Source organism: Mauremys mutica, chromosome 2 (genome assembly GCF_020497125.1).
Source record: "Mauremys mutica isolate MM-2020 ecotype Southern chromosome 2, ASM2049712v1, whole genome shotgun sequence".
In the NCBI taxonomy this organism is placed as follows: domain Eukaryota; kingdom Metazoa; phylum Chordata; order Testudines; family Geoemydidae; genus Mauremys; species Mauremys mutica.
In genome coordinates, this window is record NC_059073.1 from 196,894,832 (window position 1) to 196,966,920 (window position 72,089).

Sequence of the window (72,089 nt, forward strand, 5' to 3'; positions counted from 1 at the left end):
AAATTACCACCTCAGAGGTGGATGTCAAACTCAAACATCTTAATGGTACTAAATCAGGGGGAGGAGAGAGGCGGCTGAATAATCTCCATCCAAGAATATTAAAAGAACTGGCACAGGAAATTGCAAGCCCAATAGCAAGGATTTTTAATTAATCTGTAAACTAAGGGAGTCATACCCTATGACTGGAGGGTTGCTAATATAGTTATTTTTAAGAAAAAGAGAAAAAAGTAATCTGCGAAACTACAGGCCTGTTAGTTTGACCTCCATTGTATTCAAGGTCTTGGAACAAATTTTGAAAGAGAAAGTAGTTAAGGACATAGAGGTAAATGGGAGTTGGGATAAAATACAACATGATTTTACAAAAAGTAGATCATGCCAGACCAACCTGATCTCTTTCTTTGAGAGGGCAACTAATTTTGAAGACCAAGGAAATGCAGTAGATCTAATGCACCTGGATTTCAATAATGCATTTGATATATTTCCACATGGGAAACTATTAGTTAAATTGGAGAAGATGGGGATTAATGCAAGAACTGAAAGGTGGATAAGGAACCAGTTAAAGCAGTGGTCCCCAAACTGGTCACACCCCTCCCTTACCTGGTCCATAAGCCCACCCCCACCCCCCTGCCCGCCTGCCTCTCCCAGGAGTCATGATATTTGGGAGTCGGGGCCCACGGCTGGGACTGGGCCTGTGGCTGGGAACAGGCCTAAGGCCAGGGCTGGAGTGGGCCCGCAGTCAGGGCTGGGAGCTGAGCCAGAAGTAGGTCCACGGTTGGGGCCAGGAGCCAGGGGCCAGAGGCAGGAGTGCAGCTCTGGCCAGAACTGCATCTGCAGCCACAGCCATGACTGGCGCCAGGAGCCCGTGGCTCGGAGTGGGGCCGGACCTGCGACCCTGGCTCATCATTGGCTCAGCAAACTGCTTTACCACATCACTCCAGGCAGAAGTCACAGCAGAAGTTTCTAGTCCATTCTGTCTCAACCCCACTGACTCTAAGCATGCTGGGAAATGGTACCAAAGGGCTTTTTCTGTTGTCATTTCTGTGGTAGTCCATAGTATAGAACCTCCAAGAGACTCAGTTCAGGGTTCCAGAAACTGGCAAAGTGCAACTGGGGGGTCCATTTTGCAGAGAAGGAAATTGAGTATAGAAAAAAAGTGATTTCTAGTTTGTTCAGAGCCAAACTATCTTTAGACAAAATCTGATGAAAAACAGGAAATTGTAACCAAAGTCCTTCATAGACAAGCAGAGCTAATAATGAACGTGTAGTCCAAGCTTCAGGACACAGAACAATTCCCTTATCACTGCATTTCACAGACATCTTTTGAAGCCAAACGCATGAAAGGATCCCACTAGAAGTGAAGAATAAAGAATGAAAAATTCACATAAAAGTAAAGGATTATTTTAACTTCCAGAGGGTCTATGGTAAAGTTCACAATATTGCTTGATCAAACAATCCGTCATACTATAAAGTAGATGTGTTGTAATCAGCTAAGTTAAATAGTCCCATATCATTTAGAAGCTCTTTTTGTTTCATTGATTGATAGCCTTACAATAAGCCTATATTCATACAAAAAAAATCTATTTTACCCATGAAACCTATTTTTTTTCTACTGAAAAATTCTTTGGAAAGTATTGTCTGTGCCAATGTGCTTGAATTAATTTTTTAATACAGAATCATTGTTAACATAGATAACAGACTATTGTATAAAAAACAGTACTGCAATGGCCAGTCAGACCTAGTGATTGGAGCAGGAGTCATGCCGAATGGTCAGAGTAGAGGGTCAAAACCAAAGCTGGAGACAGTCAGGTGCTAGGCCAGGGTTCGGAGTCAGAAACAGTGTCGGGGTAAAGGAAGGGAGCAGGGGCCTGGAGTAGAGCAGGACAGGAGGAACTGGGAGAAGATGGGAATCTGGGATAGGAGAAAAGGAACCAGAAGCAGGCATGAATGCAGGGGTCAGGAGGCGTCCATAGCCACAGCCAGCCAGGGATTCCTCTAGTTTCTTAGACAACTTCCTGGCACTTCTCAGCCAATGGGGGCAGAGTGGGAAGGAGAGGGATGGAGCTCGATGTTTCCCCCAATCGGAAGCTTTGGAGGCTGGGCCCTCTGTAAGGCAGCCCTTCCATGACCCTTCCTTAGTTATGAAGATGAGCTGCTAGGTGGCAGTTGTGGCCTGAGCACTACCCAGGGACCTATGTGGCTGGGTTGGATGCCTGTGATCCCTCACAAGTAACAGCAGAGCAGCAAATCATTGTGTGTTCATGCTCACAAATAAAAAGGAGCTATTCTTTCAGTCTTCACTCATGTGAAAAGCCTTATACAGCAACTCCTCACTTAAAGTCATCCCGGTTAACGTCATTTCGTTGTTACATTGCTGATCAATTAGAGAACATGCTCTTTTAAAGTTACACAATGCTCCCTTATAATGTTGTTTGGCAGCCGCGTGCTTTGTCCACTGGTTGCAGAAAGAGCAGACCGTTGGAGCTAGCTGGTGGGGGCTTGGAACCAGGGTGGACCCGCAGCCCCCCTATCAGCTCCCCGAAGTTCCCTGTGCGGCATCCGCCCAGCAGGCTATCAATTGCTGGGCAGTTCAGATGTCCCTCCCCCTACTGCTGTGTGCTTCTCCTACCCTCTGAACATAAGAACATAAGAATGGCCATACTGGGTCAGACAAAAGGTCCATCCAGCCCAGTATCCTGTCTGCCGACAGTGGCCAATGCCAGGTGCCCCAGAGGGAGTGAACCTAACAGATAATGATCCAGTGATCTCTCTCCTGCCATCTATCTCCACCCTCTGACAAACAGAGGCTAGGGACACCATTCCTTACCCATCCTAGCCAATAGCCATTAATGGACTTAACCTCCATGAATTTATCTAGTTCTCTTTTAAACCCTGTTATAGTCCTAGCCTTCACAACCTCCTCAGACAAGGAGTTCCACAGGTTGACTGTGTGCTGCATAAAGAAGAATTTCCTTTTATTTGATTTAAACCTGATGCCCATTAATTTAATTTGGTGGCCCCTAGTTCTTATATTATGGGAACAAGTAAATAACTTTTCCTTATTCACTTTCTCCATACCACTCATGATTTTATATACCTCTATCATATCCCCCCTTAGTCTCCTCTTTTCCAAGATGAAAAGTCCTAGCCTCTTTAATCTCTCCTCATGTAGGACCCATTCCAAACCCCTAATCATTTTAGTTGCCCTTCTCTGAAACTTTTCTAATGCCAATATATCTTTTTTGAGATGAGGAGACCACATCTGTACACAGTGTTCAAGATGTGGGCATACCATGGATTTATATTAGGGCAATAAGATATTCTCCATCTTATTCTCAATCCCCTTTTTTAATGATCCCTAACATCCTGTTTGCTTTTTTGACTGCCGCTGTGCACTGCGTGGATGTCCTCAGAGAACTTTCCACGATAACTCCAAGGTCTCTTTCCTGATTAGTTGTAGCTAAATTAGCCCCCAACATATTGAATGTATAGTTGGGGTTATTTTTTCCAATGTGCATTACTTTACATTTTTCCACATTAAATTTCATTTGCCATTTTGTTGCCCAATCACTTAGCTTTGTGAGATCTTTTTGAAGTTCTTCACAGTCTGCTTTGGTCTTAACTATCTTGAGCAGTTTAGTATCATCTGCAAACTTTGCCACCTCACTGTTTACCACTTTCTCCAGATCATTTATGAATAAATTGAATAGGATTGGTTCTAGGACTGACCCTTTGGGAACACCACTAGTTACCCCTCTCCATTCTGAAAATTTACCATTTATTCCTACCCTTTGTTCCCTGTCTTTTAACCAGTTCTCAATCCATGAAAGGATCTTCCTTCTTATCCCATGACAACTTAATTTACGTAAGAGCCTTTGTTAAGGGACCTTGTCAAATGCTTTCTGGAAATCTAAGTACACTATGTCCACTGGATCCCCCTTGTCCACGTTTGTTGACCCCTTCAGAGAACTCTAATAGATTAGTAAGACATGATTTCCCTTTACAGAAACTATGTTGACTTTTGCCCAACAATGTATGTTCTTCTATGAGTCTGTCAATTTTATTCTTTACTATTGTTTCAACTAATTTGCCCGGTACTGATATCAGACTTACCGGTCTGTAATTGCCGGGATCACCTCTAGAGCCCTTTTTAAATATTGGCATTACATTAGCTAACTTCCAGTCATTGGGTACAGAAGCTGATTTAAAGGACAGGTTACAAACCATAGTTAATAGTTCTGCAATTTCACATTTGAGTTCTTTCAGAACTTTTGGGTGAACGGCATCTAGTCCCAGTGACTTGTTACTCTTAAATTTATCAATTAATTCCAAAACCTCTTCTAGTGACACTTCAATCTGTGACAATTCCTCAGATTTTTCACCTACAAAGGATGGCTCAGGTTTGGGAATCTCCCTAATATCCTCAGCCATGAAGACTGAAGCAAAGAATTAATTTAGTTTCTCTGCAATGACTTTATCGTCTTTAAGTGCTCCTTTTTTATCTCAATCGTCCAGGGCCCCACTAGTTGTTTAGCAGGCTTCCTGCTTCTGATGTACTTAAAAAACATTTTGTTATTACCTTCTGAGTTTTTGGCTAGCTGTTCTTCAAACTCCTTTTTGGCTTTTCTTATTACAATTCTGCCTTGGAACTGCTCCTGGGAGCCTCACGCTTGCTGTGCGGGGCGGGGTGAAGAGGGGTGCTAATGTCAGGGTGTCCCCCCTTCCCCTGCTCCTGCCCCCCATCTCCATAGAGCAGGGGAGGAGGAGGGACAGATAGGACAGGGCTTAGGAGGGAGGGAGCTTGCTGGCAGCAGCTGCTGTCTCAACTTGCTGATCTACTTAAAAGGGTAGTGCACCTAGAGTGGTGTCAGCATACTTAAAGGGGCAATGCACATCTCTCTCACAAACGGTGTATGTCTCTCTCAGCCATGCTGTCTCCCCTCCCTCCATTCATGCCGCCTGGTAGAGTGTGAGGCTATATTAACAACCATGTATTAACCTTGAGGGCTCAGCCGAGTGCTAGTTTATCATTTAGCAGTAAGGCACTCCCTGGGAAATATCTCACCCTCTTCCACCCTCTTACTTCACCACCTCAACCAAGCTTCACAATCAGCATTGTTGTGTAAAGTATTAAATTGTTTGTTTAAAACTTATACTGTGTATATGTGTGCATATATGTATATATATATGTACAAATCTAGTCTTGTCTGGCGAAAAAAAAATTCCCTGGAACCTAACCCTCCCCCCCCTCATGCCCCCATTTACATTAATCCTTATGGAGCAATTGGATTACCTTAACATCGTTTTGCTTAAAGTAGCATTTTTCAGGAACTAGAATGTTAAGCGAGGAGTTACTGTACAAATAGTGCCACTGATTTCAATAGGATTACTCATGTGATTAATACTTGCAGGATCAGATCGTAAGAGATAAGATGATTCACTATCTCTCGCTCACTTGCTTTCATTCTTACTGACACTTAGTGGTCAGTCTTTCCCTTCCACATGTAACCCAAGGAAGTGGTTGCAAAAAATAGTGTTGCAGAGCATGAGGGATGAGATACTATTTATATGACTATTCATAAAAAAATTGAGGATAAATGCTATTTTAATACAGCCAAATGTAAAGGCACACATCTAGGATTAAAGAATGTAGGGACAAGGGACTGTATCCTTGAAAACAGTGACTCTGAAAAGGACATAGGGATCATGGTGGATAACCAATTGAACATGAGGTCCTGTGATGCTGTAGCTAAGAGGGCTAACAATTCTTGGATTTAAACATGGAAATGTTGAATAAGAGTAAGTGGGTGGTACTGCCTCTGCTTACAGATTAGTGAGGCCATTATTGGTATACTGTGTCCAGTTCTGGTGCTTACATTTAAAAAAGGATTAAAACATTGGAAAGAGTCTGGAAAGGAGCTGCAAGAATGCTTAGAGGACTGGAAACTTGGCTTACAGTAATAGACTTAAGAAGTTGTATCTATTTAGTTTATCTGAGAGAAGGTTAAGAGGTGATTTCCTCATAGCCTACAAGTACGTTCCTGGGGAGAAGATTTCTGATAGTAGAGGACTCTTTAATCTAGCAGAAAATGGTAATACAAGATCCAATTGCTGGAAGTTGAAGCTCAACAAATTCATACTCAAAATAAAAGGTTTTTGTTTGGTTGGTTGGTTTAAAAAAAAAACAGTGAGGGTAATTAACCATTGAAATTATTTACCACGGGACACGATAGATTTTTCATCCCATGAAATCTTTATATCAAGACTGATGTGTTTCTAAAAACTAGCTCAATCAAAAGTTGTAGCCTTGATGTAGTAATTACTGACTGTCCCATGCTGTGGAAGAGGTGAGATTATATGAATATAGTGGTCTCTTTTGACCTCAGAATTTATGAATCTATTAATCTATTTGAATGAATATTTGTGATTGTTCCCTTACAGTGCTTTTCACACTGCAGGAAGAAAACAAATCTGAACTCTCAATTAAATGTGTTATGAACACCAGTAGTCTCCCCAGAAACTTCATTAAATAAGTAGGAAAATGTAAATAAATTTGGAGATATCAGAAATTTCTATGTTTAGGATATGTGGCTAGGCAGAATTTTAGGTGCGCAAGTCCAACCATTTTCACTGTGGGTATAACAACCTCCTCTCCCAGTGTGTCTAATTATTTTTATAAAGACAGAAAGCACACATTAAATCTGTGGTTAAATATGGATTATAATTGTTTATTTTTTTGATTCACAGCCACTTTCCACCCCACCATTGACAGATTCTTGCCCTAAACCCATTACAGCTAGCCATAGCAGAATCAATGCAGTATGGAAACTCAGTCATAAACAGCAAATGTAGTAACTCTGTTCCTGGAATAGGGAGGGTAGCTAAGAAAAGGGGGACTGACCTGATCTTATTTACACCCCACAGCTGCCATATCTGCCCCTAAGCTGCACTCTCTGCTCATTGGCAGTAGCTAAAGATACACGTTTGTATACAAAATCATACAGATTCCATGAATTTATCATTTAGCTCATGCTGGGGTGTGTGGAGGAAAAACAATTGTCATTTTTCCCCCCAAGGAAAAATTCTAAAACCTAAACCCATTGATAGATTCTTAAAAGGCATTAAAACCCGTAGGAACATCCAGTCTTTCCAGTGAACATTTAATTAGAAAACTAGCAAGGATGATAGATAACTGTTTAAACAAAACAACAACGTATGGTCTGATCCCTATAGATGCTGATCACCTCAACTCTGCTCTAAGTCAATAGCAGGAGTGTACAGCTTCATTCTACAAGCACTCAGCACCTCAGAAGTTCGGGCTCTTGGTCCATTCCTGAACAGCATTGTGCTATAGGAATTCATTGTGCTATGAGTAGGTGCCATGTGAGAGTTTCCCTCCCCATGCTTTTGCTGCTCTCCTGAATTATTAGTTTTGCTTTCTTCTTTTCCAGACAGATGGTATAGTGATTGCCCCGCAGTAAGTATTCCATACCAAGTTCCTCAGAAAGGTCTTGACTATTGGGCTGATTTATCACACTCAGTTAAAGTGCTGCCCAAAAGCTAGCAGTGAAAATGAAAGCAATTACAACTGTGTGCTGGCACCGCTTACAAAAGAGGATGCAGTTTTCTTAAGATGCTACCAAAAAAAGTTTGAATTGCCTCCATGTTTCTTTCCACTCGCATACAAGGTGACTTAACAAAAGTGACCAGCACTATTAGAGCTATGGGCCGTATTATGGCTTTTACTCCAGCAGTGGGAATCCAGAAGGAATTTTCACCTATTCAGAAGTCTTCTGGGTGAACACACTTCACAATGGGAGCTTTGCTTGGCCTTTTTTTTTTTTTTTTTTTTAAACCAGATGTGATGTGCTCTTCCAATCTCCACTCTGGCTCACCTCATTTGAAGAGTCCAGAACCATTTGCAATGAGAGGCCTGGACCTGACATGACTCACAGCCACCTTGTATATGGACTTAGCATAACCCACAGTCATCCTGTATGCTCAGTCACCGTACGTTCAAAACAAAAACTAGGGAGTCAGGAGAATTCAGCCTTGGCGTAGGCAGACAGATAGGAAAGTACAGGCTGCAGCTGCAGCATTACTATCAGAGACAGATATATGTTCACAAAGTTATGAGAATGGGGAGAGAATGGACAAGCTAACCTTGAGTTCCTGCAGCTTCTTCCTGATAGTAAAAAGTAAAAAGTTTTGCTGTTGCAAATGCATTCCACTAATGAAGTATAAAGATAAATGGACCTTAAGAAATTTTTACTAACTTTGAAAGACACAAAAGTTAATGAGTAGGCAGTCTTAGGCATGTGACCCTCTGGATGGAGAAAATGATTGGCTAGTGTTTTTTGCATAGAAATGCTTTGAGTAAAATTATTAGTTAAGGTATTGATAAGAAGAACTCTCATTTTAACTATATAATGAGGGTCAGGAAACAAGCTCATTGGAACTTAACTCTGGGATACAGCTCAAGACCAAAGCTGCTAGGATTTTAAACCACGGCACAACTAGACTACATGGAAGATGGAGCCCTGAGTGAGATCAGATCCTGACTGGCCATTGGGAGACATCCGTCTGCTTTATTGGGAGTGGTGAGCATTAGATGTTGGTGTGCATATTCTGATTAATTGTTGATTGCTAATAAATACATGTACAAGTTTAAGAATATTTAATGTGTGATAAAGTCTCCTTTACTGGGACAAGGTCCCATTAACCCGTAGGGAGCCACTCTGTGGGTAACACACTGGCAATACTAGCCCAAAGCAATCCTTGAGGAAAGCTACCCTGGGAATTACTCATGGTTTCCAAATCACCATCATGCTGGAGAAAAGAGGCTTGCTGGCTTGCAGAAGAAGTAGAGGGGATAGATGCCCTGTTATGATGCACACTCACCACCAGAGTATCCTCCCCTCCTCCCTGCACATCAGGGTACATCATTGCTGGGACTCTCATCTCCATCATCCCCTGCAAGACATCTGCCTCTTGTACAATACAGCCCTCGGGCTGAGAATCATCAAGTGCAGAGCCCTTTCAGAATAACAAAAAGCTCAAACTAGTATCTAGTATCTCAACAAATCAGCCCCTTGCTGGGGAATTTTACCATACTGGGTGGCTATTCCTAACCCACCACTGCTCTCCATAAGTCAGTGTTTGCAAGGAAAGATTTCAGTTATTCTGGTTTTGGGGAAGGAAATGATGCTTTGTCCACTCATTCCCCCTTTCCCCTCCTCCACCCTGAACTGATCTACCTTCTCCTAGCTGGCAGATTACAACTTCTTCCTTTATTAAAAAAAATCTGTCTAAAGGAAGGCTGACTAGAAAGGAAACTCTGGCTGTGGCTGGGAGAAGCAGGAAAGAGCAAGGGTGGGGTAGGTGACAGAGTAAAGGGTGGGCAGTATGAAATTATTAGCCTGGTGGGAGTGAGTGGCATTTAGGCACTCATCAAAGCTCCAGTTTGGGGAAGAGAGGAGAGATACTGAAGGTAAGTTTTTGTCTTTGGTGCTGTAAGAGTTAAAGTAACTCCACAGAAAGCATTACTTGTGTTTCAGATCAAGCTTATGCATTTTATCTATTTATTGATTTGGAAAATACAGTTCCGAAGAACTATATGTTCTCAGTTCAGATTTCTTCTCTCGCTCTCAATTTAGTTAGAAGCCAATTAAAATTAAAAAAGAATCTACAAAGACAGATGTGAGTCTTGGACTTCAACCAGCCAAGATACTACATAACTGGGACAGATCCAGCTTTACACTAACCTCCAGGATCCATGACAGACTTGAAAGTAACAGTTTCCAGAAATGGAGAGTGGTGAACATTCTACTCTGCACTTGAAACATCTTCTAATCCCTTTATTATAAATAATACCTTACATCACTATTAAGCTTTTCATCTGGGGATCTACAAGCATGTAATGAATGTTAAGTCACTCACAATACCTATATGTATTATATCCATTTTATGGATGGCTAAACTGAAATGAGGTGAAATTAAAATCACTTTCCCTCCAAGATCACATTCACTTCACCATGTTTAGATGAAGACCATATTATAGATTTTGACTACATATGTGACATCATGCAATTCTATTTCTATAGAAGTCGAATTTTCTATACTACAAATATATATTCTCTCAAATTCCTTATGAAGTTTCTACCTTAAAGTTATAAATATTTGTACAAATGCCTAGAATACACAGAAGTAATCTAATTTACAAAGATCAGTTCATCCAAACCAACCCACAAAATATACATCCTGCAAATAACAATGTTTTTCATCCTGCAATCCCTTATCACGTCACCGGAAAACAGAGGAACATTGCAGTATTCTCTGAAATTCAACAAATTTGTATTCTGCCATACCAAATCTCAGAATACAACACCAATATAATGACTGTTTATATCTAGAAGATATATACAAAATATTACCAAAAGAAATATCCCAATTCTAGAAATTATCAAATGTGAATCTATATAACATAGAAATTCCATCTGGGGGTTCTAGCGATAAGTCACTGAATCAGCTAATGGCTGGAAGACGGTGACTTGTCATGGGTAAAGCACTGGGCTGGAAAGAGGGTAAGCTGGGTTATACTTTTACTTTGTTATGGAGTAGCTATGTGATATTGGCTTTGTGCCTCAGTTTCCTCATCTATAAAAGGGATAACACAACTTCATAAAAAACTTTGAGACACTCAGATTAAGGGTAAATAGGTGCACAATTTTATCACTAAAATGCTATATGATTGTGCACATGTATTGTAGAATTGCTCTAATATTTTATTATATTACACCTACATGTGAAGCACTTGACTGCACAGAACTGTGATTAGATAAAGTGTAGGACTAGCTCATGAGAAGGCTGAAGGTTTGTATTTCGTGTGTTTATGTACTCAAGTCTTTACTGCAGATAAATGTATAGATATAACAATCACTAGCTTTATCCATTTAACAGTTTATTAATTTTAAGTATAATAACCATAACATTTTACCATTAAGTATATTGGGTGTTTTATTAACACAGCAGATGTGCAGCAATTCACTATCAGGTGTTCACCTACAATAAAAAGGGAATAGCTACAGTTTGGTGCAGGGCTTAGTCCAATATTGGCTACTTGCTCATGTGGGCAATCACTATGGTTTGCCTTTCAGTGGGACCAAACTCTACTCTAATCAAACAAATCTTAGGCACAGTAGATAAATCTCCATCAGGATGCACTGGTCATTTATAGTAGCCAGTAGAGGGCTAGGATTCTAGGCATCTTATCTTCATCATAGTACACTAAAGGAAGCCTGGGAGCAAGGCAGTATTCAGCCCTGTAACTAGAAGGGTCTGCTTGTCTTAGGACAGAGAGGGAACAACGGTATGACTAAAGTCTCCACCAGTAAGGAGAAAAGGCATAGAAGGAAGATAGTTATGAAACTATTCTAAGTCACTGCACTAATAATGGTTAGCAACCATGTTAGCGTCTCATAGGAAAAAAATAAACACAGCATCTGATTCACACTGACCTGCAAGTGTCTTGTACCTGGCTAAGGCAAGAAGTTGAGGCAGTTAGTTACAAATGACCTTGATATAACGTTCAAAATAGCCCATTATGTGCTCGGAAAAGAACTAATTCAGGCATATTACATATTAAACTATCACACTAAAGATGGGAATAAACTAGCTTCTTTTTCAAATGGACACATTATGACAACCTTGAAAGAAGGCATTCACACTAATGGGCTTTTTTATTATATAATTTAATGCCATTTATTTTTTATCTAGTGTCTTTCATACGCTGTATTAAAAAAAAATCCTTGCAGAGAGTCAACAATAATCTAAAGCAAAGAGTCAGTGAATAAGCATAAGGATGGAAAGTTTTTAGCCTTTCTGATGAGCAGGCCAGCAAGATTATCAATTATGAAGGTGGTTTTTAATGACCATTTACTAGATTGCTGACTGCTCCCATTGTGCTCAGTGTTGTTCATGTGTCCTTGGAACTGGACTTATATTTAACCTTACAAAGGATTCCTTTTTGTTTAAGGGCAGATTTATTCTAACATCTCATATGACAGCAAAACAAGAGAGAGAGAAGCTGTTTTCTTATGTGCTGGTTGTGAAGAAATATGGAGCAAAACATAGTTAGACATATTTCTATGAAGTCTTTCATGTACTGAACACAGTATAGTTAGAGCTGACATCGGTTAAGGAAAGCACTTTGAAATCCGTAGCACTTATTTTAAAACAAGTTCAATTCACTTTTTTGGCCGATAATGTTTGTTTTTGGTCCTATAGGCGTGTCCCCCTAGTGTCTGTTTTCATAGCATACAACTATGTTGAGCTTTAAAACAAGCTAAAGAGAGACTAATGATCAGAGTCTAATAAATCAAAGAGTTAACTTCTGTGCTAAAGATTGTGGGTACGCTTTGTGCTATGGGGACTGTGTTTTCATGAAAAATATGGGGGCAGATTTTGCCCTGATATCCTGCATTTACTAGTGCAACACCATTTAAATCAGAATTATGCTACTGAAAAGCAGGCGTAAACGAAAGCATAATCTGGTCCATTTATGGAGTTTGGGCTTTTTGATATTTTATTAGTGAATCTACTTGCTTAATTAGTTTCCAAACTGACAAGAAATAAAAAAGGTGACATCTGGTCAAAATGCCTATTGGCAAATTCTGTTCTCAGCTAGAACTGTGTCTAAGCAAAAACACTGAAGTCAGTGGAGTTGCTCCAACCTTCCAGTTTGAAAAATAAAATGGTGCAGATGGGGGACAATTAATCAGGTGTTTATAGGCAGCACATTTTTATATTAAGGGCCTGCTTCTCCTTTCTTTTACACAAGCATACCTCTAGGAATTACTTCTGATTTACATTGATGTAAGTGAGAGGAAAATCAGGCCCCAGAGTAATAATAGCAAATTAGATTTAAGTAGTTAGTTCTGAACAGTGACTATACTTCATACAGAATTTCTGCTCAAGCCGGTGAGTTACACGCAAGCAGTGACAGAATTGGATCCTATGTCATAATTAGAGCAACTTAAATGTAGGGCCTGATTGCCTTGTAGCTTGTGTAATTATTTACACCAGTGCCAATGCTACCATCAGTATAAGTGAGTGGCGAAATCAGATGTGGTAGGGATTTAAACCAGTACAGCAGGGATATACATCACTGCACAAGATGGAAGGCAGGAGAATTAGGCCCCTCAAGTGTATAAATCCCCCCTAGTCACCTCCGCTGCAACCACACTTGCACTAGAACTCAAGTGACACTGAAATCCTAAGATTTTCTTATTTATAATCACATAGCTTGATTCATGTCCATGGTCATTGTAACAAATTATGCATGCCTTGGTTATACAATGCTGTTTAAAATGAAAGTTTCTGTACTAAGCCTGTAATAGCTTGTGCCAATTTTTCCCTTGATTTATAGTTATTTCCCTAACAAGTTATCTTTTTCACATCCTTTCTGACTCTAGAATGAGATGTAACAGTAATCTTTGTGCAATGCCACTTGTAAGCTCAATTTATGTAGCAGATTTGCATGTTAAGTGCTTTACTGGTAAGAGCAGCTCTCGAAGACAGCATGTTTATGCCTCCATTTGTTTAAATTTGAATGCTAAAGCGGATCCAAGTGAAAAAAAACCAGATGATTTTAGATCTTTGTTTTAAATAAAATATGGAGTACTTATTTTAATTGTTGACTTGTGCCACCCTCTTCTGTGAGAAAAGGCAGCTATTAGCACCAGCAGGATGCCAGTATACTTGCCACTTGTGTTGCCTGCCCTGGGGCTGATAATCCAGTTTACATATGCTTTTGAAGATCATAATTTCTAATGTAGTGATTGCTTTCCCTAAAAATTACCCCAGGTCATCCCTGAAGGGAGACTAACAAATGGCACATATTAGTCTTATATTACAATATATTCTGTTTAGAATACATGAGTTCCTGCTTGTAAGCACAAGGCAACATTTTTTTTGTTTAAAAAAAAAAAGACAGTCACCTATGAAAAAACATCACATATAAAATGATTGGAGTTTTGTTTAATGTATATATACACACACATACATACACACAAACATATATATAGATACACACACACACACACGCATATATATAGCTGTTCGTTTATTTAAGCATAATGACAAATGTATTGTGTGTTTAGTCACAAAGCATATATAAAATGCACTAGATTTTGCTCTTATGATAATGTCCATTATTATGGTAGAACCCAGTGTTGCCAACTTTTCCTTGATCACTCATCTCACAGTATTTAGTGTTTTCTTTAAAGCCCCATCTCCTTGAGTCCTGTGATTACTTGAGAAATTCAGCTTTCTTTCTAGTATATTTCTAGCGTCAATGGTTGAAGAGAAAAGCTTGAAAACAAGAATTCAAAAACCAAAAGGCAAGTCAAATATATCATATTTTTTAAAAAAATAATTAAATCAATGTTATGATTTAAGAATGATTTAAGTATGGCAAAATGGAGCAATTAGAAGCTTCGGTTAGGAATGAGGGCTCCATTGTATTGAACACTATGTAAACACTTATGTAAACGCCGGTCCTCGTAGCAAAAAAATTCCAGTGTAGTTCAGTTTTGGTCCCTGTAATCCCTCTGATATATAGTGGGGTAAATCAAAGCAAAAGTCTGCCTTGCGCAGTGGCAGTTCTGGGCAGGAAACTATAGGCAGGTGTAATCACTTTCCTATTCCATCTAATCCAGTCCCATAATATCAGAACTCTGTGTCCCAACTTTTACAAAAAAAGCTTTATGAATTATCTTATGCCCTATACTCCCCCTCACCCTGGCCATTTAATGTTTGTAAAGCATCTTGAAATGTTTGAGTGGAAAGTATTTATATTGGTACATGGTATTAAAATATGAGAGTAGGGACAGTTGTAATAGAAACTAAAACAGAAAAATATGCAGAAATTCAGAGAGTCAGACAATCTCCTCTCCTTAAAGCTTTGAGTTGAGGTTTTCTTCAGAAAATCTTCAGTAGCATTGCCCAGATATCTATTATCCGTGTATGTACACTGTAGTCCTACTGAGCAAGAGAAGGCCGTTGTGGGAGCGGTAGATAACACTCACCCTTGGGATGTGGAAGGGAGTTGTGGTTACCTTATGATTAAAGTAAAAGGTTGGCATAGGTAGGGAAACTGTACAGCAAATGACAATCAGAATGGCACAGAGGCACCTAGATCTTACGATAGGTTACAGAAACTACATCTGAAGTGTCTCAGAAAGGAAAAATGATGGAAGGGCCAGCCTCACAGAAGTTTACAATATTCCATTGGAGTAAAAAAATACTACAATGTTTGGCAAAGCGAAGAGGAAGGAACAAGAAGTCTGGCAAAAGAAAAGTTATTGTAATATGGAACCGTAGACTGAAAGCAAGGAATGTATTCTAATTGCTGTTTGTAGGATCCCTACCTATTTGCAAAAGGCTCTATTTCTTCTAAAGGCTACCCATGCACCAGCCTGCCTCTTCAATTGAAACAATATTTACTTTTGGCAAGAGCGCATTTCTAGAAAATAGTCTGTGCAGCTTGCCTCACTTATTTGGGCTCTGATAGTTTGACTATGGTTACATAGACAGAGAGATTCAGATCTTATTAGCTTGTACCCAGAAAAAAATCATGAGGTTGGTGGAACTGACAGCAGAAGCAGCATTACCTTCTCTTCACTTTCAACAGAGGCTGTTAACTGTCATGGTGGACACTCCTTGCCTCCTTGTGTCAAGGCTGATGAGTCTATGGGCATGTTCCTGCCTCAGTTTCCCCTACTGAGCTTTCATTGAATTCTGTGGGACTTTTATGTAGTGAGCAGAGCCCCTTCAGGGATCTAATTTATTCAGTGAAAGGTTCAATGTGACACCCAAGCAAGTCTACATCTCAGCATCCTGGCTGTGTGGGGAGTGGGGTAGGAGGGCAGTTAACCTTAGTCGTTAACCTTAGTCTGTCTGCTCCATCTGAGTCCACCCATCTTCTCTCTACAAGCTCCTTACTAGTGAGGCCTTCTTGACCTGCAGCCCACCTGTGGAATCAGGTCTCTTGCCATCACCAGGGGAATGTGGCTTGCAATCCCCTGCGAGGTCAAAACATTGCACCTCTTCTCCAGAGCAGTGTATAAGTCCTCTGCAATGTGGAGCTCCTGCTGCTGACTGGTAAGATCTTTCCACTGGGACCAGGTCTCCCTAGGGCTTGGCTCTCTTAGCTATTCCCCTTCAGAACCTCTTCTTTCTAGGAGCACCCTTCCAATGTTCCTTTTCCTAGTAAGCTCTCTAACGAGCTCCTCCTGAGAAGTTACTCTCCTCCATAGCTTCATGTCTTCTGGAACCTCCTGACCAAGCCTTCATAACCCTCTATTTGACCCTTTATTTATATTCCATAGGTAATTACCTGCTCCTGCTACCCAGCCACTCAGACAATTTACTCAATGGGCCATCTGCGTTGGCTCATCCTCCTTAGCAGAACCTGTTACAGACAGGTTGGATGCAGGGCCAGCTATCTCGTGACCCTGGACAGTGAAAAATAAATGCAGGCATACGTGAGCTGTGAAACTGAGACCTAAAGCCCAATAATAAGGGATAGTGTCATATTTTAAGATATCAGAGGGGTAGCCGTGTTAGTCTGGATCTGTAAAAGCAGCAAAGAGTCCTGTGGCACCTTACAGACTAACAGACATATTGGGGCATGAGCTTTCGTGGGTGAATACCCACTACGTCGGATGTCATGCAGTATTTTAAGATATTGACTCTAAAACTTGAAGGCCAGTTTGAACCTGCTTGATCAGAGGAGTCACCACTGCTTTTGCAATCATCTTCGTTTTTTCTCCTTTTCTTTTTCTCCTTTCTTTCCCTGCTCCCCTCCCATGTTGTTCTCGTGTGACGTTTAGCTCACCCTTGAATTACGGGTAACACAATTAACAGAAGGGGCAAACCGGCAGCTGTATATGACTATTATATATTGCAATGTGTGACTCCTAGTAGATCACCTGATTATTACCAAAGTTGAAATGGCTATAATGTGGCTTTATGCCAGCATTTCTTCAACTTTGGAAAGGTCAAACCCCTTTCAGGAAAATGAGACCAACGGTATGACCCTGCAACTCCACCATCTGCTGTTAGAAGCCATATTCTGGAATTTTAATCAAATGAAGCTGAATCATGTCCTTTTAAATATTTTATCAAATGCTGGACATTCAACATTGATGTTAAATATCTTCCAAATATGATGCTTATTTTTCTTTCATACGTCCTTTGAGCAGTGAAATTGTTAAAAATGTTGTTATCTATGAGTATTTGAGTTAGCAACACCCAGTGAGAGAGAATAGGGTAGCTAACACTGCAAAGCTATTGTTTCCGTATCTTTACAGACTCGGGCAGATTTTCTTCTTCAGTTACACTAAGGTCATTTTTAAGGCTTTTTTCACAATTTTCAGCTTTTTAAAAAAAATGAAAGCTGAAGCTATGGAAAAAATTAAGCCCCTCCAGCCCTCCAAACTAGTTCTTCATGCCGCTCTATGAGGGCATATCCCACACTCTGCAAACACGGCCTTATGCTATGACTCATACTGGACTGGGTGCACCTTTCCAGAACTGAAGGAAGCTGGCACCTTTCACACTGCAATACTGGCACACATATGCTTTCTCAAAGAAAACATTATTGTTGTCTTTTAATACCTAGGACTGTCGTCTTCTTCTTCTTTTTTTTTTTTACACTTTAGTTAGAAACTAATTGTAGCTTTTCATATTGTAAATTAACAGATTTGTTATGAAGCATCTAAATGTCTGAAAGGAAAACCATCTTGAATTGAACAAAACATATTTTCTCTAAAACATGGTTGTTCTTTTTTGATTAAAAATTTCTGTCCGTCAGAGTGGCCTAGTTATACCAATAATTACAACCATCCAGCTTTGATTTCTATTCCTCATCACTTCTGCAGAAGCTGGAAGTATTGGGTTCCAGCCCTGAAAGCTGTTTTTTGATGTGCTTCTCATCATTGTTCCTACAACTGATTATGGCATAGCACTGACAGCTCCAAAGGGAGATATGTTCAGTTCTTCTCAATGATAAGAATGGAGGATGGGATATTTGACCCATAATGACAGTGAGATTAAAAAGAGGCTGAAAAATGGGTGGATTAGTACAGTATATAGAAGGCCTTTCACAGGCATTAACCAGAGGCCAACACTGTCCTCAATATGGGGAGAACTCACTTAGGCTGTGTCTACACTAGAGAGATTACAGCAGCACATAATTAAACCACCCCCAATGAACGGCTGTAGCTATGTCAGTAGGAGAAGCTCTCCTGCCAACATAGCGCTGTGCACACCACCGCTGATGTCAGCAAAATTATGTCTCTCAGGAGGGTGGTTTTTTACACCCCAACATATGTTTTGCTGACATAAGTGGTAGTGTAGACATGGCCTTAGCCTTTTCTTGCAAATGGTTTTAATCATCAAAGAAGGGCAGGAAGAGACTGATTTCTCTTTCAGTTTTTCATGCTATACTGTCTTTATGATTGCAACACCACAAACATGATTGAAAGTGATCCTTTCCATTTCACATGAACTAGAATAGGATAGAGTGTCTCTGGCATGTCTAAGTGTAGTCTAGACTGAATAATAAATGAGGCCTGTAAGTACAGCTCCCTGGAAGTGACATTGCTGCAATTTAGAAAGGTGGATTCTCATTTCTATTGCTGGTTAAGACTCTGCTTTGCAGCAATTCAGGCAGCCCCCTCCAGGAAATGTATAAATACAATTAAAAAGTCAACCAATGAGAGAACAGTGAAAGAATTCTATAAAGTTTCAAGTAGCTATTGACAGAGCTAGGGTTTGCCTATGAGGACAGCTAATATGCAGTTAATCTGGGATATAAATCTACAGTGCAGTAGCTTGCAGCGTATTAACTGGCCTTTTGGTCCCTGCAGCCATACACTGAAAATTCTGTAGCTTGCTTTGACCTACTCCTATTTCAAATGCACTTTTAGTGTGGGGTAGCAGGGCCCACATAACCAGTTAGTGTGCGGCAGGCTAGAGAGCTATATATTTACCCTCTAGCTTATCATGCACAAACTGTCCTTATAGACATTCCCCATTCTCTAAATGGCCACTTGGAACTTTTTATAGAATTTTTTTTTTTTACTTTGTCCACATAAGAAGCTCTCTTGTAGTAGTTTGGTGAGACTAGCTGGTTATCTCAAGGAATCCAGTGCGTCCCTAAGCGGAGAGAGAATTATAGTTTTGCCAGCCAAATCTTTCTGAATTTACCCATCAGCTCACTTCACGGGGCATACAGAGTCTGCATCAATATTTCTTCAGTTTATTCTTTAGCTGGAAAGCACAATTGGACATATAGCAGCTTCTAAAAATTGTCAACTCTTCTGGAATATTGCCAGAAGTTTGGGCAAAACCCTGACATATTTTTCAGTATGTTACAGTTCCTTTCTTTTTGTAAGAATTGGACTAATTACTACTTGTTTTATTTTTCTGAAACAAATCCAGATTTTCAACAAAAAGTAGCAGTGTGACAGGTCACTGGGCACAACACAGTGCTCACTGAGATCAATGGGTTAATTACAGCTCAATATTCCCTACTTGTTGCACAAGTTATCTGGGAATGGGCTTGAAGAACATTTCCTCAGGAGACAGAACAGGAGAATGCCATGAGGAAGATGGGGCTTTACACCTAATATTATAGGACTGGGATCAAGTCTAACCTGGAGAGTTTTCCCTTTTACTCTTTTCACTTATTAATGATCAGATCTTGCTGACCAAACTTTGTCTTAATAAAAACAGTTTTCAGGTAAAATAGAAGAACTGGCTACAATTGCAGCAATAGGCAGTCAATTTTTTTGTACTTTTAAACAATTAACTGTGGACAATTGAACAATTTCCTCTTTCTTCCCCCAGAGAAGAGAGAATGACTGAGTAATGTGGCTTATCGGGCAATCCATTCCCCTATCCCTTTTAAGAAGAAAGTCCATTCTTCATACTTCCTCTTAAAGATATTTTAATGGTTAAAGTAAAATATTTTGGAAGTCTACACAGTTTTAGGTCATAAAACAAAATATCAGATGTTAAAGACTGAGTGCTGTATGTTATCTAAGATTTAAAAAGCATCAAGTAGTGACTGAGGTGTTCTACTGTTATTAGAATTTAATTGAAAACATGAATTTAATTTCAATGGCTAGATTAAAAAACAACAATTGCACAGAGCCTGATCCTGCATCACTGAAGTCAATGGGTATTTTGCCATTGACTTCAATCAGTGCAGTATCAAGCCATTAAGTCTGGTCTATAAAGGTAATAGGAGCTGTCAGTTGTTTACCATCCAGCTAGTACATGCACTCATCCAATCCAAAATATTTTACGCCTTTGAGTATCAACAAAATAATCACTCCGTGACACAGTTCTGCATCCTCACCTTTTTCTCATTGTAACAAAGCTTTTGCAACTAAATGTTATATTTCTAGAATATCCCCCACAAAAGATTATTTTTCTGATGACTATAAACTATCTTTAAATAGTATATCAATCTTTGTGAGCTGGGAATTTTATTCTGGCTCCATGGGAGCAATTTAGTGATTTCCCCAGGAACTAAAAGCCGTGGGAGAAGGGATGGGACTGACTGCACATCCCAGGATAGATGAACTAAACCACCACCCCTGCGGGAATGGCATATACTGATAGAGATCAGGTTCAAGAGGTCCAGCAGACAAGTAAAGAACTTTTGCTTTAAAGGCTCAGCCTGAACTGCGTGACCCTTGTTTTGATAAAAAAAAAAATAATGACATAAACCTGTAATCAAGAAGACAAAACCCTACTAGAAGGGTTTGTAGGATTGGAAGCCAGCAACCCCTGCAGGTCCTCCCAGGGATTCAGTCATGGGGATGCTTGGCACTGCAGCATATAGGGTACTGAGGAGACATCACACAACCTCTTTGCTTCCTCTCCTCCACCCTGCACAACAGAATTGCAACAGTTCTGCTATATTTTGTTCCTTCAACAGCTGTGTGGGTGAAGAAGGATTTACCCATAATTATCACATAGGGCAAATGCTGAAAACATCCATTAACTGGCCTTGCTAAGACATCAATTTAAATCCATTTTAGGTCACTGTTGAACTTGTTCGACAGTAGCCACCAAAAGCATCACCCAATTCAGCAAAAAAATGTTAGAAATTGCTCAGAAAAGGTCAAAGACTGACCTAGCAGGACAGTTATTGTCCAAGTCTAAGACCATTTGTATAATACTGAAGGCAAGATGCTAAACTGGTGTAAAATCAGCATAGCTCTATTTATTTCAGTGGGCCTGTGCTGAAGGTCTAGGCCGAGGAACCTCAATATAAAGGTTTTTCAGAGTTAGTAGTCCTGGTCATTCATTCCACAACTGCTATAAAATACAAAAGCTGACTAATATTGGTACAAGGCCTTCTGCATTGCTACTAAAATAGGAAAACTTGGAACTTTTTTATTTATAAAACTGAAATTGATAGTGGTCATTAAAATGGGTATTTTTTATGATTATAAGAATTTTTGTTACATTGTCGTACATCATGATGTCAATATATAACAGAATGAAAGCCGTGTAATATAACCTAGCAGATTAATTATGAAGGAGACCATTCCTATTTTTACACTCCTCAAACCTTATATGGATCATTATTTCACTTACTGCTTTCAGCCTTGGTATGGCAGCAGAAATGGTCAGTGTTGAATAAACGTGTCAGAAACATGCCATTGTAGTCAAGTTTGAACAAATGATACAATGTGTTAAGTTGAAATCTTTTAAACTATGTACAGTATGAGACAAAAGCAGCAACATATACCTCATTGTTAGTTCTGTGATGCACTGCACCAGTGCAAGCACATTTTAGACACATCTGCAGAACCAATCAATTGGAATCAATCAATCACTTCATTTGCCCCAACTCATTCTTAGAACTGAAATTTTAAGAGGCAATCCAGAGACAAGCACTGACAGCGATGGCAACCAGATTGAAAGCATTCTATTCTATTTGAAATAGGTTTTTATACCATGGTTTGAGCGTCTTCCAGTAGTGCATTAACCAACATGACTATACATCTGTCATGAGTGGTTTGTTTTCTCTTCCTCTACATGCACCTTGAATAGGAATGGAAAGCAGCGAGGTCTGTGATGTCCGTAGTTCCCGGGGGAGTTCATACCACAGTCTGGGACTAGTCCCCAGAGAAAGTTCTGTCTCCTGTACAAATAAGCTTTAGGCTTATTGCTGGGGTGGCATTATTCTTGGCAATGGCCAAGGGCCACTGAAACAGCCTCATTCAGGGGCAGCCTCAGCTGCCATCACAGCATCAGCAGCCACCACAGCAGCTTATAGGCCACAGCATCTGGGTCCCTGAAACAGGAGACCTTGACATCAAATATACCCTCTTCCCCTACCCTTTAATCTATGTAAGAAATATAGGTCAGCAGAGCAACACCAAAATGTACAGGCTGGGCCTGTGAGAAAGAAATCAGTGGCTTGGTTTCTCCCTGTTTTCCTTAGGCACAGTTCATTGACTCCTCATGTGGTCCAGGCAATAGCCTCAGTCTCAGGAGACTCCAAGCTCTTCTACAGAGTTACTGTGAGACCTTGACAAAGGGTACGTCTACACTACGGGATTATTCCGAATTTACATAAACCGGTTTAACAAAACAGATTGTATAAAATCGAGTGTGCGCGGCCACACTAAACACATTAAATCGGTGGTGTGCGTCCACGGTCCGAGGCTAGCGTCGATTTCTGGAGCATTGCACTGTGGGTAGCTATTCTGTAGCTATCCCATAGTTCCCGCAGCCTCCCCCGCCCCTTGGAATTTCCAGGTTGAGATCCCAGTGCCTGATGCGGCAAAAATCATTGTCGCGGGTGGTTCTGGGTAAATGTCGTCAGTCACTCCTTCCGCTGGGAAAGCAACGGCAGACAAGCATTTCGTGCCTTTTTTCCCTGGATTGCCCTGGCAGATGCCATAGCATGGCAATCATGGAGACTGTTTTGCCTTTTGTGACTGTCACCGTATGTGTACTAGATGCCGCTGACAGAGGCGATTCAGCAGCGGTACACAGCAGCATGCTTTTGCTTTTGCATGACAGCAGAGATGGTTACCAGCCATATTGTACCATCTACCATGCCATAAATTGGTAATAAGATGATCGTGGCTACCAGTCCTTTTGCACTGCACCATCTGTTGCTGTCATAAGTGCCCCTGGCTGCTCTTAGCCAGGGGCGCAAAAGCCAAAATTGGGAATGACTCCCTGAGTCAATTCCTCCTTTTTGGTATCTAAAAATAGAATCAGTCCTGCCTAGAATATGGGCAAGTGTACTAGAGAACCACTGTATCATAGAACCAGAGAGCACAGCTGCTCTGTGTCAGATCCTGCAGAAATTATGAGCTGTATGCTATTCACAGGGGGTGCTCCTGCAACAACCCCACCTGTTGATTCCGTTCTTCCCCCAGCCTTCCTGGGCTACCGTAGCATTGTCCCCCCACTTGTGTGATGAAGTAATAAAGAATGCAGGAATAAGACACAGTGACTTGTTAGTGAGATATGAGTGGAAGGCAGCCTCCAGCTGCTATGATAGTCCAGACAGGACAGTAAGGAGTGTGTAGGAGAGGAGCCCAGCATCCCTCTGCTAGTCCAGGGGCAATTGAATCTTTTCTTTACACATGAAGGGTGGGGGCTGATGGAGCTCAGCCCCCTGTTGCTATGATGACGATGGTTATCAGCCATACTGTACCATCTACCACAAAAAATTAGGACCAGGCGCCCTTGATTGACCTTACTGATGCAAGTCAGCATGGTTACCAGTCCTTTTGCACTGCCCCATGTGCCAATAGGCTGATGATGAGGACGGATACCAGCCATATTGTACCATCAGCCATCCATAGCGTGGGGGGAGCAAGGATGTTGGTGTTGAGTGCTGCACCATCGCGTCTAACTGCAGCATTCAGTAAAGATAGGGTGACATGTAAAAGAGTCAAGAGAGGATTGTTTTCCCTTTCACTTCTGGGGGTGGGTGGGGGGGTGCGTAAATTGCCTAGCTATGCCCTGACCCACCGCGGACACTGTTTTTGACCCTAGAAGCATTTGGAGCTCAGCCAAGAATGCAAATGCTTTTCAGAGACTGCAGGAACTGTGGGATAGCTTGAGTCCTCCAGTCCATGAGCGTCCATTTGATTCTTTGGCTTTCCATTACGCTCAGGAGTGAGCTGGAGCCGGTTGGCACCGGTTCACACGAACCCGTTGTTAAATTTAGAAGCGGTTTTAGAACCGCTTGTTAACTAGCTTCCCTGCGAGGGAAGCTTTGATGGGCTCTGCCTGGGAAGCCTGTAATTCCTCCTCCCAGCCGCCGGGGGGCGCTGCGCTGTGCTGCGAGAGCCATGTGAGCTGCCTCCTGGCCCTGTTGCTGCTCCTGCTCTTTGGACCTCTGGCCCTGGGGCTCCTGCTGCTGCCTGGTGAGTCCCCGGCTGCCTCCTGCTGCTCCCAGCCCCCCCCCCGTGTGAGTGTCTGCGCCCCTCCCCCGCCTTCCCTGCCCACAGCCAGCCCCAGCCACCCCCTGCCCCCAGCCAGCCCCTGCTACAGCCACCCCCCTGCCCCACCCCCTGCCCCCAGCCAGCCCCAGCCACCCCCTGCCCACAGCCACCCCCTGCCCCACCCCCTGCCCACAGCCACCCCCTGCCCCACCCCCTGCCCACAGCCACCCCCTGCCCCACCCCCTGCCCCCAGCCACCCCCTGCCCCCAGCCGCCCCCTGCCCCACCCCCTGCCCCCAGCCACCCCCTTCCCCCCGCCACCCCCAGCCAGCCCCTGCCCCCAGCCACCCCCAGCCACCCCCTGCCCCCAGCCAGCCCCTGCTCACAGCCACCCGCAGCCAGCCCCTGCCCACAGCCGCCCTCTGCCCGCAGCCAGCCCCTGCCCCCAGCCAGCCCTTGCCACAGCCAGCCTCTGCCTGCAGCCCCTGCCACAGCCACCCCCTGCCTGCAGCCAGCCTCTGCCCACAGCCGCCTGCAGCCACCCCCTGCCCACAGCCACCCGCAGCCCGCCCGTCTGCATCACCTGCCCACAGCCAGCCCGTGTCACTCCCTACCTCCAGCTAGCCCTGCCCCACGCCTCTATCTGCAGCCAGCCCCACATCCACTGGTGCCCTGCAGTTCCCAGGGCAGTAACCCTGCACACCTGCTTTAATGAGGGGGGGGGCAGGGAGCAGCGGGGACCCACACATGTGCACACCCTAGAGTGACCAGACAGCAAGTGTGAAAAATCGGGACGGGGGTGAGGGGTAATAGGAGCCTATATAAGAAAAAGACCCAAAAATTGAGACTGTCCCTGATCACCACCCACACATGTGAAACGGAGCTCATTTCTAGTTCAGCCCCATCTTTTTAAAAAAGAACTTTAGGTAGGGTTAAAATACATCTGTATTTTCCTGGACATGTCAGGCTTTTCGGTTCTTAATCACCTCCTGGGAAAATATGGACGTATGGTAACCCTATTGGTACAAAAAATACATGCTGTCGCACATCCCTTAAATCAGAACTTTTTATAGGGAACCCGCTGTTAAATCAGAACTTTTTATAGGGAACTCGTTGTTAAGATTTTGGCAGCTCATCACTGGTTACGCTTGTCACGCAGCAGTGCGCTGAGTCCCTGCTATGGCATCTGTCTGGAGATTTTTTAAAAATGATTTTGAATTTCATCTTCTGTAACGGAGCGCTGATAGAACAGATTTGCCTGCCCTTACAGCGATCACGTCCGCATCGTCCATGCGGGAGCTCTTTCTTTATTTTGATTTTTAACTGCATCACCACCCGTGCTGATCGGAGCTCCACGCTGGGCAAACAGGAAATATTCAAAAGTTCGCGGGGCTTTTCCTGTCTACCTGGCCACTGCATCAGAGTTCAGATTGCTGTCCAGAGCGGTCAGTGGTGCACTGTGGGATACCGCCCGGAGGCCAATACCGTCGATCTGCGGCCACACTAACCCCAATCCGATATGGTAATACCGATATTAGCGCTACTCCTCTCGTTAGGGAGGAGTACAGAAACCGGTTTGAAGAGCCCTTTATACCGATATAAAGGGCCTCTTAGTGTGGACGGGTGTGGCGTTAAATCGGTTTTACGCTCCTAAAACCGGTTTAAACACCTAGTGTAGACCAGGCCAAAGTAATTTAGTCTCTCTCTGCCTCAGTTCACCATCTGTAAAATGGAGATAAAAGAATTTCTGTGCCACACTGAGGTGTCTTTAGGATTTCATTAGAGCTTGTAAAGTTGAGCTGCTTGACAAATTTAACAGTTTTCTGTCAGAAAATGCAGTTTCTTTGAAGCTGAAATGTTTAATGGGAAGTGTCAATTTCAAAGAAATTTCAAAGGGAAAAGGCAAAATGATTTGTTTTGACTTTCTTGCTTCAGCTTGACAAGATAAAAACATTTAGCCTCACATGGTAAAAATGTTTCATTTTAACTTTCATTGTCTTTCCTTTTAACCATTAGAATATACTTTATATATGCGGATAAAAATAAATATAAAATAGCCATATTTTAAAACATTTCAACATTATTGAAACTAAATGATCCAACATTCCTGAAGCAAAACATTTCAATGTTTCCGAAGGAAAGTTTTTCAGAATTTCCATTTCATGATAAATTTCATAACTTTGACTTATGTTCTTATTCCAGTGGCATGGAAATTCCATTTTCTGAGCAGTCTAGTGTTCAGATTCAGTGGGGGCCACAGAAGTACTTTAGACAGATGAAGAAGGGAAGATTGAAGAGGAGTCTTGAAACATTTATTTTCTAAAGACTAAGCCTGCTTGCCAGGGTGAAAAATATCTGTATCACCAAGCTCCTAACACTTTAAATGGGTCACTTCACAAAAATAGAACTCTTGGTTCTAAAGTGAAGCTCTTAGCTGGGTAGAGGAATGAGACTCATTGGCTAGAAGAGCCTATCCCAATATGGGTCTGGATGGGAAAAAAGGCTCATGCAAGTCAACTCATCTCTCAAGCAGTTGTGTGTTGATCCTGCTCCCTTTTCTCCACCCTGACACAGTAAAAGTCAAGATGGGCTCTAAAGATTATTATTATTATTTTTAATTTTTAAGTTTCATCCTGGTCAAGAGTAATGTAAGAGTTTTGTATATGCACATGCACATGTTGCTTCTGCGTACACACACACACACACACACACACACACACAGCTGTAAACATATCTATCCTCATGATACCAGCTAGCATGTGAGGGGATTATTGCAAATATTTAAAAAAAACCACAATAAACAACAGTTCATTATTAAGAAAATAAGTGACTATTACAGTTGTCTAAATGTGAACTGTAATAAAGGTCATAATATAAAGATTTTTTTTTAATCTAGTCCCTGCATTTACAAAGACAATTACACTACTGGATAGACTGTTTCTCATAATAATGGTATATATTATGTCATAAATTTCTAATATAACATTATAATCTCATAAGCTTTTTCTATATTAGCTGTAAAAACTAGAAATCTATTTTTATCTGCTGCCAAAACAATTATATTATAAGGAGCTGTTAATTTACAAAAATCCATAAACTGTTATAGGAACTGTTATAGGAACAAGAGATTTATTGGCATTGATAATACAAAATATTTGTTTACTTTAGAGCACAAAATGAAACCTAAACAAATTATATTACCTTGCCAGAATAACTTTTGGCTGGGAATTAATATATAATAGTCTACAAGGGAGAATTTCATAGAAGTGCAGTGGGAAAACACTTTCACATAGGTGTCTTGTACTCAAATAATCAGCATCCTCAAAGATCCAAATAGCCAAAAAACAAACGTGTGTGTACGTACGTGTACACAGAAACCATACCAAAGGTCATATACTCCCCAGTCCCTACCAAAAAACACAAACACACACAAACCACAATTAGCAAGACCATTAAAAAGGTCAAAGACCACACTGATCAAAACTTAACACCGCTTACTACATATTACTAGCACTTTTAAATATAATTCACCACAAAGGAAAATCCCTAAAACAACAAATTATACTTAAATATTAAGAAGCTTTCCAAACTGCAAGATCACTGTTCCAACTTTCAAGGGAATTGACAAAAAACACATCCAAAATTGAACTGGGAAAACACTGGAGATATATTCTTCTGTTGGAAGGGAAAACATATTATAGCAACAAACAGATCTTTAACTACTCTAAATCCTTCAGTGTGGGTGAGAGAAGAGGAATTCAGTTAAACTGATTTTCACAAATACTGTAAGAAGTACATAATGATCAATTTGTTTTTACAAAATCCCAGGGTTCTCCCTTCTTACCTTTAACTTTGCCCTATACATCCATCATCCAAAGAAATGTGGATCTACCATTTGTATACCACTTTATGCTGAACTGAAATCTGAGATGTACAGACTAGTTCTGGTTGGAAAATTTTCAGTGAAACTTTTTTCCATCAGAAAATGCTGACTTGTTGAAAGCTAAATGTTGAATGAAAATGTGTCAATTTTGATTAAATTTAATTTGGGGAAAAATTAGAAAGCATTTTGATGTTCTCAGAACAGGACCTTTGATTTTTTGTTTAAAAATAACTTTTTGTTTAGTTTTTTTTGAAAATGTAAAACTCAGAAGGAAACGTTTAGATATTATCAAAACAAAAATGTTTTGATTAACCCACTCAAAATATTGTTTAGCATTTAGTTAAGTGGGAAATTACAATATATTTTTGTTTTCATTTTTTATGAAAAAATTTAAATTGTGGACTTTCCAGTGAAGTGGAATTAAAAACCAGTCTCCACCTAGCACTAATACACACAGCTCTTACTTTAAGATAGGGTTGCCAGCCCGCCCGGATTGGCCGAGAGTCTCCCGGAATTGGGCTCAATCTCCTGGAGGTTACTGAAGCCAATCCAGGAGATTTTAGGCCACAAAGTCAGGCTGCGCAGCAGGGCTAAGGCAGGCTGCGTACCTACCCTGACTCTGTGCGACTCCCAGAAGCGACCGGCATGTCGGGCACAGGGGCATCCAGAGGATTTCTGCACGCTGCTCCTGTACTGAGCACTGACTCTGCAGCTCCCATTGGCTGGGAACTACAGCCAATAGGAGCTGCGGGGGTGGTGCCTGCAGACGGGCAGCATGGAGCCGCCTGGCTGCCCCTGAGCCTAGGAGCTGAACATGCCGTTGCTTCCAGGAACCACCCGAGGTAAGCACGACCTGGACGGAGCCCACACCCTGCACCCCCTCCTGCCTGCACCCCAGCCCTGAGCCCCCCCACACCCAAACTCCCTCCCAGAGCCCACACCCCATAACTCCTTCTGCACCCCAACCTCCTGTCCCAGCCCTGAGCCCCCTCCCACTCACAAACTCCCTCCCAGAGCGCACAACTCCTCCTGCATCCCACAACCCTGTGCCAGCCATGAGCCCCCTCCTGCACCCAAACTCCCTCTCAGCACTCACACCCCGCTCCCCAACCCCCTACCCCAGCCGGTGAAAGTGAGTGAGGGTGGGGGAGAGCGAGCAAAGGAGAGAGGGGCCTCAGAGAAGGGGCAGGGCAGGGGTGGGGCCTTTGAGAAGGGGTGGAGTAGGGCCCAGGACAAAGGTGTGTGATTAGACAGTTGGCAACCCTATTTTAAGCCTATAGAAATTGTGAACATGTATCAGAGAAGAAGTTGGCTCCACGGTCCATCATGCTAGACAATTATATTGATAGGAAAGGGGAAAATGTATAAAACAAGCTTTCATTGTTAGTTTAGGATTCCTGATTCATAAACGAAGGCCCAGTCAGTGAAAATGGAAGTGTCTCCGAGATCTACTATTAAAGTCTCCTCTTATTGAAAGCAATGAGGATTTGGTCATTAACTTCAAATAGGATGAAGATTTGATCCCTCATTTAGAAAACTGCATTTAAACTCAGCATGACTGATTCTGTCCTCACTTAGAGCTAGATTCAGCAAGGTTCTGAAGTCTCTGGCCCCGATCCAGCAAACCACTTAAATACATGCTTAACTTCTAGAAATGAATATTCCCATTGACTTTGTCTTACAATGGTAAGAATCACGAACACTTTCACTGAAGTAAAAACAAACAAACATTGTATTAGTGCAGAACTAGTGTGAGAAGAAAGTCAAGTCCGGTTTTTAAAACCACTATGCCTGGCAGGCAAGCACAGTTTAAACTGCATTAGCAATAGCTTGTTTAAGAACAGTGTTTAAAACTTGCTTAGCAAATAGTTCTCTTCTCCCACACAACTGTGCATTTTGGAAAAGGAATCAATTATGCCCATCCTAAAACATGTATTGTTGTAGTCGTGCTGGTCTCACAATATTAGACAGATGAGGTGGATGAGGTGGTAGGTTCAGTAAAAGATATTACCTCACTCACGTTGTCTCTCCAATATCCTAGGACATAACAGTTACTGTTAAAAATAATAAAATATAGCCAAGTAAAAGGATAACTCATGAAATCTTAAATATTTTACGAAGAGGAAAGGGAACCCACATATTGATCTGTACATTTACATTGGGACACACCACTTAAGCCAGAAGTTTAGTATTACTACAGCATGTTCTTTAAAGTTAGAAACACATAGTTCCACTTCAAGCATTAAATGCTTTGCAAGACTCCATGGAATCTGTAAAACTGTTCCAAATTAGGATATTATCATCCCATCAGTAATCTCTCAAACAAATAATGCGCATTACTTGTTTCATATTCATAAATGCCATTAATTTAATTGAAATGTTTGAAAAGTACAAAGCACAGATTTTTTCCACAACTAAGCTTTAATTAAACATGCAAATGTCTTTCAGCCATGGAGTTATGGTGAATAATTGACTTAAAGAGAAAAAAATTGGGCAATAATTTACAACTTATCTGTTTTTCCATATCATAAAATCAATAGAAGTCAGACTGAGAACAGAAAGTAAATCCTCAGAACTTGGAACTTTTTAACAATGTATGCATAATAAATTAGACAACCCTCTCAGAGCACTCCTTTTATCACATTAGTTCCACAAACCAGTTTATCCTAGTGCATTGTTCACATGGAAAAAATTCTCATTTGTTTATAATTGCCTAATCAACTGAAACTTAATTCCATTAAGGACCTTTGATGAAGCTTTAAAATCTGCATAAACATTAATAATTTGGAACCCTAATTAATAGTAGAGGAATAAAATATAATTACACTTTACTTTATAAAGAAAAGAAAGAGCTGTTTTTTATTTCATAGTAGGCTATTTGTTGCTGAGGACACAAGGCAAAATGAGGACACATGCATGGAATTAAGCAGCAGGTTGCTACTTTTATTAAACACAGAGAAGGGTGCTACTCCTCCCCCATCACCCATTCTCTCCTATACCAGGCATTTAATTTGTGCCAGTGTGGTGGTTACCGGACTCCTTACCATATAACCCATAACTCAGTTGTGGGCAGCCTGTGGCCCATGGGCTGCATGAAGCCAGGGGTGGCTCCAGGCCCCAGCACACCAAGCGCATGCTTGGGGCGGCAAGCCGCGGGGGGCGCTCTGCCGGTGCCGCGAGGGCGGCAGGCAGGCTGCCTTCGGCGGCATGCCTGCAGAGGATCCGCTGGTCCCGTGGCTTCGGAGTACCTCCTGCAGGCCGAAGCCATGGGACCAGCGGACCATCCGCAGGCAAGCCGCCAAAGGCAGCCTGCCTGCCGTGCTTGGGGCAGCAAAATGCCTAGAGCCTCCCCTGCATGCAGCCCATCCGGGTAAACTGATTGCGGGCCACGAGACATTTTGCTGACCGTCTGCAGGCATGGCCCCCACAGCTCCCATTGGCCTGGAACAGAGAACGCAGCCATTGGGAGCTGTGGGGGGCCGTGCCTGCGGACGGTCAATGTCAGCAAAATGTCTCGCGGACCACATTCAGTTTACCATGATGGGCCACAACTTCACCCCAGTACCTCAGTTAGACACTAAACATGTTCCTACTCAACCCATTGTAGTTTGAAGGTGCTACAAGGAAGGCAAAAAACTTCCTGGTCATCTGCCAACTGACCCACAGGAGAAAAAATTCCTTTCTGACCCCCTAAATGGGTGATTGACTAGACCTGCAGCATCTGTCAGCTTCAGTTTCCATTTCTAGTTTGGGTGCATAAGCAGGGCTGTTGGAATGGAGCACAAATAGGCTCCACATGGACCCTGCACTGGGCTAAATCTTGGAGCTGGGGAATACTGGCTAATCAGCACCCCTCTTCCCCAGCTGGCCAATGGGTGCCAGAGGCTCTCAGGGGAGAAGCTACCTATTGTCCCTCGGCAAGTATCTACCTCCCTTGCTACTGGTACTATCTCCTTTTCACTGCTGGTCTCATCAAATCCCCCCACCCACTCATGGGTGGGTGGCATTTTGTGCAGTGCTGTACAGTATTCTTTAATCACTTCTGATTTTCTATTTATTTGCTTTCACAACAAGCTACAAGAATAAGAAAGTTACTATGAGGAAGAGTTTGATATCCATTATGCCTATAAATTGCTCTTGACTTTAAATAGATATAACAATAAATGAAAAATAAATAATTGAGCTAATTGGCACAGTAAAATATCTTTATAATTGAAGGCAGGCAGAAGACTAAGAAGAGGTGCTGATAAAATCATACTTCTTTCTTACTAACATTTTTTTAATCCTGAAAAATATGTTTCTGTGATGGGTCCAATTGTAAATTCTTCAATGTCAATGGAATCACAGCAGCATAAAACTGGTGTAAGTGAGAGAAGACTTAAAGGGGCAAAAATAAACGTTAGCTGAGTTTACTACCACTTGATCTCCAATCTGAACTCAACAGAAACGTGCTGGAGGCGTGAAAGAAGAAAACCTACCACATTATTGTATGTTGTAGGACCTGAAAAGCACCAGACAGAAACCACATGGTGCTTACTGATATCCTGCATAGAGGCATCCAAGGTGCTAAGTTCAGACCCATCTCCAAATATTTCCAAAGATCAGGAGAACATTCATGTTTGAGTAACTTTTCCCCCTGCTAGAGACAAGCATCATTTGCAATGTTGGAATCCAGATCCAGGGGCATTCAGAAAGACTCACTTCTTTAACACGCCAATTTTTTTCCTTCAGCTCTGACTGCTGTGTGACATAGCACCATACGACCTTTATTATTCTGTAAAAGCAGCACAGAGTCCTGTGGCACCTTATAGACTAACAGATGTATTGGAGCATGAGCTTTCGTGAGTGAATACCCACTTTGTCGGATGCTAGTCTGTTAGTCTATAAGGTGCCACAGGACTCTTTGCTGCTTTTACAGATCCAGACTAACATGGCTACCCCTCTGATACTTATTATTCTATGTTACTGTCTCTCATCACCTCTTTATTTTCCAGTGTAATTCCACTGTCTCCGTTCAGCTGTAATACTAAATAGTGACTATTCTCAACCTATTTCTAAACCATCTGAAATGAAGTAGTACAAATAATACTTTGAGAAAGTCTCTTCCTACGAGATTTCCTACACAATTTCTACAGAAAAGCAATTTTCACAAATGTCAACTAATTGTGAATTGCTGATTTATAAGAATAAGCAAACTCAGTTTGCCTAATTTCAATCTTTCTATGTTGTTTTTTGCATGGTGGTGGCGCCTAACAGTCCTGGTCACAGACCAAAAGTCCATTGTACTAGCGGCTATACAAACACGTTAAAAAAAAGGTTGCTCTGCCCTATGCATCCCCAGAGCTTACTATTTAAGTATGAGACTAGAGACAACAGGTAGATGAGGACAGAGCAGCATAAGGAAACAATGAGACAGTACTGGTCAGCATGATAGGCAGTGGTCTCAGCACACCAGCTACCTAAACACTCTTAAGATTCTGAGAGACATCATGGCAAGAGAGTTTTACAGAGAGTTTTGAAGAAGGACAATTATATGGCTGTGTGGATGTTTCTAAGGAGCGTATCCCAAGTATGAAGGACAGCATTGGAGAAAACACAAAGCTGCTTGTTTGGGGGAAAAAGTTATTGAGCTTACATTTCACTTAGGAAAAACTCTGGAGGAGAGGGGGAAAGGAAAGAAAAAAAAAGACAAATTAGCAGCTGGGGTGAAATACTCAGAGGAGAGTGAAAAATTCTAATGAAAAATAAATACTGCATATATTGGGTCTGATCCTAAGCCCATTGAAGTTAATGGGAAACAAGCATAGTGTATCAGATTCCCTAGAGGTATAAACCCAAGACAAGCAGTACAGAGGAGTATCTCCTATATATATTATCTGCTTACATTTAAAAGAAAGCATATGTCACATGGTGGGATTTTGATGGAAAAAAGTTGCCTGGTAGGCAGCGATAAAACATTACTTGTCCCTAAGCCAATTTGAAAACCACTGATTTCCATTGCAAATCTTCCCTTAGAGATCATCAATCTCTCTTGTTTCTGCATATAAGTCTGCCTTCTTGATCTCTTAACACTCACCACAAACTAGAAACTCAAGCACCCGAGACATAGAACCAGACCAAAATAGCAGGCTGATAAACGGAAAGGTCTTTTAAATGTAAACAGTTTTATGGAGTTTTAGTAGAAACTACTGTAGAATGTACAATGTACTGTATTTCCAGTGATAATTCAATGTTCTTTAGTACATTTGCTAAACACTTCATTTCACAAAGGTATTGTTTTCCATGACATCATTCATGTTCTCACTTAAGAAGCAATGCACGTCTGTAAATTAACCAAGCACATTGCTTTTAGGCCCTAAAGTTCTGCAATATGGCAGTAGACAAGCTGTCAATCAGCTCATTAGACTTCATGCACAGAAAGTGAAGTCAGAGAACGTTATTAAAAAATGGTTACATGCATTTCTTAGCCAAAAAAGGTTAAATTCATTTCTTAATCTCCCCACACATCCACCCACACAGAGTCATATGTTACCAGCTCATTCAGAACTATATTTGCTGCATGATTTTTCTTCAATACATCAAATAAAAATGAAGCTATGAATAAAAAAAACGATGCTCATGTATTAACTATGCTATGTATGAATTATACTATACATCATATCGCTACACAGGTGTTGTGTTGGTGTAGCAGTCCAGGCTTCTTCTTGTTGTTAACTTGAATTTTTGAGCATCCAGAAAAGTGCTAGGTGTTTCACAAGAACAAACAGACCATAGCCCCTGCCCAACAGACCTTGCAATCCAAGATCTTACTCCTGAAATTGACTCTGTGTGTGGAGGCCCTCCCCTTGAGCTGATTCCCTTTGAAAGAAAATGGGGCTCTATGTGGGCTCAATCATATGTATAGTTTTCGATCATTTGTTTTCAATCCCTAAAGTTAAGTATTCAAATTAATGAAAAATATTCAGTGCACATGTGAAATGGAAAATGCCACATGGCTATTTCTCTAGCTTTAAAACACTTTTTGGGGAAAAGTTGTAATATTGGGTCACTGCTAATCATGGCCAGAGAAAAGGTAAGTAAATTTTGAAAGATGTGAAGGCTTTTTTTTGTTTGTTTGAATATTCTGTGACAATTTTCATTCCCTCCCCCCGCCCAGTTAGGGTTGGATGTATTCCTGGAGATTTCATCACACAAGGTAGCCTTTAATTAAAGATTAAGCTTTAATTCCTAGATACTCCAGGAGAATCCTGGAGGGTTGGCAACCCTATGTGCAATAAGGAAAATCATTTCTAAGTGGAATTTTTGAAGGAAAAAAAACATATTGTTGTGGGGAAAACACACACAAACAAAAGAAAGAAAGAGAGAGACAGAGAGAGAGAGAGAGAGCACAGAAAATAAAGGAATGTGGATTCCCCTCACCTAAATGAAATAGAAAAAAGTCTTGAAAATTTTTACCACAAAAACTCAAAAGCGTTTTAACTAAAATGGAAATGTTCATGGCATTGTGGTCAAAAAGGCATTTTCCATTGCAAGAAGTTTAGATGGGAAATCTTCAACTGGTTCTATTCATTACCAAAAAGCACAGATAAATTGCCACCCCGATGCCCCCACTGCCAACTAACAACACTGGCCAGTCAGCCACATTTGCAACTGGGTGCAGGAGTCTCAAATTCTGTGTGCTAGCAAGTGGTTTTAATTTCAATTTGGATTCATTAGCAAATCCTTTGATATAGTCCTAAGCATTGACCACTCTCTCTCTTATAAACATACATAGAGAGAGGGCTGTGTTGAATTAAATGTGGGAATGAAATATGGAAGCAGGATAACATAGCCCCTATAAACACTGCATACTATTTTAAGGCTAGATGAAAGCAGGATGTAAGATTTAATATTAAAAGAGCTATAGGAGATGTAATAGGCACCTAGGCAAGATAATTTAAAGAGGAAGTCACACTAAATCATTTTTGTGCCATTAATCTTGGATAAGTTGAGCACCTATTATATAAAGAATCAGGGGTATAGCAGCACACGGTACTATAATACTGCATGTTCCATATTGCAGCAGGAAGCAGTAAATGACTGTAGGACTTTGAAAGTTAACATATGTGCCAGTTATTGCTAAAGTTAAATTTAAGAGCCCTTCTAGGCAGCAGAGGTAAGTTTGCTGTCAAGCCAAAAGTGGCAGAATCCATTCCCGTATAAGAGATGAAAGATTCATTGGGTGGCGTGGGGTGACTCATTTCACAAGACAACAGGCTTATGGGTGACAAATTGTTGCCCGATCCTCCCAGAGGAGGATGGCGAGAAGACATTTGTAGGCCACCTACCATTTCAGAGATAGAAAGGACTTGCCTTATGAACAGAAAGAAACTTCACCCCATTGTGAACCTTCTTTTAAAAATGAATCAAAATAAGATTAAAAATAATTTAAGTAGTCAGATAGTTTGTTAAAAAAATGCAACATTTTAACAGTGCCTCTAGATCAGTGGTTGTCCAGCTAAGTTCAGGTGATACAAAGAACAGCATCTGTTTATATAGTAAAACATCTATCAGCGCTCAGTCAGTGATGCCTTCTGTTAGTTGTATCCTAGTCCTACACTCTTCTAGAGTTCCCAAGGACTTCTCTGACCAACTAAACTAAAAAAAAAAAAAATACCTATACACTTATCTGAACCGTGTGTGACTACTTTATAGGTCTAAGTGTTTCTTTGATAGATCTTCAACAATTAAATCTGCCAACAATTCCAACACACAGGAGGACAGACTTAAACTGCAAAAGAGAACTGCCGCGATTAGATGAGTGGAGATTCCACACTAATACAAAGTAATATATCACTTCCAGAGAGAGGGGCTGGGCGGACCAGGTACAAAAGGAATGGAAGAGTTAATAACAAAGTTAATTGTTAACAATTATTCATTCCACAAAATTGACATTATTACATTGTATCTTCCCTGACTTAATATTACTTTTTCTTCATGCAACCAAGCACAGTAATTGCCACAGGGAAGGGTAGAGATTTAGAGTGGGGAGTGAAGCTAGGAAAATGTGCAGAAAAGGACTTCCGTTTGAAGATTAAGTCCTCACTACCAAATATCATTCTAGATGATATTTATTGACTGTGCTTTGCCCTGACTGCTTAGACCATTTTTGCCTGCATTCCCAGTTCTAGGAACTGAAGGCTTTCAAAAGAGATGTCTCAGTGCTGGCCAATAAATATTCCAGCTGTGACTAAATGGAAAAAAATGAAATAGATAGTATAAACTCTAGTAATCCCAGCACCCAGTAGCTGCTGTTGCTGCTGCTGCTGACTGATCTTCTGCCTGTTCTAAAGAACTCATATAGTATAAAGCCACAGTCAGCTTCATGCCTTTAAGCCACTGAAATCTAACAAAGATCAATATTAATTTCATCCTGTGCACAACTAACGGGTTACTAAATGGTTACATTTCATCTAGCCAAGTCATTTTAGAGTAAAATTATTAAAGTAATTTCATATTAAAATCAAAAGAAGCCCTCATCCCAGGAAATAATTGGTGTGATTTCTACCTTACCTCTCCTCCCCCCTTCACTAAGGTAAATCAGAGTAACTCCATTGTAGCATATGGGCCCAATTTTCTACCACCTTACATTTAGTGTAGTCACTTACACCTCTCTGAAGTGGATATAAATTGCAGTATTCATATTAAGGAGGATTTAAAATCCACTTTACGCAGGTGTAAATGACAACACAAGATGCAAGGCAGGAGACAATTACACTTGGAGTTATAGCATTATGCACTGTAAAACCTGTTGTAGGCGAGAGGAGCGTCATCCTGATATCTTACTAATGAGTGGGTCTGAGGGTGCAAGTGACCAAGAATGAGACTGATCCACATGTAATTTACCAGCATCATAAAATAGGGGAAAGAATTAAATAGCTTTTGCAGTTCCTTCCTATAACAACCTGTCTGAAATGGACGGAAGGCACTAGAATCATATAAACTCAAAAGTACACTCAGTGAAGGCTTTACTTTAAGATTATTGGTTTAGAAACAAACCAGAAGAAAGCTCTTCTACAGAAGATACATAAACAAATTATAGCTAAAAACAGAAGCTTGGATAGGCATGGGGACATAGTGGAAGTGAATACTTCCAAAAAGAGAGAGAGAGAGACTGAGGGCAGAAAAATGAAACAATAAGCAATCAGAATTTTTGGTTGGGAAGGAGACTGTCCACAAGAGCTTTAAGTATTTACATATCCATTTCAGAAACAATGAAAGTTATGCCATCCACTTAACATTAAAGTTGGTCTAAATCTCACAGAGACAAGGTGGGTGAGGTAATATCTTTTATTGGACCAACTTCGCTGGTGAAAGAGACAAGTTTTTGAGATCCACAGAGTTCTTCAGGTCTGTCTCTTCTCACAATCAGTTACAGAACCAGCTGGTAGAGTTTCCAGTCTGTTTTTCATTTTAAGAATCTGTAAAGACACAGATACCCACATACAGGAGGAATCTCTTTTATATCCCTCCAGTGTTCATTCTTATCCTTTGTCTGTCAGAGCCAGATCAATAAACCCTCCATCTATTTGCACTTGTGCAAGGACAGCTCCAATCTGGAAGTGTTTGAGATTCATTTGCCATCATTTTGCACAGACGTGTGAATTTGATCCAAAAGTCCTATTAAGTCAATGGGCTTTGGATCAGGCCCTAAATGACTGCACAAGGTGCTCCCTACCATTCATGGGAAGGTGCAGGGTATATTTTGATGTTTTTATTATTTATTGTATGCAGGGCCACATAACTGGAGGGTTAAATGGAAAATCTTTTTCTACAGATTATCTTCTAGCACAACACTGAATTTCTGTTTACATTCCTTCTTGGAAGGACTTTAATGTCCTGCGTGCCCAACAGTTCTGTGGTGAAAACTTTCTTCTGATTCTTCAAATTGGTGAACTCAGATGCTTTGATGAAGAGGGGTTCTTTGATGCTGTTTTCTGACTTTTCATTTTAGACACAGTCAGAGTCTTCTTCCAAAGCCAACAACGACTTGTAGCTGTCAGCCACAAAAAAGCATGCAATGATTTGAAACCTAACAGCTGAACTGAGTCTCCTATTAATTTCTTTGCTATGATACTGGGCTGCTTATTTCTCTTCTGGCTATGCTTATTTTACAAGAATCAGCCAGCAGGAAGGTATTGCCATCATTACTTTGGTTACTGGCTAGCTGGTATTTTGCTGGTGTGACTAGTATTCCTAAACCTAAGAATAAGAAATTTTACCAGTAATGCAAATCCACTTTTCCTGAATATTACCCTAGCCGCTGGGAGCTAGTTTTTGCTACTTAATTAAAAGCTGTGCAGCACCTTCTTGGCCATATTTGCTACCATCTTCATTAGGACTACTCCTGCAGCAAAGGTCTACTCGGCATAAGGCTGGCACAATCTGGCCCTCTGAATCTTGGCTTCACAGACAGAAAACAGCCATAATACATGGCCAGTATTTTATTTTTAATGCCCTTTGACAGAGTTTTTGGTTGTGGTTTTTGTGAATAACAGAGTGGTGAGACTACAGCAAGATGGTTTAGCATCACATATGTGATAGCTGTAGCTTTTAAATGCTTAGTCAGTTTAAGAGTAATTATAAACTTTTAAGGACTCTGGAGAGTGAAGACAAATTTACATCTTGTCACAGCCAAACATATGGCCATATATTTTTGACATATCAATATTCTCATTCTGTATATTTCTACTAGCGGCAAATGGGAGGAGATTTACTATCCAGAACTATTTATTCACCCCTAGTTCCCTATGTTCTACATACAGAACCCATATCAAAATTTGTAATTTCTGGGAAAGAAAATTCAGTTCAAACTTTGTAGGGAAAAAAGGAAAGGTCATTCCAAGGTTTAGGATGCTTAATGGACTCTCTGTGAGATGAAAATCAGTTTTAGAAACTGCAGTGTTTTCCACAAATATATTTACTTTCTTTGAAATTCTAATGAGGGACCTACAATACAGCAGGGAACTAGGAGCAGTATATTATATGGGACTGTTTCATGAGTGAGAATGACAGATAATCTAGTACCAGCAGCCAAAAAACGTTGGAGGGGAAGTGGAATGAGCATTTTTGATATACCATTGGGTAGGATGTTTCTGGTTTTGTCTGCCATGTGTTTTGTTTTTGCTGCTCAGAGTTTTATTAGGTTATACATCATTTTGGTGGCCTAGTCTCGGTTGCATATCCTTGCTCACTCTGTTTTCCTGGTGGAGTAGGGAGGGTGAAGAATCAAAGGAGTAGAGCTTATTCATACATTTTAATGAGCATCCTTCTGTCCTGTGTATATATACATACTGTTGGACTATACATTTGAAATGTGGACAAAAATTAATTGATGACATACGCTTAGGTCCAGATTCTGCAAGTGAATCTGTGTGGTTGTGATCCACATGGATACAAGGCTCTGCATATACAGATCCAGAGTGCTCCTGAACATGTGGTTCAAGTGATTTGCCCAAAAAATCTCAGCAGGATGGCATCAAAATTAGAAACCAAGTCCTCTGGCGCTCATTCATAATCCACGGAACTGCAGTGCCTCTATCTCCCCTCTGCCTCCACAGCAAGTCACCAGAAATGTTGTAATCTCATCAACGGGTATATTTAAATCAGCAAATACAACATATGTGCATGCAACATTACAAGATTGCATGGACCAACAGCTCTTTCAGATGTTCTGTCATTTTAAAATATGCATTTGACATAATTAAATACACATCCCACCTATTTGAGCAACTTATTTTTTGTGTAGGTTCTCCAGATTTTCCTGTGACTTCTCTGGCAAGGGCCGATGACTATATTATCATCCTTTTTATTGGATCAAGAATCCATTGTGCTAAGAGCTGTAAAAGAGAAAAAGTCCCTGCTCCAAAAATTACAATATATACTTGCTGTTGGATTAACTGGCAGCAGAAAAAAGGACCAACTGCCTAGCAAACTTAAATTCTTCTACTTTCCTTTCTCTGGATGCAGTACACCCTGGGGTACTGGGTTTTCTTTCTTGGGGATCATAATGGGCACTGGGTTTTCAGTCCTGATGGTTACTATCCCCAAACTCTATAGGGTGAATATAGGGTACCCATAGCCACCTAGTGTCCAGCAGTGGTTAGTTAACATGCAGCAATAGTATTTCACAAAGCAATTATTAAATTACTTTGTTCTACTGTAATAGCCAACGATTAAGCTTTCATAATGCTGACATTACATGCTTTATTTATCTAGCTCTTACACTTATTAAATTATTGGGTGGGGGAATCTTAATAGAAGGAAAATTGTGCAATTATCTTTCAAGGTTAAAACCCATCTCCTACTAGGAAGCAGACAAAGAGACACATGGAAATTAGTTAAGGGAGAAGCTTTAAAATGTTGCATCTTAGAATTGCCAGTAAAGATCCAGGAGGCATTTGAAAGTGAAGGGACAGTTTCATGGCCTGCTACAATATTCTGCCTACTACTCAAAGACTTTAACTGAAAGATGGTATGCCAATTCTTGAGCACTGCCAATAACACCACAGTATTTTAGGTAAGGTGAGATAAACAATGAGAAATGATCACTCTCTCATGTATTTCTAGAAAGAGGCAGGAAAAAGAAAACATCTCTGTGGAGGGGTGGATTCTTGACTTAGTTTGTTGCTTTTTTGCTAAGTATACATGGTATAGGACAAAATGTTCATGAGTTCCAGGCCTACATACAAAGTAGGTCACTTTTTGAAGGTGTGATAAATAAAGGAGGGATAGCTCCCTTTGATGGACACCCAGCCAGCCAATTAGATGTAAAATCCCTCTTGATAGCTGTTCTTTACTTGCTTTACCTGTAAAGGGTTAAAAAGTCCCCCAGGGAAAGAAAAAAAGTGGGCACCTGACCAAAAGAGCCAATGGGAAGGTAGAACTTTTAAAATTGTGAAAGAAACTATCCTTTTGTCTGTTGTTCTCTGGGCTGAAGAGACGGGGCAGAAGGAATGCTGTGTAAAGTTTGAACCAAGTATGAAATTATCACATCATATCTAGAACTACTTTTAACAACCCGAAGGTGTAAGTAAATCAGAATGTTTAGATAGACACAATCAGGTTTATTTCTGTTTATTTTTAAGGCTTGTGGATCTCCTCTGTGCTAACTCCAGATGCTTTTGTCTGCTTGTAACCTTTAAGATGAACCCCCAAGAAAGCTATTTGGGATGCTTGATTTTTGGAATTGCTCTTTTAAAATCTAGCAAAAGTCTAAGTTCCAGATGTATTTTCTTTCTTTTTGTTTTTAATAAAATTTACCTTTTTAAAAAACAGGATTGGAGTTTTGGTGTCCTAAGGGGTTTGTACATGTTGTTTGATTAGCTGGTAGCCACAGCTAATTTCCTTTGATTTTTCTCTCAGCTCTTCCCTGAGGGTGTGTGTGTGAAAGGGCTTGAGGGTACCCCACAGGAAGGAATTCCCAAGTACTCCTTCCTGGGTTCAAAGGTTGTTTGTTTGTTTGTTTGCATTTGTTTGGTGGCAGCATTTACCAAACCAACAGGGCTGGCTCCAGGCACCAGCAATCCAAGCTGGTGCTTGGGGCGGCAATCTGCAACGGGCGGCAGTCCCTGTTGTTTTGCCCCCAAGCAGCGCCCCAATTGCCGCCGTGGACAGCAGGGGCAGTCCCTGCGCCCTTAGGGCGGCAGGCGCGTTTCTACGGTGGTGGCAATTCGGCAGCAACTTCTATGTTTAGCTGTCCACGGTGGCTTCAGCTAAACATAGAAGCTGCCACCGAATTGCCGCCACCACGGAAACGTGCCTGCCGCCCTAAGGGCACACGGACTGCCCCCGCCATCTGCGGCGGCAATTCGGTGTGCTGCTTGGGGAGGCGAAAACTGCAAACCAAGGCCAGAGAGAAGCTGTAACCTTGGGAGTGTAATACAAGCCTGGAGTGACAAGTATTAATTTTTAAAATCCTTGTGGGCCCCCACTTCTGCACTTGGAGTGACAGAGTGGGGATTCAGCCTTGACAGAAGGGAATGCTACCATGGGGCTACAGCATTACTTGGTGGTAGAACCTCTGCTCACAAATGTAAGATGTAGCCCCGAGCCCCACTGCTTACGTAAGACAAGTATATCTGTTGTTACAATGAGTTCTGATGGAGCTTTAGAGAAAGCACCTATCCATATCTCCATCTGTATGTGGAAGTAGAGTTAGAGACAAGTACTGTCCCTGGACCTAGTTCTCCATTCCCTTGCACATTGCATAGTCTTTAACACTAGTGTTGCACAGGTGTAAAACATTTTATATCCACTTTGTACTGGAGTAAAGGATTACACATAGTGCAAAGCTGGGAAGAATCATTCCTCAACTCTGGAGGACTATGCTGTCTAGCAAACCCATGAAATGAGTGCCCCTTTCCTAAATCCACAACTGCAACCAGTAAAGTAGGTTCAGGTTGTATGTTTGCAGTATACATGTCCAAATTCAGTCCTTTTCATAAACAAATCACAACTCCATCTCAGTTAATGGGATTATGCCTGGTGAGTGAAAAGATCTCTTTGGCTTTATATCCATTTGTTTTGTTCTGCTAGAATTCTCTGTATTTCCTTAATATCTCAACACTTCAGTAATATGAATCCATGTCGTTTGTCTTTATTCTGTAGCTATAATAGCTCTTGGATGAGAGAGAACATTACTGGCCATAAAAACCCTTTTACTGGAAACATACATACGCCAGTCTGAACTAGCTGTCCTCTCACCTGTAGTTTAAAATTTGGAGAAGTACCTGATTGTCACATTAAAGATTTCACCGCTCCCTTCTCCTTGCCAACAGCTGGTGCTGCTATCATGTGCTTCAACTCAATCAAGACACGCAAACATCGTCACATTCAGGGAAACAGCCTAGCCAATTGGAAACGTTGCTGATATGTTGGTTTCTGAATGGCCTGAGAGCTCTATTAAGTAGCTCCTACATATAGCACTGCCTGAGGTTTTCCCCAAGGTATTACTGGGTAACATTTAGCCTGACAGCCATTTACTACGTGAGCAAAAACAATGGATTGAATAAAAGTGAGGGAGTGCGCTCGGAAAAAGAGACAACCAAAAAGACCATTGTTACAAAGATTCAGGGTAAAACTCTCAAGTCAACAGGAATTTTGTCTATGCGAGGGCTTCAACATTTGGCCAAACAGGCAGTGAGAATATACAGCTGCCAGAAGAACTATTAGGAGCTAAGTAGAATGGAAAAGAAATACTGTACAAAGCAGACATGAAGGACAAAATGTAAACAGGAAACGGCACACTGAGCCCTACTATAAGGCTCCCACAATGCAGTGTCCCCGAAACATTTGGTAAGCTGCAGCCCTCCCCTAGTGCGTGCGTGTGTAAACTTTCAAATAATGACACAGTTAAATGGATTTTGTCTTAATTGTGATTCTCTCTGTAGCTGGAAGAGTGAGCATGGCATATTCATGGCATTTCTGAAATGGCAGGATAGTTTCTGCTCTATTAAACAATTTGACAAGTTTTCCACAGACTCAAGCACTGCTCATTTGGGATATTAACATATACATCAGATAATAAAACATTGCAAGGCACGAGAAAAAGCAGGTGAACTTCAGAGGGATCAGTCTCCACTATGAAGAATCTTACAGCAGTTAAATTATTTTAAAATCGTAACTTCATACCCTTCAACTAGGTCATGAGCTGGTTGTAGCATTATACTCTTAATCAGAATCGAAACCTGTCAAAAATTGATATGCTTTGATTAGAAACACTGGGAAGCTGCCCATCTGCATCTATTTTTAAGCCAGTGCCACACTTTTTTGCTGTTTTTTGGGTTGAATCCCCCTTAACAGAAGCTCATCACAGCTTCCTTGAATATAAGCATCAATTAGAAAGGTTCAAGTTGCTTTAATTATAGCCTTACACAGCAGTATCAAAGAGTTTGTACAAAACCATGTTCTCGGCTCTTAAATCCTTGCTTGAAGCTATACTGAATTTTTAATGGTATGGCTGCCTATTGTGGCTGTGTTTGAGCAGCCTTTTTTTTTTAGTGCACATGTGCAAGCTCCAGAATGGTTCTCTTTTTTAAGAAGCAAGTGGGAAAACTAATAAGTTTTCAGAGCTCTTAGCAGCCTATAATCAACTGCCTCCCTTCTTAAGGCAGGTTGGATAATAAATGGCAATGAAATACGTACTAATGAATCATCCACATTTTTCCTGCTTGAGGCTGGCTGCCTGCAGAATGTTCAGACATAGCTCTGAAAACAGAGCTAAGAGGTGCCAGGTTCCAGGGCACACACTTTTTTACAAGGACCATTACATCAACCTAAGTAGCTCATTTGTTTTCCCTGTCACAGTCTTATAGAAAGGAGCCTATTATTACCAAAGCAGGTCACTCATGTCCTATATTATATTCTGGTCATTTAGTCTGATGGCAAGTTAATGCTTGCAAAAGTTGCTAAGTTTTGCAACTTATTTTTTCTTCCATAAATGTTGTTCTCCAGGTAGTCTGTACAAGGAAGTTAATTGTCCAGTAAGGTGGTTAGATTGGTCTAACTACACTTCTCGTCAAGTGTGAAAATGACAGTCTCCAGTCTTCAACCCCTAATCTTCATATTCATCAGTTATACTTTACTTGTCTAATAATCTCCTAGAAAAGAGCAATATGATTTACAGTATTGATATATGATTAGAGAGCAGATTACAATTAGTTTCATATTCACATCCCTATGAAATATAAAAACTTAATATTGAAACAACAAGACTGACTGCCATATATCACAAAGGCATGACAGAGATCAAGATCCTTTTCCACTTCCGCTTATATATATTCCTTGACTGTTTCTTAATTATGAGGATTTGTTTTCTGTCCCATGTTTGACAACAAAAACATAACTAAAAAGATTCAAGTATAATGCTTTTTAGTCCAGATGTTCTGCTGCAGCCATGACAGGTAAAAAGGAGCTACAGAGCTTTGCAGATGAAAAACACCAATTTTTTCACACAAGAGATATATTTGGAAACGTGCCTGTCCTCCAACAACCAACAACCCCCTGAGGTCAGATGTCAAATTTCAAATAACTAATGGAAGAATGTTTCATCTTTAGGTTCTAAAATGAACAAAAGAAAAAAACTTTAAAATATGAATGTTAAGGCCCTGATTCTTCCACTACTTACACACAAGTAACTTTACACAAGTAAATAGACCCCAAGATTAACAGGACTACTCACATGCATGAAGTTTCTCATGTATTTAAGTGTATGCAGGACTAGGATTTAAGGGAGGATCAGTCAGGTCTGTATATTTTCTTCATTTCACACTGGACATTGAAACTAGACTGGTCAGTTACATGTTTATTTCTAGTCAGGCACATTTTCTAGTTCTCATTATAATAATACTGTTAACTATTATGTTACATTCTGTAGTGTCATAAAACCTATTTAAATCTATTTTCCACTGAAATTGTCTAAGCTGATGGCATCGCTATAAAATAGACATTATTCCTTAATTCATCCTTCTGCGACTGCATTCTATAAAGGGCTCAAAGCGGTGCAGCATACTATATTTGACTTTAGGGCACTACAGAATGGAGGGAGAGATGCATTTCTAACATGACATTTTTTTTTTAGGCTTATTACTACCCATGGTTTCAATAGGAGCCATTCAACAAAAGCTTTATACAGCCAGTGGAAAGTTTATTTCAGAGCGTCTGCCTCAATTTTAAACCTCACATGCACAGATATTTAGAGTGAACTTTAAAAGATTACTGCAATGTAGACTAAATAAAAATGAATATTAAACGTCTATCTGAACTGTATAAATATGAAAAGAAAGAAAATGGAGAGTGAAGTTCATACTAGCAATTAGTGGCTTATACAGGCAGGCACGGTAGAAGTCAATACAAATGAACTGTTAGTGCCTGCACTTTCAATCAGATTCACTGTTATGGATCCCTGTGCCCATGCAGATCTGCTTTCAGGATCAGGGTTTTAGTCTTCAAGTTACAGAATGACAACTTTGGAGAAACTTTTCTGGAGAAATCAATAAACCTACTATGGTGTACTAGAAGTGTGTTCAAGATCAGATTCATGTTATGTCTTTTTTTTTTTGGTTTGTTAGTTTGTTTCAATTCTAGTGGGATACATTTGCACTCGTTAATGTAATACTTAATCAATGGGACAGATGTGTTAAATTACTAATGTTGATTTAGTTGTTCTTTTGCATGTTTTGAATAATAAAGCTCTCAAACAGATCTTCACACATTGGTTAAGTGAAGTAGTAAATCTTTTAATGAATAATCTGTAATTGGTTTTGAAGAAAGACATTGGTTTATTAACTACTGCATGGTATGTTTTCCTAGGTTTCTGTGCAAGCGCGAGAATAGTTGTGATGGGTCAGATTCCAATACATTATTCCAGTTTAGTAATACCTTACTCCCTGAGCTGTCTCTGACTTCAGTAGGGTTATTTGTAGAGAAAGATACTCTCCAATTTGAGTACAGCTATCAGAGTTTGGTGGATGGTAACTGTTCTGAAAGTATAGTATCATTAACAGAGATGGGACACTATAGAATCTCGTCTGAACTTTGGTGGTTACGATAAAATGTAATATGGATCTAAAAGACTCCTGGTTTTTATTTTTACAAAACCAAACCAAACTCTTTGGCCCTGCTCTTGTCAACATAAAGACAGTGGGGTTCTTAATATTAAGGTCTTATAGAATAGTAGATAACTATCAGCTACTTAGTGTTTCTCCATTTTGCATATTTTTAAATTCCATTGAGATTTCCTATACTAAAACCTGATTCAGAAGTCTAATTGCTATTTGTCTGCTTATGCCAGCTGTGGCATTTCATTCAGGAACAGAAAATAAGTCTTTCCATTTCCTGTTCTGTGCTTTGCTTGGACAAGTTATTTTCTTAACAAATAAAGTTATAAAACCAGCACACGTGTGGATGTATACATCATCTGAGCAGATTCCTTTTAACAGAGCCATGCTCTCCACATATTCTCATACTCTGAATGGAGGGCTGCATAACAAGGGTGAAATCCTGACCCTATTGAAATCAATAGGATTTTGCCTTTGACTTGAATTTGCAACAGAAACAATATATTTGTAAATGATAGCACCTTTTGGCTAGGATAGTGACTTTTTGCTTCAGGAACTGCTCTCTGAAAGCAAGCTAAAATTACGGCCTCAGCAGGCACAAAAAGTATTTAACTTCAGAGGATACAAGCATAACCACTGGTGCACACACACATGCACACTTACGTACTAGTGAAATGGTCAAAAAGCCCAACATTATCAATAAAAATAGGTATCTAGCTTATGAACAAGGGATGGTACCTTGTGACTAGAACCCATATATCATGCTAAACCACAGAGAATTTTTTTTAATTATTTATCTCTCAGTGTGAAGACTCAGAAGAAAAGTGTTTGCCATCTTCCTATGGGAATGCACAACTCTCTAAACTAAATGGGATAGAAGGGTCAGTTAGCCTCTATTTATCCCAAACTTTCACAATCTGAAGTCAGTGGCAGCTAAAATGATTTTTTGGGGGCAACTAACAGCCATGGTGATCTACATTCAGACCACTACTATAGCTTCTTTTAGCATGCTTCCCATTTTCCCTTTGGAAGCAGGAATCATGAGCACTGAAGCTGCAACACTGCAGAACTGCAAACTGCATTATGTTACAGGATATGGCTGGGAATTCTATTTGCATCCAGATGGAAAGGGCAGATGCAGTTAGCCCCTATATGATGACATGACTTGTATATTCCAGGGCATTATTTGTTCATTTGCTGTTATTAGAGAGACAGAGCAAAGGATATTAAGGTGTGAATTCATGTGTAAGAGTGCCTCAGGTTTTGGACTATTGATTGAACACTGACTGTCTCTCTGTAATACAGTTGAGAGGGGATGAAAGATTAAGGATGATTGGGATTCAGACAGACTAGGTTCAATTCCTGCATCTGTCCCAAAGACTTCCTGGGTCATGACCCTAGACAAGTCACTTAACCTTTCTGGGCCTCGACTCCACATCTTGAGGATGATCATACTTACACTTTAAATCAACAAAGCGTGGGATTAAGTCAGTTCTTTGGGGCAAGGACTGCCTGTTAGGATAGGTCTACCCAGGGGCGGCTCTAGGAATTTCGCCACCCCAAGCACGGCAGCACGCCGCGGGGGGCGCTCTGGCGGTCTCACGTCCGGGAGGTCCACCGGAGCCGCAGGACCAGTGGACCCTCTGCAGGCATGCCTACGGGAGGTCCACTGGAGCTGCCTGCAGCCCTCCCGGCGACAGGCAGAGCGCCCCCCACGGCATGCCGCCCCAAGCACGCGCTTGGCGCGCTGGGGTCTGGAGCTGGCACTGGGACTACCCTGCAAAGGAAGACCCACCAGTAATGAGTCTCAAAACCTGGCTCAAGTAAATCAGGTTCATGCTACAGCACTAAAAATAGTATTGGAGGTATGCCTGCCAGGCTCTGAGCACCAGCAAGGGGAATGGGTCTCAGAGCCCAGGCACCAGCTGAAGGGGAACATCTACATTAATCTCTTTAGCCCTCATAGCACGAGTACAAGTAAGCTGACCTGGGCTCTGAGATTTTTTTTTCCGTTGTAGTGTAGACGTATCCTTAGTATGCAGTTGTACAGTGTCTAGCCCAATGGCCCCAGATTTCAGTTGGAGACTCTACATGCTAATGCAAAAAAAAAAAAAAAAAAGCAAGCCTATCCATAAACTAGGGACCACGCATCCCTAAAAACTAAATATCTCCTTGTCTGCATTGTTTGTTTCAGAGTTTCTCACCATTTTACAAAAATGAAAAATGTTTTGTACCAGTCATTGTCCTTTTGAATTGAGGAAACTAACATAATTTGGAGGTCTACCACCCATGACCAGTCTTGCTAACTAGCCTTCGTCACAAAGATTCTAGCTATCTCGATGCTTCCTTACCTCCTATCTGCCAAAATCATAGTGCATGCACCTCTTTGACAACTTACCAAACTCATTTCCTGTGCAGGCAACATAGTTGTTCCAACTTTTTGCCTTGAAAAGTGGGTCATCCTTGTAAATGGCCAGTCCCACAAACACCCATCCTCAAAAGGGAGACAGAGAATTCCACATGAGACCTGTAAGCTGGCTGGCAGTCTGATATCTACTCAAAAATCTTAAAATATGTGTGCAATCCTCCCTGAAAGGAAGATTGCATCCTCAGAAGTCAATTAGACTTCTTGAAAGCTCTCCCTGCTGTGCCAGGGTCTTGCAGACATTTCAGAACACTTGTATGTGACATTTCTATCAGCACTACTATATTCACACACAATGAGGCATGCTACAGATTAATTCACAGCCTTAACTTTGGATTTCCTGGCTGTTGTACATTTGCTTTTGTTGCAAATCTAAACATAAAGTGCTTGTATTTAATGGATCTTGCTTTCAATTGTTTTGTTTCTGAAGATTCCCTTTAATGTAATGTTGGCTTATTAACTTAATAGTTTCACTTCTTCACTGCTAGTGCCAATTGTTAAACAAGACTTGGCTGGAGCCCAAGGGGCTTTCCACATATGATGTGCAGTTGATTGTGTGATTTAGTTTAGCAATAAGAGACAACAAGGCAAGTGTTAGTGTGAGATAACATATGTTTTGTGAGCACTGTAAGGAAGGTGAAGCCCAGAGCTTTCAACGTCTTTGGCTGTGTATTATCATATGCTAACACAAGCCTTAATATAGGTTACTGTGATTATGCAATAAATAAAATTGTTTCTCCTTATTTATTAAAGGTTGGATATTCTCTGGCTAATGAAAAGTTCAGCAACAAACTTCTGGGGGTGAGTATCTCCCTAGGCAAGGGGGAATTTGACAAACATTTATGCTCTGCATTTTTATCCCATATGCAGCATTTTAATTCCTAATTTTCTTTTAACTGCACTTGGAATCTCACATAATTTTCCACATTGTCACATTTAAAACTTTGAAATGAACAATCCTATATGCATTAAGCCCAGAGATGAAAAATGTTAGTTTTCAATTCCATCATAAAAAATGTACGTTTTTAAGTTATTTTTAATTATTTTGGACAATAGCTGATTTAAATTGGACTTGCTTTGGATTATCCAGACATATTTTAAACTGCTGTTGCTCAGAAATAAAATGCAACTTTGGAAGATGAACAGTTAAATTAGAAGACAAGATACAGTTCCCTCTACTTTCATGCACTTACTGAAGAATATTATACCGTAAAAAGGGAGTTCTATGATTCATTAATGATGAATAAGCAAGGAAATTATGACCATGCTTGTGTGTTTATATGGTAAGCAAAATCTTATGCATTGTGGCATCCTATTAAGAATAAGTGACTGGAAAATAAGAATTCTGTTATGAGAAAATTTCAAGGTGTCAAAGTTTGTTTTCATTAAACATCAGAATGAAGTGAGAGCTTCCAAATTTTGAAGGGGAAAATATAAGCACATACAACCCCAGAATGGCCAATAGCCTATGGGTTAAGGCACTTAGCTAGATAGGAGAAACTTGGGTTCAAGTCTCTATCGGAAGCAGGCAGAGTACGGAGTTAAACCTGACTCTACTACAGTGGTAGGCAACCTACGGCATGCGTGCCAAAGGCAGCACGCAAGCTGATTTTCAGTGGCACTCACACTGCCCAGGTCCTGGCCACCGGTCTGGGGGGGGCTCCACATTTTAATTTAATTTTAAATGATGCTTCTTAAACATTTAAAAAATCTTATTTACTTGACATACAACAATAGTTTAGTTATATATTATAGACTTATAGAAAGAGATCTTCTAAAAACGTTAAAATGTATTACCGGCACGTGAAACCTTAAATTAGAGTGAATAAATGAAGACTCGGCACACCACTTCTGAAAGGCTGCTGACCCCTGCTCTACCACATCCCACGTGAGAGTCCTAACCACCAGGCTAATGACTCCTGTGGAGTAGGGCTCTCTCTATTTATTCAAACTGATATACACCGCTACCTTGATATAACGCCACCCGATATAATACGAATTTGGATATAATGCGGTAAGGCAGTGCTCCAGGGGGGTGGGGCTGTGCACTCCGGTGGATCAAAGCAAGTTTAATATAACACGGTTTCACCTATAACGCAGTAAGATTTTTTGGCTCCCAAGGACAGCGTTATATCGAGGTAGAGGTGTATTTCCACAAAATGTTTCACTTTTACCAGAATTGGTATCTTCCAAAGTAAAAAATGCTTTGTCAAAGTCCCAGTCAGCTCCAGTTAGAGTATTCTTCACTTATGTTTAAGTATATTTATATTTTCACACATGGAATCGAGGCTGCTCAGAGAAAGCAACTGTTTTCATCCCATTCCCAGCCTTTTCAGGGACACCTGCAGCTGTGACTTAAATAGAAGCAATTCTCTTAAACAATTGCAGCTCCTGCTGAAGTCAATGTCAAGGATGAATTTATTCCACAGAATATTGAAATTGGTGCAAATTACAGTAATGTGCCATTTCCAGATCAGTTTACACTGCCATTTAAATCATTGCTAAACTTGGCCTAGGTGCCTATCCATAAAGCCATATACACTTTACTATGTTTGACAGATGTTTCAGAGGAGAACAAGAAACTAATCTGTATTGATTTATTTTCCACTGGAAAAACATTAGCTATGTCAAACAGCCACAGGTGACCATAGTAACATTTTACAAAAGACACTGCTGATGTCTACAAGTTTTAGATTTTATGTAGTGCCTTGATCATTTATGTAAAACTACATCTCGTGGGGCTCACTGCTAACCTCCAATATGTAAGCATACATTACAAAAGTTCTTAAGGAAAAAAAATCTGCCACTGGGACTTCCCAAGAATGTATAGGAGCTATTTTAAGTAAAGAACGCTACTATCATCGCGCGGCTCGGCTGGACCTCCCGCAGCTGCGGGCGGTTCGCTGGTCCGGCGGCTCCAGTTGAGCTGCCGCAGGCGTGCCTGCGGGAGGTCCAGCCGAGCCGCGGGACCAGCGAACCGTCCGCAGTCATGCCTGCGGCAGGTCCGCTGCTCCCGGGGCTCCGGTGGACCTCCCGCAGGCATGACTGCGGCAGGTCCGGCGGCCCAGCCTGCCGCCCCCCCGGGAAAGGGCCGCCCCAGGCGGGTGCTTGCCCCGCTGGGCTCTGGAGCCGGCCCTGCTATCAAGTGCACCTGCTTTTCAAACCTTGATTTTACATTTTGGGTCAGATTCTCTTATGCACAAAGAAACTCTCAGTCTGAGAGAGGTGGCAGAGGCAGGGATTCTGTCATGATCACAACTCTCAGGCTGTCCCAGTCATAGAGTAAGTTAGAACATCATAGGGGCTGTTCGAACTTATGAGAGCAGACTATGATTACTATGGGACTACCTGTGATGGGGCATACAGCCCCCCGCACTAGCAATAAGGTGATTCATGAGGGCCCGTGGAACCAATTATCCCTGCCCCACTATACCTCCAGATGATGTCAGAAGTGGAGAAGACAGTTGAAAGGAGAAGACCCAGCTCAGTTGGGCTGCTGAGGGAGCAGATCTTGGTTTCAGCCAAGAGTCTGAAAGAGCTTGCTGCTGGAATGAACCTTCCAATGGATAGGATGACTGGATACGCCCAGGGAGACTGATCAAAAGACATGAAGACAAGTCCTGAGTAGAAGGGTGGGGTCCTGCTAAAGATGATTCAGATAACCCTGGATTTGAGTTCATAGCATTCCTTATTTTTGGACTAATTCTCTGGAAGGGGTAGGACTCAAGTCAGAAGGGCCAATGCACCATGGTACCAGTCCCCATGCGACTGGGTAAGAAGTTCCCTGTTAAGCTACAAAGGGGCACCGCCACTGAGCTCCACTTGAGAACTCTCCTCCAAACAGGCCCTCCGAAAGCAGATTATTCCCCATCTGAGCCCCTAGTTAATTGGGACTGGGAATCTTGCCCTTAGTGCCTGTGCCCTACTAGTGAGCATTTACCATGTTGCATTCTACTGAGATTGAATATTCCATAGTATGCATGGGAAGTTGAAGTGCAACAATCCAATGGAATCTTCTTTTAATAGACGGATATTCCAATTTCTACAGGAAGAATATATTTTTAATATCCCCATTCTACACATCATTGGCATAGACTCTGAAATAACTTAGTACTTCAGGAGTCCAGTTTCTTAACCCCTTAGTTCCAGCTATTTGGAAATCCTGATGCTCAGTACAGTACATTTTGTATGAACTCTTACGGCTGACACACCAATTCCCAGGAGATTTCTGGGTTGTATTTCCCGTGATTTTTAAAATGTACTCTCATTAAAAAAAATGTGATTTATTTCTGAAGCACCATGCAAAATTATCATGGCTTGACCTGTACAATCTAGTATGATGCATAAATCAGTGCATGAGACAATTCATTTTTATGAAAACAAAAGATGTTGAAATAGGGTTGAATAGCTGCTACTTGCCACAAAAGCTTTAATTTCTCTCCAATGATCCAAGTATCTTATGTACTTTTGGAGTATTTTCCATGGCCGAGATATCTTTGTTTTAAGTTAATTATGTCTAATCTGCTGCCATGGGCGCCGACTTATATGGGCTCCTGGGGCTTTAGCCCCAGGATTTATTTGACAGCTCTCGACCTGATTCTCCACCAATAGTTGGAGCTAGGTTATCGCCCCTTTTAAATTCACAGATGTGCAAAGGGAATCAAAAGTGTGAGCCCAATGCCCTTTGAATCCCACTAAGAGTTTTTTGAACAGATATAAGGCTCAGGGCTGAATAGCAGCCCAGAGCATATGAGCCCCTGGCCGCTGGGGAAAAAAGTCCCCCCCAGACCCCTGCCCCTAACTGCCCCTTAGAGGATGAGCCCCTATCTAAGCCTCCCTTCTCCTTGTCCCCCAACTGCCCCTCTGAGACCCCAACCAACTTCCCCCAAGCCCTTGCTACCTGTTGATAGTAGGCATTCTCTGGACTCCCATGCCTAATGAATTGCTGCCTTGTCCTGACTGCCCTCCGAACCTGTTGCCCATCCAACCATATATATGTAATATAACCTTTCAGAACACCCTTTTACCCCTTCTCCAATTGCCCAATGACCGCTTACTGTGCACTAGACCAGTGTGTCTGGCTCCGTGCAGCTCCAGACAGTTGCTGCATGCTCCCCCATGGAGCCCTACAATATCCCACCCCTGCCTGTTCGTTTCCAATTGAACACCTCAAACCTTCAGGATCTCAAGCTCGGTTTGGGCAGTTTTACTTCATTTCTACCCAAATCAGTTTCTCCTGCAAGGTGCCAACTGAAGGTGTTGGAGAACAGAGATCTGGCTCCTAATGCCTGCTGGAAAAGAGACACAGGCCGGAGGAGGGAAGTTAGTCAAGTGCCACACTTCTGGAAGGGCACGGTGTGGAAGGGGAGCTGTGATGCTGCAACTCCCTGGCTGCAGGACTCTGGGGGGCCGTATACCTCACTCGGAGCATACTGTCTCCAGGGCAAAAAGCTTACACCTTCCTGGTCAGACGCTGGAGCATTCAGCATGCCCTTCCACACCATGGTCATCAAGTGTGGCCACCCAGCGCTGTGATTGGCCTCCAGGGTATAAGGTGTGACTCTCAGCCAGAATGCTTTATTAAATTATGGGAACACAGTTTAAACAGAGCTTGTTGGTACAGAAAACAGAACCCCTCTCTTTGGTCCATCTTGGGGGGTTGTGAACCTCCGAGATCTGGAGTCTCTCCCCATTTCCCCAGCCAGCTCCTGATACTCCCTCCTCTGCTCTGTGTCTCATCTGTACCTGATCTCTTTGTAAACACCTTCAGTTGGCATCTTGCAGGGGAAACTGAGGCACCCACACAGTATTCAGAGAATGAAACAGAACATTCCCACTTCAGCTCACAACAGTTTGCAACTGCTAAAATATAATACTGTATATTGAAGTAGCAAGCACTTTCACACTTTTAATTGAGTGAAACGGGGGGGGGGCACTGACGCATTGTAACTTCATTTTATATCGGCTTACAGGCTGTATGCACCACCATTACCAAAAAATTATACAAACCTGCCGCCTATGTCTGCTGCATAATTGACTGTCTTTCTTTGACTGCTCTCGACCTGATTCTCCACTGCCTTGCGTGATATGTATCCATTCACAGATGTGCAAAGGGAATCAAAAGTGTGTTTTAAATGCTACCCACTAAGAATGTTTTTTGAACAGATATAAATGAATACACAACATATGAGGCAATGGGGAAAAAAGTCCCCTGACTTATTAGAGGATGAGATAAACAGACATGGTGTTCACTTTTCCTCTCTCAAGCCCTTGCTATTTTGGCTGTAGTAGGCATTCTCTGGAAGTAATGAATTGCAATTAATATGCCTTAACCTGTTGCCTAAAATCCATATATATTAATATAACCTTTCAAACTTTTACCAATTCAATTGCAATGATTGTTTTTTATTTTTTCCCCATTAGATCCTACAACCCTACAATATTTGCCTGTTCGTTTCCAAAACCAAACCTTCAGACTCTGATCTGCAGTCACACAGTGTTCTGGGGAGCTAAATTTATTTTACACAGAAGAAGTTTTACAAGTGACCTATGTCATTGTAATTTGGTGCTGTTGTCTTTACATGTAATAAGCTGTGGCTGATGAGATGGGAGAAAACCCAGAGAAGCAGGTTTCCCTATAGGAGATTATAACCATAATCAGCAACCTGCAGAAAAATCACCCACAGAGAGCTTCTAAAGAGAAGCATTAAAGACAGAAAACATGCAGCAACCAAAACCTTTTCAAATGCAAATATGAAAGCAAATGGATGAGCTGAAAACCACAAACAGAAACACTACAGAGCAAGCACTGCTGAAGCTGGCATTGCATGTCAACCTTTTGAAGTGACCAAGGGTTTTTGTTTGCTTGCTTTTAAAAAAAAAAAAAGACAGACAGACCTAAAAGCTCTAATTGACTAACTCCTTGGAGACTTAACATGATGCAAAAACAGACATCACAGGAAATTAGGGTGACCAAACAGCAAGTGTGAAAAATCGGGATGGGGTGGGGGGTAATAGGAACTTGTATAAGAAAAAAGACCCAAAAATCAGGACTATCCCTATAAAATTGGGACATCTGGTCACCCTACAGGAAATAAAATAGACATATGGCTAAGACATCTAGACAGAACTCTTCTGAACAGCTCACACTAAGGCCATCTCCTCCTCAGCTTCATGTAGAGAACTACCCTGGAAAAGTACTGTGATAAGATACTTCTACACAGCAGTTACCATTACCAAAGTGACCTTCTGTGTCTATTGCTGGAGAAGCTGGGAGAATAGAGGTCGCCACATACACGTTTTCTGAGACTTCCCTCAGATTCAAACATTGTGGACACACATGACCAATAGCCTGCACAAAACCCTATCCATATAGTTAACTGAAACAAATTTAGTAAATGCTGGGAAATACCCTGCTATCTGGGTACTTGTCTGGTTCCCATGGTAATAATATCTGATCATCTCATAGATATTAATGAATTAAACCTTACAAAAACTGTTACTGATTACCGTCCTTTTACAGTTAAGTGAAGGAAGTTAAGCGCTTAAGTGACTAGCCCAATGTCACACACCTGATATGAATCATTTACATTTCAATTAAAAATTTAAAAAAATAAAAAATCATAAAGTTCAAATGTTTTATTACAAAAGTTTTTCAGGATTTTTTGGATTTTTTTAAAAACCAAAACAATTCTGTAAATTTGATACAAATTTGCAACATTTTTCAACTGACTCAAATCATTTTTCAGTGAAAAAATTTTGGCTGTAAAATTTCACTCTGCTCTAACAAGAACACCTTCATCTCCACCTTCAAAGGCACAGGAGCACATTACATTACAGGTACAAATAGCAGCATTCACTACGGGATTTCCTTAGGTCTTCTAGAGCCCCAAGCAAACTTAGTTTACTATGACTTTCCTGGAATTACTCCAAAATGTTCTATTTCTCCTCTTGGAAACCAATATGGCACTGAGGATTCTGAAAAGTCATGAGATATATACAGGCACAGACCTCAGAGGTGCAAATCTATACCTCTGGGGACCATAATCTGTTAACTGAAATTATTTACATACTGTAAATGAAAATCCCTTGTATGTTGACACAATAGATTCCATTAAGCCTCCTGAAACTGCATTTTTAGGAAATCTAATTATTGCCAGAATATGGGTTGAATGAATCTGGCAAGGTCTAAGATGATCTTAGGTAAATAAGGCTATAAGGAAAACAGCAAACAAACAGCACTGAAGTGGCTATTAACATCTTAATCATGGAGTTTGTAATTTAGGGTAACTGCTTGCTGTCTCAGCAACATAGGTGAATTATTAATCACACTAATACGCAGCTCAGACAATACTGAAAATGCAGTTTCAAGTAGCTGGGTTCCAGAACCAGGAAACGGAGGACAAAATTAAAGCTTTGATAATAAATGCCTAGCTCAAATGGAGAGAGATAGGTGGTATAGTATATGACAGGAAGAAATAAGTAAGATTAAAAGGGAAAGTATGTAAAACTGGCCAGACCACCATTTTAATGCATGATGATGGGTGTGGGCAACACAGAAGAAACATGAGCAAATTATCTATTCCTCAGAAATGTAAATATTGAGATGGATAAGTGGTGTGAGCAAGAAATACCACATGAGGAACGTGTATGTTAGAGGCATGCTCAAAGTAGCATCCATAAACAAAAAAAATGAGAGAGGGTAGGCTCTGATGGTTAGCTCATGTAAAGTATAGTCCTGAGAACTTTGTGGTTAAGAGTTTGACAGATGAAGACTGAAGGAAAAAGACAAGCCGATTCAAGAAGTGGTGGTGTGATTAGCATGTGATGAGTTAAAGGATATGGTATTGAACATGGAGGAAGGTAGAGGACTTATAGAGCATACCTCCATGCAAGAAAGGACACAAATATGCAGCTGAGCCAGACAAGGAGTATGATAATGTAATGATGATACAGTAAACATTTTCCACAGCTACAAAAGACTGCATGCATCTTTTTAACTCCAAGTGCACTGGATAATTTATGAAGGGATTCATTTTATCTGGAAAGCCACGTACACAACCAAAGATCATTCAGTAATAGTCATATTTTCTTTCTAGCCAGCTCAGAGTCTATTTGACCAAGCGTCATTTGACCAGTTAGAAATAATCTGCTTTAGCACCTACAAACTGCCTGGAATCGCAATTATTTCATTCTCTTACGCAAAAGATCTGATGATGATGATCAATGAGATCATTAAAGTATGTAAAAACTATATGAACAGCACTCAGTCTTCTTCTAGATATTGATATTTTGATTAGAAAATGCTATTGGCTAGGACATTATTAAAGGGATTTTTTATAGGTGATAAAATGTGAGGTGTTTGTTGGCTACAAACTTAGAAACATAGGAATTTACAAACTATAATTCCAGTCAGACCAGAACCCCATCTAGTTCTACGTCCTGTCTCAAAGAGTGACTATTATCAAAAGGTTCTGAATAAGGTCCAAGGAATGCATTACTGGACAATTATGGAGTTTCTTGCCCATAGGAGATATTTCTTCCCAATCTTTACCAGTTAGCGGCTGGTTTATGCCCTTCAGTAGGATGATCTATGTCCTATTATATAGTTTCCATAAGTTTTGGCAAGACAAAATGTATTGCTCAATTCACCATTATAGGCGGTGAGGTCAATTTAGGTCAATTTAGTACTGACAACAATGGAGTTACACTGGCTCATAGTATAAGAAGTTAGATAATTTCTGCAGCTTTCCAGCTTCCTTTTTTTACATCACCTTCTGTGGAGCAGAATGCCAGTGTTATGTCAGTTTTCTCAAGTTCTCCTGGATAGCACAATTTTAATTATGTGAGAAATTTTTACAGTGACATCTGTCACCATAGTTCAAGACTTATCTTTGCCAAGTGCTTAAGAATCAGTTTAATCATAAAAGCAGGTTATCAAAGGTTATGTAGTTTATGGAGATATTTGTGAATACATATGAGCTGATGTCTGTTGTCACTCTAAGGAGTGCATATTGGGCAAGGCAAATGTTATTCAAAGAGTTCTAACTATTTTTGGTAACCAGGGCCGGCTCCAGGCACCAATGTAGGAAGCTGGTGCTTGGGGCGGCCAATTCAAAGGGGCGGTACTCCGTCCGGTATCAGGGCGGCACGTCCGGGTCTTCGGTGGGAATTCGGCGGCGGGTCCCTCATTCCCTTTCTTCTTCTTTGAGCTGCTGCTGAATTGCCACGGAAGAGGAAGAGAGGGAGGAGCCGCCGCTGAATTGCCGCCAAAGAAACGGCACGATTGAACTGCTGATGAAGTGCTGCCGCCTTTTTTTTTTTTTTTTTTGCCGCTTGGGGCAGCAGAAAAGCTGGAGCTGGCCCTGTTGGTAACCTATAAAATGAATATGACAGATGTGTGATCACAGAAGAATAGAAACTTACAAGACTATTATATTGAGCTGTGCCAGACACAATGGGCACATGAGTTAGTCATAGATCATTTTATCAATAAATATTATATGCATCTTCATGTTCCTGGCTTGCTGTGTAGGTTTCTTATGCAATCTGAAATCAGTGGGGAGTGGTAATTAATACAAATTGCCAATGTCGGTTATGCAGATACCCAGCTATTGAAGCTTTGCTCCCTAGAGGAAAGAGCATTGTTGACCTATCTGACTCAAGACAGATCTACATGTAGAACAAAATATTGACAAACTTGCATATGGATCTACCAAGATCCCATGTGAACGGTCAGTAATATCTGGTAAACTGAGCATGCATCTAGACTGTAGGGTTTTATTATATGTTTTCTTTGTGATGCTTTTGTCCTAAATGAATGTACCCTGCTTTGTGAAAGCTGGCTGCTCACTGGTAAATGCGGTCATAGCCCACTGGGAAACAGCAGAAGTGCAGGTGCTGAATTAAAGTCAGACCTGCTCCGATAAGCATAATGAATGGGAAAGGGACTGTAACCCTGTGCAGGAGGGTTACTGTGGTCTGAAGGGAGAGCTTAAAACTTCTGTACCAAAGAAAATGGCTGAGAACATAAGAATGACCATGCTGGGTCAGACCAAAGGTCCATCTAGCCCAGTATCCTATCTTCCAACAGTGGCCAATGTCAGGTGCCCCAAAGGGAATTAACAGAACAGGTAATAATCAAGTGATCCATTCCTTGTCACCCTTTCCAAACTTCTGGCAAACAGAGGTTAGGGACACCATCCCTGCCCATCCTGGCTAATAGCAATTGATAGACCTATCCTCCATGAACTTATCTAGTTCTTTTTTGAACCCTGTTGTAATCTTGGCCTTCACAACATCCTCTGGCAAGGAGTTCCACAAGTTGACTGTGTGTTGTGTGAAAAAATTTCTCCTTTTGTTTGTTTTAAACCTGATGCCTATTAATTTCATTTGGTAACCCCTAGTTCTTGTGTTACAAGAACTAGTAAATACTTCCTTATTTACTTTCTCTACACCAGTCATGATTTTATAGACCTCTATCATATCCCCCTTGAGTTGTCTCTTTTCCAAGCTGAAAAGTCCCAGTCTTATTAATCTCTCCTCATACGAAAGCCGTTCCATGCCTCTAATAATTTTTGTTGCCCTTTTCTAAACCTTTTCCAATTCAAATACATCTTTTTTTAATACGGGTTGACCACATCTGCACGTAGTATTCAAGATATGGGCATACCATGGATTTATATAGAGGGAATATGATATTTTCTGTCTTATTATCTATCACTTTCTTTATGATTTCCAACATTCTGTTTGGTTTTTTAACTGCCACTGCACATTGAGTGGATGTTTTCAGAGAACTATCCAAAATGACTCCAAGATCTCTTTCTTGAGTGGTAACAGACAATTTAGACCCCATCATTTTATGTGTCTAATTGGGACTATGTTTTCCAATGTGAATTACTTTGCACTGATCAACATTGAACTTCATCTTCCATTTTGTTGCCCAGTCACCCAGTTTTGAGAGATCCTTTTGTAGCTCTTTGCAGTCTGCCTGGGACTTAACTATCTTGAGTAGTTTTGTATCATCTGCAAATTTTGCCACCTCACTGCTTACCCCTTTTTTCCAGATTCTTTATGAATATGTTCAATAGGACTGGGCCCAGTACTGACCCCTGGTGGGCACCACTATTTAACTCTCTCCCTTCCTACCCTTTGTTTCCTATCTTTTAATCAGTTACCAATCCATGAGAGGGCCGTCTCTCTTATCCCATGACAGCTTCCTTTGCTTAAGAGCCTTTGGTGAGAAACCTTATCAGAGGCTTTCTGAAAATCTACTATATCCACTGGATCCCCCTTGTCCACATGCTTGTTGACCCCCTCAAAGAATTCTAGTAGATTAGTGGGCATGATTTCCCTTTACAATAACCATGATGACTCTTCCCCAACAAATTATGTTCATCTATGTGTCTGACAATTTTGTTCTTTACCATAGTTTCAACCAGTCTGCCTGGTACTGAAGTCAGGCCTACCACCCTGTAATTACTCAGGTCACCTCTGGAGCCCTTTTTAAAAATTAGCATCACATTAGCTATCCTCCAGTCATTTGTTACAGAAGCTGATTTAAAGGATAGGTTATAGATGACAGTTAGTAGTCCTGCAATTTCACATTTGAGCTAATTGAGAACTCGTGGGTGAATACCATCTGGTCCTGGTGACTTATTACTGTTTAGTTTATCAATTTGTTCCAAAACCTCCTCTAATGACACCTCAATCTGGGACAGTTCCTCAGATTTGTCACCTAAAAAGAATGGGTCAGGTTTGGGAATCTCTCTCACATCCTTAACCATGAAGACTGATTAAAATAATTCATTTAGTTTCTCCACAATGGCCTTATCGTTCTTGAGTGCTCCTTTAGCATCTCAATCATCTAGTGGTTCCACTGGTTATTTAGCAGGCTTCCTGCTTCTGATGCTTAATTTTTTTTTATTTTTTTTTTGCTATTTCTTTTTGAGTCTTTGACTAGCTGTTCTTCAAATTCTTGTTTTGGCCTTCCTAATTATATTTTTACACTTCACTTGCCAGAATTTATGCTCCTTTCTATTTTCCTCACTGGGATTTAACATCCAGTTTTTAAAAGATTAAAAGATGCCTTTTTGCCTCTCACTGCTTCTCTTACTTTGTTGTTTAGCCATGCTGCCTATTTTTGGTTTTCTTACTAAGATTTTTTTTTTATGTGGGGTTTCCATGCAACTTGCAGGGATTTTACTTTTGGTGCTGTACTTTTTAATTTCTGTTTAACTAACCTCCTCATTTTTGTGTAGTTCCCCTTTCTGAAATTAAATGCTACTGTATTGGGCCACTGTGGTGTTTTCCCCACCATAAGGATGTTAAATTTAATTATATTATGGTCACTATTACCAAGTGGTCCAGGCTTGGTAATAGTGGTAAACTCTCCTCCTTACTAGGACAGAGAATCTCCATTAGTAGATCCTCCCCTAAGGGATGTCTCTGTCCAAACCACATGCTCCTCTGCACCTGTCAGCTTTCCCCCAGCCCTTTAATTTAAAAACTGCTCTACACCTGAGACCCAAGGGCTCAGCAACTGAATAGCAGGCAGTCTTGCCTAATGACTGGAACAAGAGTCCAGCCTATCAATTAGAGCTGAACCCAGACAAGGCAGGCCTGAGAAAGAAGCCAATAGTAGGAACCGGGAATCAGAACCCAAAGCCTAAGCCAAGGGTTAACCAGAGTTGCAGTCAGAAAGCAAAGCCTGGCGTCTGACCTGGGAGTCAGAAAGGAGCTGGTGGCTAGAGCAGGAGTGAGTACACACTGGGGCAAGGCTAGAAACAGGAGAGGCAGGGACAGGACCAAGCAGAGCTGCATGTTAGGAATGCACTGAGAAGCCAGCAACTCCCACAACAAATCAGATGGCACAATCAGACAACTTCTATCAGGACCAGCTGAGATCATTAGTTTGCCAGGAGACTGACTTGCAGGCTGGCTCCTAACATAAGGGTGTACATTTGAAAAGGCCACAAAGTGGGCAGAAGTGCAGTTAACACCAGAACTTTGACAATGAATACTTGCAAAATCAATACAATAATAAAGGTAGCGTTTTTAAATCAACCTTAGGGTATGGCTACACTTGAGAGTTGCAGCGCTGGTGGAGGCTTTCCAGCACTGCAGTTAGTAACTGTCCACACCTGCAGGGCACATCCAGCGCTGCAACTCCCTGGCTGCAGCGCTGGCCATACACCTGGGTCTGCTTGGGGTATAAGCATTGCAGCGCTGGTCGTAAAGTGTGGCCACACACCAGCGCTGTTATTGGCCTCCAGGGTATTAGGAGATATCCCAGAATGCTTTTAACTAAATTACTCCCTTTGCTTTGTTATGATGCCTCTCTTTGTTTTGTTGTGAACTCAGGGCTCCGGGAGCTGCTTATCTAAAAAACAAACACAGCTCCTGTTTGCCGTGATCAATCTGTAACTGACTGAACAATCAAATGAGATAACCCACTACCTTGCTGTGAATGAGGCAGGCAGGGGGATTAGTGTTTGCTTGATGAGAGAAACAGCGGGGGCAGGGGTGAGAAAGGGAGTCCGTTGGAGCAGCTGCTTATCTGGTCTGCAGGCTGTTTGCAGTTAAGAGTAAGGGGTCGGGAAAAAATTCTGATTTTACAAGGCAGGGAGCTGATACACAGTGTCGGCTCAAAAAAATCCACTCTCTCTCTCTCCCCCGGTCCCTGTCACACTGCACCCCAACCCCCTCTTTTGAAAAGCACGTTGCTGCCACTTGAATGCTGGGATAGCTGCCCATAATGCATCACTCCCAACAGCGCTGCAAATGTGGCCACACTGCAGCGCTGGTAGCTGTGAGTGTGGCCACACACCAGCGCTTTCCCTACACAGCTGTATGACCAGCACTGTAACTCCCAGCGCTGCAACTCTCAAGTGTAGCCATACCCTGAGTCTTTGACCTTGCCAGCACTTAATGGTATGATTATCTTTACTCACATAATAATGGTAGCATGTGTATAAATGTTTGCAGGAGCTGGCTCTTAGTAAAGAAATGGTGCAGGGGCAGGTATGTTTCTTGGTGATTTTTTAAATGGTTGAGCAAATAGATATTAGGAATTTTCCAATTTTAGAATATGCAGCCTTACTGTAGATTTCTTAAAACAAATTTCTGTACTGCCAGTCACTTATCCATTTTCTCTGTATATTCTACCAGCCATTCATTTTTTCCATATATATTTCTATCAAGACTTTTTAAAACCAGTAACAACTTTGGTTTTAATTTATAAAAAGATCAAAAACCATTTTTTTCCTGCACATGACTTTCCCTATTGCTGAGGGTCTTCAAGAATAGTAAATATTAGTGGTCATATTATTCAGCTGTATGTGCATGGAACTTTTTCTGGTTGGATGCTTCCAGAGAAACACAGCAAATATAGCACAAGTCTCGCTTTGATGGTGACTAATATCTTACCAACGCAATTAACCAAAATTGTCTCAGCTACTCAGAGCGGAGGGGACGTTATATAGTTAACTGATGCATAGATTACAGGTTTTCTATTTCATGAAAACAAGTTTTTTCAATCAGATTGGTTCTCTTTGTCTGTTCTGCATACGTTTATTCCGCAGGAGCTATGCAATATGGAAATATCTGTACATTGATTGGTTAACAGGCATTGAGTGCTGGGATTTCCAGAGTTGTTTTGCAGTTGTTTTCACTAAGGGTTCTGTGAGCATACAAAACTTTCTACTCTGTTTGGCTACTATTATATTATATTGGCTCCTCTGACTCCTAGCTAGCTATCTGTCTAGGCATTTTTAGTGCATCCTTCACCAGAGCATTTAAGCACTCTTACTCAGCAGTACATTCTTCAAGTCACTTGCAAGCAACAAAAATGCATGACACTATCAGGAAGCAGAAAGGTTCCAATATCTTCATGAAATAGAAAAAAATTCTAATGGAAAAGCCACACAGAATTTAATAGGAAATTACAACTTTCCTAAATTTTAACCAGCTGATAGAATTTAATAGATGTGAATAGCAGAAATATGATTCTCAATAAGATCTTTAAAGCACCTATCCAATTATATGCATTTTTGGAGTAATTTCTATAGAATACTATCTGTTTCATCCCTTTTACGTTCAGTAGGATTTTGCCATAAGGCAAATGGACACAACTTCAGGAAATGGATTTTTTTAGTCCTCAAGAGTCATTGCCCTTCCTGCATGTCCACGTTCTTCACACTATGACAACTCTCAGGTAGCTATGTTTATGTTGCAAATTTTCAGTACCTCAAGTCTCCATCTATAAAATAGGAAATATGATCCCATTCCCTCACCATTTCTCTGTCTTGTCTATTTAGGCCTCAATCTTGCAAAGACTTACGCATGTGTTTCACTTTACCCACTGCAAGTAATCCCAATTTCATAATTATGTAAAATTAGGTCTTTTGTATGGTCATGGGCTTTGAGTGAACTCTTGAAGGCAGGGACTGTATGTTCCTATATATTTTTATATTTGTACAGGGCTTAACTCAGATGGTCCCCAATTTCCAGGGAGACCTCTAGGTGCTGTTATATAACCACCGATTCCATCAAGTCAGTTTTGAGACACGATACAAAGATCGCTTATCACATTTGCTAGCAAGTGCCTTGCTGACCTGCCCAGAGGAGAAGAGTGACAATGGGGGGAAAGAACTAAGCAGGTAAATAGATAGAAGGAAAGTGGAACAAGGAAACGTGTGTTGAGGTGAGAGGACCAATTAAAAAAAATCCTTTATCTTTAAAGAATCTGTTTAAAAACATTACTCCCAGTATGAATTAAAATATTTGAATACTTCAGGTATACTAATTCAGTAATAGGTGGAGCTGGCAGGGAAATGGAATTTCAGTCTCATGATTCTTTGCTGCTTTTACAGATCCAGACTAACACGGCTACCCCTCTGATACATGAAAAAACAAGTTTCTGAAAATATTTCCATCCTGAATCATGATTTGGGGAAGGGGTGGGAGATATTTTTCACAAGACTGAGATGCTGCCAACAACCTTTTTGTTTTTCCAAAATGAAATATGCTTGCCAGAATTCCCTGGCATGCTGCCCTGCTCTCCATTGTGTGTGAAGGGGTAGACAGGCTGAGTAAGAAGGCAGAGCGTCTGGCATGCTGGGATCCTAACAGCTGGAGATAAAGGGCGGTAGGCAGCCCATGCAGTGAAGCAGCTCAACAGCCTACCTGGAAGGCAGAAGGGTAGGAAGGTGGCCTAGGGGCCTCGAGCAGCCCACCAATCCTGCAGGAGGAAACCCAACATGGCTGACTAGTGGGCAGGATGGCAGGAAACCAGGGAGATCAGCCTTTTTCTGCCCAAAGTTTTGATGGAGTCCATGTGTTCTTGTGAAACATTTTAAATCTGTCAAATCAACATTTTCCAACTGAACAAATTGTCGACCATAGCCATAACCTGGGCAAGAAAACTCTTGGATAAAATCCTATTAAGGGGAATGGGAGTTCTACCTTTGACTTAAATGGGGCCAGGACTTCACCCCTGATCCCTTCAGTGTTGGTTGCAGTTATTACGGAGTTAATTAGATGCACTCACACTTATTAGAATAAATAAGATTTATTGGCATACTCTGCATATTCACTGTTTGCGTAAAAGACTCCACACAATACTATATTTGATTGGCACTATGTAAACCTATATTATATTAAACCTATTATACAGATACTGAATGGAGAGGCGGTGCGTATTCAGTTCATTTCTAATTTGTAACACATTTTAATGCATCTTCTGCATTAGTTTTACAGATGATGGCACCATTTATCATCATCATCATCATCATGAGACATATAGCCCATCTTCAGTGTCACTTTTGAAAGGCATCCAGTTCCAAAGAGCAAGATGATTAAACTATTTAATATGATATAGAATACTGCCAGTCCAGGATACTTCATGGACTTGGATGAAATATGTATGAGTTTGCTTCTCTGGTATCTCATCATGCTGTTAAACAACATTTACTCCAGTTATTTAGCCCTATTAACATTACCCCCTTCTGGTCTGCTAATTAGACATAAATCTATTAAATCAAAAAGCATTTACTGTACTCACTAATGCTTAAACAAGCAGGATCATATTTAAAATTACCATCTTGTTTGAAGAGACCCCTTATAAATTAAAAAATCCGTTTTCAAAATGATGGTGAGATCAGAATTAAAACCAGCTCTCTGTTCTGAATGACACACTTAATGCTAAGCATATATACTGGACTTCAGCAACCTAGGTCTTAGCTTGTATCCTCCTAATAAGTGTGTGGGTAGGAACATGATGTAATGGTAGAGATGGAATGGTGTGTTCATCTGCATCTGAGCTCTCAAGATTGAAGATCCCTCTAGTCTCTGCTGCTTTAGTATACCAGTTTCATGGCCAGCACTGATCTGAGTGAGGAAGACTGTCTTATGCATGCAGCTACTATGGCCAATCATGGGTTGCTGCAAGGCCTCAAGGCCTAGAGGTATGCAGCATACTTTATTCAACATCACTGCTTCTGAATGATAGCGATAAGGTCATAATACAAGTTTTTGCACATCAATTTTGTTGTTCTACTGTTTTCTTGCTCTTGGTTTCCTTCCAGTGTCCAGAGGTTGAAATGGTCCAGACATGGAGGAAAGGGCGTCCCTCCAGGCCACTTCAAAGGGAACCACAGGGAGCCCGCTCTCCATGTCCATCCCCACAGAGGCTATACAGATTATTTAGGGGACAAGGGCAACCGATAAGTCACCAAAAGCCACTTGTCACCATATATTTGATCCTGTAGATTTCAGCGACACATTAACACTACCCCTCACTTCACACAGTGCAGGACATCACAGTGCTTTATAAATATGAATTCATTAATCCCTAAGAAAACAGACAATTATTAACTACACTTTAGAGATGGGAAACTGAAGGCAGAAGAAGATAAAGGAGTTAGACTAAATGATTTGCTCAAGGTCATACAAGAATCAGATATTCTGTTGCTCAGGCTTGCACTTTCATCAAGACCATTATATTATGGTCTAGAGAAAGTAAAATGTTTAAATAGGGTCAATGAGCCTTTTAAAAATAAATATGTATTTGTTTGATGGGGGTCACCAAAACAAGTAAAAGCAAAGGCCAACCTCCCCCTCACCCAAACAAAAACAAAAAAAACCCACAACCCAACAAATTCTACTTTCCATCTATCATTAGGCAGAACTTGTGAGGTATGAGTATGTTGGTTAACTGACCATAATTTACAGCTGAATCAAATCTGCCACACTCCTGATGTCCAGAACATTTTGCCAGCTGAAGTAGGTAAAGCTGTACAACTCCCAGAAGCAGGTGTTTAATAACAGAGCAGATGATGTCTGCTCTGCCAGATTCTGAGCATCAGGCTCTTCGACCCCTAACCCTCAATTTCCACCGCAACCATTATAATTACTGATAATTTACTGAAGCTCAGTTGACACTTAGCCATTTGGACTGCTGGTTCGTGAAATAAAAATCATGATAATTTAGGAGGCTAATAAAATGAAATAATTTGCTTTAAGGAAGGCTGTTCAACTCTCTCCTACCTTCTCACCTCCACACCAGCTTCCCTTTTGAAGGCATCAATTAAAAACAAAAACAAAAAAACATAAAACACTGATCCAAACTTGCCATAGGTCAATGATTTAGGGTAAACTTTTCCTCTTGAAAACTATCGTATTCCTTTTTTTTAGCCCCAATTCTGCAAGTCCATACACACATGCAGAAATGTATGTACGTGAGTAGCCCCACTGAAATCAATAGAACTGCTCAACTGTGTAAAGTTATTGTTACAGGATCAGGGTTTAGAGTGTAAGTTTCTCAGGGCAGAGGTGATAGGCACGATTCTGGTCTCTCGCTAGTTCTACACTAGGGTTCCAGTGACTTCCATGGAGTTATTCCAGATTTACAAGGATGTGAAAACAGAATTAGTCCCAATGGTTGTGCCAACATGAACAGCATTAAGCATGCTGTCGGTGCTTAACAGAGAGAAAACAACAGATTGTTATATACAGCTATTTCTTGCATACTTAGAGCTTTTTTATTAATAAATAAATTTATGGTGCAACTGTACATTTCAAACTGCCTTACAAAAAATAGCTGGGTCTGTGATGACAGAGTACTGCAAGAACTACCTGCTGACATATAGACAACCTTATAGGTAATGCTGGGGAGGAGCCTGTGGTTGTGGTACAGATAGGCACTAATGACACAGGGAAAGTTAGGAGAGAGCTCCTGGAGGAAAAATGTATGCTGCAAGGTAAAAGAGGCAGAACAAGCTTCTGGCAGGAAACACCCAGGGGAGAGGGAGCTGCTATGCCATTCCTGCCCACAAGGATGTTCCGATGTTGAGTCTATCCCTTTTCAGTCAATAGACACAGTAGTATTCATCACATCTCAGGCACACAGGATGGTTGCAGGAGAGAGCTGTTTTCCCCCACATCCGAGGTCTGGTTGACTGGTGTACACACACACACACACACCCCTCCCTCCCTCCCTCCCTTAATAAAAACCTTCTCCTCAGTGTCCAGGATAGCCTGCAGCCACATCTTCCCTTCTCTTTGCTCACAGTAGACTGCTGTCATTTTCTTCTGGTGGCCCTGCTGCATGAGTGGTTAAAGAACCAGGATTTGAGGAATGTGTGCAGAAGTGAAGTTTCCAGTATAATCTGTGCCCTTTGTATCGACTCGGTTGGACAAACAGAAAGTCAATATGCCTGTCAAAAGAGACTTACAGGTAGGTACACAGGCAACTTGCATTTAGAAGATGACAGTAAAAGCAGCTAGGAGGAGGAGGAGGTGACATTTCCCAGACAATATCACCATAAATAATCTGTGACTTTTAGGTAAAAATCACTGAGGCATGATTTAGGCCCAAATCCTACAAGAAATACGCAGGTATTTTGATAGTTATTGCATCTTAACTATTAGTACAAATGCTGTCTATAGTAATAAATTGCTTGTAATAATATAACTCAAATTTATTTAATAACATGGCTGTTTTAAGTTACATCAGCAATATTTATTTTTTAGAATTAATACATGGAAATCAAGTATGTAGCTTAATGCATCTTCACTAAATGTCCATTACAATATATTTAGATTACAGTATAATTATTGGCATTTATGGAATGTCTTATTTGTTGGATTTGGTTTCCTGTAGCTTTCCAAATGCCTCCTTGACAATGAAGACCATGGTGCTGCTCTAATTTATTAGTACAAGCATTCTCTATCACAATTTATTTTTTATTTCACAACTTCAATGAGAGAGGTCAGTAGTCTTAGCAAAAAAAACAGTTTACTGTCTGATGGATGCTGCCTCTGTCAATTTCAAAAGGTAGTGCAGAACATGTCAAGTGGAAAGCAACATATAAAGTTTCACAACAGACACACACACCAGCCACCAAACCTCACTAAATAAGGTTCACTGATTATCAAGTCATTACTAAGGTTGGGTGGTATTCAATTGAAACCCGAGAGACTATTTCCTAATGAAGTATATGGAGGCTGCATGTCAAAAAGCAACACTTAATGAATAGGAAAATTCATGATTTGTTGGCTAACAATGACTTCTCTTTCAAAAGCCATCTGAACTTTGCCTTTTTTAACCTTTCAAGTGTCTGGATTCTTTTAATTAACCAGACACGTTGAATCAGTGCACACTGGGGCAAATCCTGACCCTGTCACCATGGT

At 40.9% G+C, this 72,089-nt stretch overlaps 1 long non-coding RNA gene across 1 annotated transcript; it reads right to left on the reverse strand.

Moving 5' to 3' along the window:
• Window positions 1-14,202: 14,202 nt before the first annotated feature.
• LOC123363062 lies at window positions 14,203-54,046 on the reverse strand. Its single transcript, XR_006576693.1, has 3 exons — window positions 53,833-54,046; window positions 16,394-16,511; window positions 14,203-14,367 (listed from the first exon to the last, which is right to left on the reverse strand). It is a non-coding gene; the product is annotated as an uncharacterized LOC123363062 (long non-coding RNA).
• Between the last annotated feature and the right edge of the window lie 18,043 nt (window positions 54,047-72,089).